General features: G+C 27.4%; 1 protein-coding gene across 1 annotated transcript; it reads left to right on the top strand.

The window, feature by feature from the left end:
- Nucleotides 1-28,534: 28,534 nt before the first annotated feature.
- Nucleotides 28,535-31,724, top strand: LOC129962020 (somatostatin receptor type 5-like). The gene has a single exon (XM_056075686.1). The coding sequence runs from the start codon at nucleotides 28,751-28,753 to the stop codon at nucleotides 30,005-30,007; it is 1,257 nt and encodes a 418-aa protein (XP_055931661.1). The 5' UTR covers nucleotides 28,535-28,750; the 3' UTR covers nucleotides 30,008-31,724.
- The last annotated feature ends 40,365 nt before the right edge of the window (nucleotides 31,725-72,089 follow it).

The following is a 72,089-nucleotide window of genomic DNA, read 5'->3' as shown; positions in this document are numbered from 1 at the left end:
GCGTGTAAGAAATCAATACAAGTTATTGAACACTGAATGAAGAAAAAATTCAAATGTATTTATGATAAGGATTGTTTAGAAATTAAAAAAAAAATATTGAATAAGAATATTTCAGATTTAAAAAAAAAATCAACTTTTTCACTCATCTACTTTCAATGCATACAATTTTCTATTTAAAGAAAAAAGTGTGAGACCAATTTAAAATTCTTTTCAGGGATTACATTACTAATAAATTATAAACAATTCAAAGATTATTCATTATAATATTTAAATTTCATGAACTGAATGATCATACTGTTAAGGCATGCCATTATTTTATCATGCTAAAAATCAAAGAAAGGAATATATTATCACATTGAAACGTTTTCCTACATTTGTAAAATTATCTCTTATAGATTTATTTAATTAATAAAATATATGAAAGGTTTTCGAACTTCATTCATAACGTCGTACGATTTAATAAAAATTCATTCACTGACACCTGCTTTGTTGTTTATTACCTATCTTAATGAACAATTTTTTCATTCTATTAATTTATTAAAATTTTTTCCTTTAATAGATGTAAAAAGTAATGTGAGTTTATGATATACTCCTTTTTTTTAACTACTTAAAAACCGATAATTTTTTTTTAAAAAATTATCGGTTTAATTCAGGCGAAATCATATTTCAAAAAACTTATGGAGTAAATAATGAATTCTGAGATCAAAAATATGAAAAAAAATCTTCAAAATATTCGGCTCTGAATCGGAATCGCATTCTTCAATGACAGCTCGGATTTTCGGTTAAATTCTTTGTAGAGGAATACTTCTCTGGTTTTTCATCTCATTACTTTTAAATTGCTTTGGTGTTCTTAAGAATGCGCACAATAGTTTGAAAATTGTTTTCGAAAATCATTTGTGACGGTTTAAGTTGGTAAAAAGTATGATGGGTAGGAAATGGCTATCACGAAATGTTTTTTTTTTTTTTCACCGCATAAATGTTGGTATTCCAGGCTGAAAGTATGTGTAAAATGTTTCATGATACGAAATTATATATGTTTTATATCTGTTTTATGAATTTATATGTGTATTTTTTGTATTTATTTTCTGAAATATTTCATTATGTGCGTTCTCGTCTTTTTCTCAACAACACTTATTTTTCCTAACAATGTTTAAAAGTTCAAAAACATTATCATCATAGTGCATAACATTTAAGCTCTTTATAATTTTATTTTTATCATCTAAAATTAATTATAAATTTTGACATTATCCATATATTTTTATTTTAAATTTCGCATGATACCAAGAATATTTAGCATTTTAATCACTTCATGCTTGAAATAGTTTTCTCAGTAAAGATTTTGTACATCGAATATCAATTTTTCAAAATCTTTTTTTGCTTGTTTAACATTATTCTAAAAAATACCTTTTCGTTAACGCTTGAATGTTTATAGGAACAATGAGTAATCACGAAACGAATATGAAAGTTTATATTGACATTATATTTATTTTATATTGAGAAAAAAGTTTTGGAAGATTTTACAATAATATATAATATGAATAATACAATTTCATCATCCTTTTATAAACTCCGTGTAGTAAAGTTGCAATAAATTTTTATAGTCAAAAATTTAATTAATATTCTTTTCAGTATGCTGTAATGATATTTTCGAACTTATGATTAAAAAAATTTTAAAGGCTGTTCTTATATTCAATAAATAGTATTGAAAGTCTGAGTATAATGCGGAAAATGAATAGAAAAAATATCTCGAAACATATAAAATTCAAATTTGGGGTTTTCTCATCTTTAATTTTAACAAAGGTTAAAATTTAAACAAACAAAAAAAATATATTGCTGAAATTTTCGTGTCTGTCTTTTATTAATAGAAAGCAGTGTTTGTGTATTATTGACTCTTTCCAAGTTCAATGATTTAAAAAAGGTGTTCAAAATATTTTATGTAGAGATTATAGTTGATAATCGTAATCAAAATTAATACAACCAGTAATATTTATTGGATATTTCGTGTACCTTATATTTTATCAAAGTGCAAATTTTTAGAAAGTCCTTTCAGATATGATTCAGTCTAAAGGATTGGAAAAAAGTATCTCTTTTGCTTTTATGTTTTTTTTTTCTACCAAAAAAGCCGCAATAAAATGATTTTTTTTAATGCAAGCATAATATTTATATTAAATCAGAAAAACAGTTTTAAGCGTAAATAAATAGAAAGCTTCCACTTCTGCCAGTCTTCTTAAAATTTGATTAGAACTTTGCAAAAAAAATTGATTGATTGTTTCAAGGAAAGCTAGAGCAAATCTGATAAAACTCTAATATGATAAACGAACCTACCAGTTAGAAAATATTACTGCTTTAGGGATTTAAGTATTTTTCCTAGAATTTGAAGTCCATTATTTATATTTATATTTCTGATTTCAGGATTTTAAATCCTGTCACATGAACTTTGCAATTACTAAGACTTCTTGTTCCTAAATTTTTTATTTTAAGTGGAAAAGCCTAAGAATTTGAATAAATTTAAATATTTTTTTTCTCACTACAGAATGTCTTAATCTGCTATGTGATATGGAAATATAAATGTTTTGGAATGAATTTTTCTTATTTAACAGAAAACATGATAGGTTGTTTAATGAGTAATCAAAAATATTCATCTTTCAGTTAAAGTAAAATCAAAATATGTAAGATCTTGATTCCAAATTAAATGTATAGTTTAAGATAATTAACAAGTATTTGAAAAGTTTTAATTGATTTATAAATACAAATTTATATTAAAATTAATGAAAGAATATTATTTGTTTCATTTAAGCGAAATCATATATTAAATGAATATTTAATCAAAATAGAAATTATGAACTGTAAAATGCTAAAAACATTTTAAAAATTACATATCTAACTCAGAATACTGCTAACTAATTGTAAGTAACTATTATAATTAGCAAATATTTTATAGTTTAATTTCTTTATGCTATTTCAATATAAAATATGCATACTTAAACATGATTTAATTGCCTACGTGGATATTCTTTCTTTCATGCTTCTCTATGATTTAAAAAAATTAGTTTGTCTCATAAATTAAAATGGATTGATAATGAAAGTAATAGAACATAATCAATTATAGATCTGATTAAATGAAAACAGTTTTTGATAGCATCATTCCAGAAGAATCTTAAAAGTGAAACACCGGCACACTAAAAAAAAAATACTTTTCCTGAGAAATGTGCTGCTATTTTTGTTTTAATATCCTTTCGTTTCGATTTTTAGATGTATTCAATTCCCATTTTACTTGATAGCAAAATTCATGCAAACGTTAACTACCGAACGCCACCCAATATTAAAGATAGCTACTGAATCATAAGTCAATTTCAATTTTTTAAAAATTTCCTTTTTTGGCCGACTGAAATCTTATCACATTTTACCTGTCAATGCCATTTGCCTCATTAAAAATCTTGCTTAAAATAATTTTCCCTTTTTTCTTATTTTTGGACAAAAAAGAAGTCTAAAACTTCTTTCTGTCAGTATCGATTAGAACAATTTTAGATTAATTTGCTTCTATATTTTTCTGATATCTACTCTTAACCATGTTTCAAATTTGTAAGTATATTTAACCCCTAGATGAGACAGCACATAATACTTACGAGAATTAATTGTTTCTCGAAACAATTTTTACCTTTTAAAGGAGTTTTTAGTTGAAATCAGTTTTAAATTTCAAAATTCATACGATATATGCGCGAATTATTTTATTTTTTATTTCTGCTCTTTTCAAGGTTTCTATTATTAGTATTTTTCCTTGTATGTTAAAATATTAACTTTGTTTTTCTTTTTTCCGAATTAAATTATATACCTTAAAACGAGTCCTAATTCCACATTGAAAGAATAATCTTTTAATATAGCCCTATAACTATTGGAACTCAATTTTTTCAATTGATGCATAATTTCTAATTATCCAGAACTAACGGAAAACGAGAAAATTTTAGAAAGGAAAGTCACAGATAAAATAACGCATATACAAGATTGAAGAATTAGATATAATATTTAAAATGTATCGCTTTTATTTCATTTATTGAAATAACAGGAAAACATTAATCTCTTTCATCTTTTCAATAATCTTTCGGAGAATGGTGCAGCATTATTAGATTTTTCCTCAGGATTATTTTTCTATTCGGTAATAATCTATTTGGTGATCTAAGTAATCTAAATGAGCTTCGACTGATGTGTCGCAGAAATGTGACTCATAATCCACTTCGGTATGATGATGGTTTCTTCTGGGGATTATATCATTTTATGTTCTTTTCGTCACTCCATATTTCATAACTGAATAATCATTGCCTTCGTTTGTTAAATCATGCGATGCTTCCTTATTATAAAGCATTCCTTCCTTATTATTAGGCGTTGCTACCTTATTTTCAGGTCATTCCTTACTAATCTTTTCTACATCTATGTAAGCTGTTATATCCATGTATCCGAGGTAGAACAACATGTTGCACAATATTGCGCAGTATCATATGACATTAATCAATATTCCACAATATTATACAATATTGCAAATATTGATCAATGTTATACAATATTGCGCAATATCATATGACATTAATCAATATTCCACAATATTATACAATATTGCAAATATTGATCAATGTTATACAATATTGCGCAATATCATATGACATTAATCAATATTCCACAATATTATACAATATTGCAAATATTGATCAATGTTATACAATATTGAGCAATATATGTTTGCAACTAGGGATGCTTAAAACTAATGAATAAAGAATTCAAGACGCAATTCCACTTTCTTTTTTCACTTTTACATTTTTTACTGTGATCCTTCAAATAAACCGCTTCACAGCTCATCCAGATGCTGGAAATTTTATTCTACTTAAAAAACAGATATTTTAGAGTGAAATATCAGTATATTTTTTGTCTCTAAATTGATCTTACTAGTCTCAAAAGGTCAGGAGTCGAAAATACAATTTTAAGATATGTGAATGAAAAATACGTCTTTTCGTGAACTTGTCTTTATAGAAGTAATTATCTGTGATCGCTTTTTCAAGAATATTATAGATATTTCATCTGAGATATTTAATACAGTAGATTGTACTGAGTATTGAGTTGAATAAACTGAAAAATAATCTGACAGTATCATTCATTTTATGTAAAAATAATGCTTTATATTTAACAGATATCTGAAACAAAAGGAAGTTAAGTTTTAGTCTGATGTTTTGACTGCAACTTCTGATTCGATTTATTTTCAAAGGGATATGATTCTTTTCAGATGATTATATTTCTCATCTTTTTTTGGCAAAAAATTTATTTTCAGTTTCACTCCAAAATACTTTCTTTATTCATCTTATTAGATAATGGAAATATATAGATTTATCTAAAATGAACAACTTATTTATTTGCAAACAATTTTTAATTAGAGATAATATAAAATTACGAGTATGATTCAATGCATTTTAATACATACTCTACGAGTGAAGGCCAATTTTGATGATCCTGTTTGATATATAATTACTGATAGCAATTAAAATATACATTTGATCACATAACAATGAAGTTTCATTTTGAAATATATATATATATATATATATATATATATATATATATATATATATATATATTAATTATGTTTATTAATTATGACTTCAAAATCTTAAGGAAACTGAACATAAAGTGTTATGAATTTCTTTTTATTGAATAGGAAAATTATTACTATTAAACTGAATTATTAATTAGAATTAAATATCAATTGAGATTTTTTACTTAATAATTTTTTTAATAATATTTTTTGGTAGATTTTTCGATTCTATGATGTCACGGACGAAAAACAATGCATATTTTCAATTTAGATTTCTGATAAAAAATTATTCCAGTATGAAATTCATTGTTTCTTTGACAAATCGTTTTCGCTGTATCTTTTTTTTTTCCAAACAAATACGTGAATCGAACAAAGCTGAGAAATATGAAATGAATTCTGAAAAAATGGTAAGAAACATCATCAAAACGAAAATCAGAAATGAATCGAAATCCCATTCATCAACGACAGTTTGGTTCTTAAATTATTTCTAACCGAATTATTCTTCGCCATTTATTCTTTTGCCCCATAATTTTAAAATCATTCTTTTGTCTTCGAAATGATCTTTCAAACACGAAAAGTTTTTATTTATTTATTTTGACCGATATTAACTAAATAATGCATTAGAATTTTTAAAGAACCTTTTGGCTTTGCAGAACATGGTAAATGGTAAATGCAAGAAATTAAATTTCAAAATTAAGAAAATATTAATTTTTTTAGATATTTAGATATTTACAAATAATGATTCTGAGTGATTATTTACATTTTTCATTAACTTTCATAACTTTCATTAATATTAGATGTGCATTCAATATTTCCTTTAAGTTCTTGAGAAATGATTATTAATACCAGTCCACTTTTTTAAAAACATATGACCATATATTAAACATGTCTATAAAAAACAAATTTGGTCGTATTTAATTATGAACACTTTCAAAGATTGATTTCCTCTTTGTCACATACACACTCATACCCAAAAATCAATATTCTTTTATTCTTGGAAGTAGAGATAAAAAAATTGTTGTGATAAATTAATAATTTTAAAATAAAAAATGAAAGAAAATTAAAGGGAAATAAAAGTTACAAAGTACACATCAAAGAATTAAAAAATCTGACGTCATCGTCAAAATTATAAATGGAGTCACACTTGAATTAAAATTTGTTCTGTAATGCTTGTGCAGAAAAATATCCATTTGTAGAATTCCTACAATGTATGTTTAATTTTATTTAAATAAAAGTGGAATTTTGCTTCTAATCATAATTACCTAATTCGAAAGACTGATATAAACAAATATAAACATAAAAAAATGTTATATATAAAAACAAAATATATATAAAATGTTATATAAAATATGTATATATATATATATATATATATATATATATATATATATATATATATATATATATATACAAATGTTCTTCAAAAGAAAGCTTATAATGGCAACAGGAAATAAGAATTAGAAACGATTTAATATTCGATGATGCAATAAAATCAATCTAAATTTCAATTCAACATTGAAAATTATTTAAAAAATAAGTTTAAAATATTGTGAAAATTTAAAAATGAATGTCTAAGTTAAATTAATATCATTTCCGAGACTTGCTTTTGTTTTCAAGACAAAGCAGAAAAAAAACCATTTTATTTTTTATTAATTAATATTCTAAAAGAAATCGGTTCGATATGCACGTTTTCACTTTCGAAGGTATATTTTTTTTTTTCCAAATTTAGTAGATCAAAGTTCAATCAATGTGGCCTGTAGAGTATCAATTGGCATACAAATATGAGCACACAAGTAGACACACACATTCGCCTTCATTTAAAATAAAGGTAATTTCCCGTTTTTAACATAATTTCTAATCAATATTAAAGCCACTAAGGATTATCTGTAGAAATATTGTGACATTCTTTGAATGTCATATTCTTAAAGTTTCTCAGATATTTGATATAAATGTAGGTTGATATCAAAGAAATCAGTCAAGTAGTTTCAAAAAGATATTTGATTGAGATATTTGATATAAATCCATTTCATTTTCATTTAAATATACATATATTTCCAGAGAAGATAAATATTTATTTTGATTTCGTTTGAAAATGCCTTTGTGATGAAAGTTGCTTTCCATTATTTGTGAGAAATTAATTACTATTTTGGGCAATATTTTACGTGTTTAAAAGCAAATTTTACATTTGATTTTGGAAAACACTGCGAAATGAAAGTACACATGGGGAATTGATGAGTGAATCGTCTAGAATATGTCAGTTGAATATACTTTAAGATGACCTACTATTCTCAGTGAAAATGCTGTGTTGATTGAACAAAAAGTCTTTTATAAATTGTGTTTTGAGATGTTACTTTATTTTACAATAAGAAATGTTACAACTTTTAGAAATGAAATATTTAAAATTAAATACTGCAGATACTCCTTCAATTAAAATTTAAATACATTTGTAACTCTAATGAAGACCGGTGGATAAGTTTTAATTTTATGAAATGAAAAATAAAATAGAATAACAGGAGAAATTTTAATAACAAGAATTATATTTTAAGAATGTAATATATAAATGGATTCTTATAAGAAAATGGTTCACATCATTATTTTTCCCGAGACACCCTTTAATTAATTTTTGCAGAAAAGACTTTCGGTTTTAATTCTTTATTCAATATTTCATTTCAAAATATGATTAAAAAATATCTTGCTAAAAAAAGTTTATTTTTATTTTTCTAAAAGAGAAAATAAAAAAAAAATCATATATACTTATTTTAATCATTTTATGTTAAATTTCTTAATCAAAAGAAAACTATGAATATTATTTTTTAAATTAGTTTCTGACTAAATTAATATAAATTAAAAATGTTAAAAAAAATGTTTTTTAGAATTTTTTTTTATTTTTATTTGTAAAAAATTGGAAATATTTAATTATAAAAGATTTCAAGGATTAAATTTATTTTATTAAAAATGCTGGATATCTATATTCAAACTTATTTTCCTTTTCTTAATTTCTCTTGTTTAAAGTCTAACTATTTATCAGTGTTTCAACTAATAGTTTAATTCATTTATTATGCTTATGCGAAAGGTATCTAGAAATTCCTCAAGTTTCTTATAAGCAATTGAAATAAATAAATTTAGGAAGAACATTTTTATTGCATAATGAAGCACAATGTTTATCTATTTTTCAATATAATTGAATCTATTGTTGAAGCATTAAATTTAATGGTACACGAGAATCTGTATGCTCTCGTCATAGAAAGACTTCGATTATGATAATGAGGAAATGAATCGGAAATTCGAGATAAAATGTATTGATAGTATCATAATGTCAATTCCTCGATTTTCTTTAATCTTCTCTTTAACTTCTGAAAGTAAATTATCATTAATAAGGGATCACCCCTCACTTCTTTATTCATTGTTCAGTCAAATATTTGTTCCTTATTTCAAATTCACATGCTTTCAGCTTTCAAATTCTTCATTGGAATCTTGTCCCTACCTACTTACCATCGAATCACTCATTGCATTTCGCCTGTAATTTATCTGTGAATTTCAATTTGATTTATGTTATTAGCACTAAGAAAGCGGATGACTGAATGTAAGTTGCATCCGACAAAACTTTTAATTAAAAAATAATTTTAACGTTCAATAGGCAACCACCATGATCATAAATGATCTAAAAATGACTTCGATCGTTTGCAAGTAAATGCGTGAAATTGCTTCCGTGGAAAAAAAATTGGAAACGAAAGATATATTTTGGACACAGCTGAAAAATTTTATTGATGAGAAAATATATCCTTTGTTACTCAATCCGAGGACGCTTCGTCAACAACTACAATTCTGAGAAGTAATTTTCAGTCACGTTTTGAGACTTTGTAGAATATCATCACTATACAATCTAATTGTTTCAAGTCACAAGCAGAAAAACAACTGCTTTTATTAGGATTGAAATTTTACTTATCTGACCCATTCCTTAAAAATTATTTGATTTTATTCCGTTCAATGTCGATGCTAGTCACAATGTTCTAAGTTGAGCCCACTTGTTCTTACGTTGCAAAACCACTGAACATTTTCATGCAATCCATCTGTTTATCAAAGGAATTTCATATATAAATTAATACTCCGGAATTCATGCGAGATCAATTTGAGACTAAATTATTTAAAAATTACTCTTTGTTTTATTATTATTTTCTCCGAAAGAAGGTTATTCTTAGAATAAGAATATTTTTTCTCCTACATAAGCCGTCATTCATATGGAAATGCAATATTCAGCAAGAATAAACCCTAGTAACATGCATATATTGTATTATATTGTATGATATTAAACAATATACGAAATATTTTGTAATAGTGTTAAGTATTGAATTATGTAATATCGTAAAATACTGTACAATATTGTGCAAAATGCTTCGCTACCTGGGAAGAAGATAAAGATTTTCCGTAAGTTGATTTTTCTTTTCGCATTTACTGCAACTTTTCATTCATTCTACATTAATGTAAAAATATTATACATAAAATCATAAAATAAATAATTTTTACAAGTATTTATTTCATAAAAAAAATATTTTAGATATAGTTTACAACTTCTGTCATAAACACAACAGAAAATTAAACTACAACGCCAGCATTCGCCAGGAGCTATGCAGATCCTAATATGTTATTAAAAATGAATCAACTGATTCTCCATCTATCTATTATCCATTTATTTAAATCACCCATAAGAAAGGAAATAATAACAGCTCATATTGTAAATTTCACCGAAAATGAAATTCTACGGTTCAAAAGACCCTGTGGAAGTGTTTCCGGTTTGAAGTTTAAAACCTAATTACAACACAAATAAATCGAATAAGAAAGTTTAAGGTATACTCCATCTGCCGTAAAACAAATGGGATCACTTTTATTTTCTTTGACGGCATTGAATTTTCACCTCAGTTATTTTCTACATACATCCGTGGAGGCTATGAATGGGAAAGAATATTTCTGTCAATTTATTTCAAATTATCAAATTTCAAAGACCATTAAATTACCATAAAATACTTGTTGGGAATTGCATTCGGTTTCTTCTAAATCAGAGGTTCCCAAACTTTTTTTTTCTCGTGGACTACTTTCAAAGTTTTACTATTTTCGGTAGACCCCCTGCTGCTACATTTCTACTGTATTCTCAAAACTCCTAAAAAATATCACCCTAAATTGGGGGTGTTAAGAAGAAAAAAAAGAGCAGCAAATTTTCAGTTTCAAAAAAGTAGCACAGCAGAAGTCACATTTCATCCCTTTGCAGGTCTAAACAAGCATCCCGAACGAGCGGGCGCACGGGCGGTACTTTGGAAGTCTCGACATGTGGCGTACACTTGTACTATTATCTATTGTTCTATTTAATTCTGTGTTTGAACTGAGTCTCGAATATTTCTGAGTACCTACCTAGTCAATGATGCTACCTACCTACGTTGATAGGTAAATCCAAGCCAAAATTTTTGTTCTTTATTATGAAAACCAGAAAAATGTTCGTGGACCCCTACTTACAACTTGTGAACCCCTATTTTTTCACGTCTACGTGGACCCCTGGGGGTCCACCTGGACCACTTTGGGAACCTATGTTCTAAATGGATCGAGGCAATAGCAGAGAATACATTAATTTGAAACCAATATTTTTGGAATGTTTTATATATATGTATATGTGTTTATTTTGGATGGGTATTAGTATCAATGCTATAAAATAATTTTCTGAATATTGTAAAATATGTTTCTGAGCAATTCTATAAAATGTACTTCTGAATTTTTGCATAAAATATATTACTAAAACATTTAAGAAAAATTGTAATAGTTAAGCATAAAAGAGATTGGAGAAAGTTATGGAGGTTGATTGATCTAAGAAAAAGTATGAGGCAAAAACCATCTATTTGGAATGCCATCAAATAATTTCTCTCACTACTGTCCTCTGATTTAAAATCTTGCAATTATGTTAAGATATATAATATTAGATTCAGAATTAATAAATGAATCGTATTTCAGTCCAATAATTAAATATTGGTGTTAGACCCACAAATTCCATTAAAATGTCATTCCATTTTTTTCATTCAAAATTTGAAGCATTAGTGATACTATAAAATCTTTTTAAATCAACAGATTGTTTATTCTTTATCTCCGGAACTGCGAAATGTATTCATAAAATAATGTGCTAAATTCCAAGTAATAAGTTAGAGATTTTAGCTTATGAGGTTTTCGTATGAAATCTCTACCAAAATGTAGAATTTGAGAAAATCGCATTTAAGAATATAAAATTGTATTAAAACCTGTAATATGTATGTAAAACCTGTATGTAAATATAAAAATCAAGGTTATCTATATTCAGATCCTGAATAAAGGTTATATTTATATAATATTCCGAATTATATAAATATTCGGAATAGTATATAATTCGAATTTATTCTACACTGAATTTATTCTTATTATAATCGGAATTTATTCTTACATATATAGCCAATTTTTTTGTCAGCTAATCAGTTTTTAGCTAATATAAGTAAGAAAATCGCATATTCATTTTTGATCTTTTCCGCCGGCCCTCTGACTTAGAGATAGCGCGCCTTCCTCGTGATCTGAGCGTTCTGGGTTCGAGTCTGTTTCGGGCTTAGTTGTTCTTCGTCCTATGTTCTAGCTCTGAGATGAGTGAAAGAACCGCCCTCTAAAAAGGGGTTGTGCAAGCGATGGTGTGAGTGTCATCTTCATATGAGCTAGAAGTCTAGCTTCTGCCTTCGGGTGCTCAGGGGCTTTTACCCTCAGAGGCTACTGCACAAAACTCGGCAGTGGACTTATCAATGACAAGTAAAATACAATTATTTTTCTATTCATATATTAGGCCTGGAACCCCAAAAAGATCCGCATATGTAATAAATTTATGTAACGAATTTAATTAATTTAATTCGTTATATCTCCCAATTATTGTTTTTATATAATCAGAGACTCTTGAACCATGAAATGCTCCATCTTTGGAGGATTTATTAATCCAAATTTAAGTTTTCAATGTCTGTTTAATGATCATGTAGAATATCCTACGCATTTGACATGTAATTTCGAACCATCATGCACTTAGACAGACAGATAATACTTACCCCAAATGGTTTCGGTCTCAAATTTGATAGAAAGCTGCAATATTTTATTAGATAGAATACATAAATACCATCCGTTTATCTAGTAACGTTTTTTATTTGATCAGAATTATAGGGACCATAAAGATTACATAAAAATCCGTACTTTTCTTATTTTTTAACGATTAAACTAATTCTGATTCTGGATTTCGTTCTTATATAAGAAACTAAAAAGAAAAAAAAAGTTAACAAATTAAAACAAAAATTTGTTGATATGATGACACTTTTGAACACTACTTGATAATGTATAAACTATTTGAAATTCTTGCTTCAGTACTGCATCGACATTTTTGTTTAAACATATATTATTAAAAGGTTACATCTTATACCATATCTACAGCTAATATAAAATCTATCTCTAGAACCAAGTTTTTTTTCCAACTTTCTTCAGAAAGTAATACTTTAAATGAGAACATGTGGCACGCCGAAAATCTGTAAATTGCATTCTTCTCCTTTTGTTTAAATAACTTGCAAAGGGGAAGGTAAGATAAATGAAGAATGAAATTCTCCAAAGGAAGTAAGTATTTTGAATTCAGAACAAAAGAAGAGAAATGAATAGATGTAAAATCGTATTTTAAAATCCAAAGTAGAAAATAAAGTAGAACGAAACGGGAAAACATTACACGATAGAAGTCTTATACCATTGAAATTTCATCTAGAGATTTACTTGGGAAAATACCTATGCGTCAGTTTTTTTCTTTGCAATTTTTTAGGTACCTTTTTAGATCCCTGGGAGAACTGACGTATTTCAACGCCCTTACTTCTTTCTGGAACGATGTTTCTGTGAGAAAAAAATAAGACTTGACAAAATTGCAGAACACAAAAGTCAGCTTTATCCTCCATGTAAATGTTTTCAGACGTAAAGATTTACGGAGGTTTAAACCAAGGCTCTGAAAACAGTCTTACTCAACGCCGGATTGGATAAACAAAGTAGATCTCTAAAAAATATATGTACTTTTTTTTTGTCGAAAATTGAATTTGTTAAATCCAGATTTTATCAGAAATACATTTGGACGAAGTCAAAATAGGAAATACATTTTTTTTTCCTTTCAAGACATATGAAAGAATATGAGAGAATAAGTTATTCAAAATAATTTTATGCTTCAAATTCTAGTAACAACTTATATGGATGAAAAAAAAATGTATTAGGCTTTTAACTTTAAAAAAAATATGCAAAAGCAACATCAGAGTAATCTGCTTTAACTAATCTTTCCATTTTCTTTAATATATCTATTGGATATATTTTAACTTTTATTTGATTTTGATTGCTTTCTCGCTTCAAAATGTTTTTCCATACCCATTAAAAATTAAAGTCCAATAATATTTTAATATATCCTTCCTCGAATAAAAAGTTGGATTTTTAATAGGAAAAATTATTTGACAAGCACAAAAACATTTTATAATATTTTACAAAATTATATATTATTTGCTGTATTTCGAAATATCGTAAAAATGCCATATCAATTTTGCAAAATATATTGCTAAATTTTAGAAGTAAATTCGATGTTCTGGAGAGTTACCTCGTCATTAATTTGAAACTTGACATAAAACTGATTGAAGGAAAACCATAAATCATAAACACGAACACTCCGACTTTTGGAAAATAAATCTACGTCTCTTGTTAGGAATTCACTTTCCAGAATGTTAAAATATCATTTATGAGAGCGGAGCATTAGTAAACCATCGTTTATTAATAGATTCTGCCTACATATTAGGTTGGTCGAAGTACATTCTTAAATTGAAGCATTTGTTATACTGTCAAAGGAAATTTAATTTTACTTAAATCCCATTTTATCCTACGATTTAAAGGATTGGGTTGGAAATGGATAGCTAAAACTACTGTGTTTCTTAATGTTAATTAATTAAATTTATTTTTTAGCATTTTGTTTGAAAAGTGCATGAGGTCTACTGGCAAAATGAACGACAATTTGATAATATAGACAAAATATGTGAAAATGCCATTTTTTTTCAAATAATTCTAGAAGGCCGTCAGAAAACGATTTCATCTTCACCAAACCATTGTTCAAAGTGAATTTTCTTTACAAATCTATTTCAACTCCGCAATCAGTTGAAACAAATCACGAGAAATATCTGTCAGGCAATCACGATCTGAATACTTTATTTTATTTGAGACAACTAGAACATAAATAGTAAAAACTCTTCGAAACTTTTAATTTGTCAAACACAATTTATTAAAAAAAATGTGAAAGAAAAATATTATATTCCGATATATTTATTCTTTCTTTTTTATTAAAATGGAAATAACTATTAAAATGTATAGTATTTGTATCAAAATAATTGAATCAGTATAATTAAAAAAAAACATGAAAATCGAAGAGCACAAAATGAAATAATCCTTGGTTTACAAATTTGACTTTGTAAATCCGTTTAACTCTATCAGTACTGAAAGGCCCCAAACTCCCGTACTGTAAAACAACCGAAGAGTTTGAACAATTGTTCGAAAAATGAATATAATGAATGAATGAATTATGAGGAGAGTTTTATGCTCCTTGGATATTTCTTATCTTTAATTTTTCTTAGCTTCAAAAGAGAAATTCGAGCATTTTAATATTCTGATATACTTGAATTTTAATGAGGTTAGGAATGAGACTGTCAAAGTTAATAAGGAAAGATTATCTCCATATTTTAGGTGGAAATTGCTTTTTTTTGAGGGGGGATTGACAGGTTCACCGTGAGCGAATCACTAATCCAGGAACACTATCTTTAGCTGCGAATTATAGTTATGGACATGACTTCATTCGTGTCGCAGAAAAAGCACTATGTTTGTTCACATTCCTTGCGATTTGTTACTTCATAGCATACTCTTGTTGTGCGTATGCTGTAAAATTTTGAAATACTTCATTAATTATAATTCGAAATTTATTTAAATTAAAAAACTCCTTCACTAAATAACAAATAGATATGCTAAGATAATAAAAAATATATGCTAATAAAAATAAAATAAATAAATATGTAGCATATATATAAATAAATATATATGCTAATAAAAAATAAAGATAATATTTCGATAAAAAGAAAATAACCGTTTGCAATGACTACAATTTTTTTTTAAATTTATGTCAATACTAATACAGAATGAGTTAATTAAAATATTCTTCTAATAAAAAAATTTTTTCCTGAAATAATTTTTTGTATTTTAGTCTATTAAATAGCTCGCTGATAATAATTATTTGTTTATTGAATAATAATTTGTTAAGTTTACTTTCTTTTATATATTTTACTTGTTGCTATAGATTTTTATTCAAATTTCAAAATCTGCATGCAGTCATAAAAAGATCATTTCTGATTATAATGTAAATATATATCTATATTAATTCAAAATATGAATATATTATGATATTATTAGATTTTTTCAAATGCATCAATTTTTATTTTTTTTAACTATTTATTTTTAAAAACGTATGAAAACAATCATAAATTTCAGCCTTTCGCGTTCGTCGTATGAATTGTTAACGCAATTGTCAATTTCAATTATGTCTCATTTTTATTTCATGAAAATAACTTTATTTTATGTCTCATAGAAAAGTTTGAACGTTAGTGAGACATTTATAAGAATAATTTTTTAACAATACTTTTAAGAGGGACATAATTATGTGTGCGGAAGTATATGAAATGGTCCCGTCTCAGTATCATTCGTTTTCACGAATATACTCAAAATTACACTCATGTCCAAAATTAAGGTCACAAACATAAAATCTGCGAAAAATGAAAAACTATTCACTGTTTTGCCACGAAATTTTGCACAGAGGTACACTACAAGGGAAGAAAGAACATAGACACATAACAACATGGAAAAGATTGTAATTGGTAATTAAGAAACATGTTATATCAAAAAGTGTTACATTATGAATCAGAGATAAAGCGCTTATCTCGCGGAAAGCCTGTCTGATATGGAGTATGATCACCGTTCACTGATATACAGGCTTCACAACGAGCTTTCATATTGTTTATGAGGGTGTCAATAAATGCTTGGGGCAACAAAGCCCATTCTTCCAAAAGCGCGGCTTTTAACTCTTGAAGGGTATTAGGAGGGAGGTTACGCTGTGCAAAGGCTTTTCCGAGACCATCCCAAACATGTTCAATAGGATTGCGATCCGGAGACCTGGATTGCCAGCCCATACGTCGAATATTCTCTTCCTCAAGAAAATCATCAACGATCTGGGCTCTGTGTGGGCGCGCGCTATGGTCCATAAACATGAAGTCTGGGCCAAAAGCACCTCGGAACAACCTCACATAGGCTTCAAGGATCTCATCCCTATAGCGATTGGCATTGACAGTACCCGCATCGAAGACGTGCAGTGTTGTACAACTGCCCAACATTATGCCACCCCAGACAAGGACTCCTCTGTCACCAAATCTGTCGATTTCTTTTACGTAGGAGGGATGATTGCGAGCTCCTCGCTCTTTCCAGATGAAGTTTTGGCGAGTGTCTGATAAATCTAGACTCATCACTGAAAAGAATACGCCCCCATTCTTGCTTTGCCCAAGACTGATGTATTCCGCACAAGGACACCCGGGCTTCTCTGTTGGATGCAGTCAAAAAGACGCACTCAACTGGTCACCGGGCATAAAGGGCCCTCCCTGCTAGACGTTGTATACTGTTTGTCTGGAAATTCTTTTTCCAGACGCAGCAGCAAGGTTATTTAGAATTACTTTGAAAAACTTTTTTGTGACCTTAATTTTGGACATGAGTGTATGAAGTCAGTTCTAACATAACGATATGATATTTCCAAATGGGACAATAATGTTATTAAATTTGGAAGAAAATACATAATACAGAAGTTAATTCATTATTATTACACATTTCAGTTCTCGCTGGAAAGGATGAATCATACATTGTGCAGTTCCTTATTTATTAGCTATTTTTGAGTACATCTAAATAAATAAATGGAAAAAATATATAAAATTTTTTAAAGCAAATTAAAATTAATTCTTAGTACAATAAATTAAATTGAATTGCATTTTAAATTGAATTTTTCTAAAAATGATTTATATTTAACTGAGTCGAATATTTAAAATTGTCTAGTTACTATCCTGTTTGTAAAATATATTTCAGTACAAAAGTAAATTTATAAAACAAACAAATTTCCATCACCGTTCAATTTAGGAAAATCATTTTAAACTTTCCTTCCTGTACACAAGCAATCCTTAAGAAAATGATACGTTGAAATGTGCTGTACCATGAACATTTTTCAAATGAGCAATTCGAGGTAGTTAAATTAACGTACCGTATCAAAGATGCACCAAAGTTAGCCATTGACTCGGTGAGTTCAGGCATGGAATAGAATTGCCGAAAAAAATGGACCGGAAACTGAAAACGATGGCGTATACACCTTCTTCTTAAACAGCCTTTTTCAAAAATTACTACCATTCTCAAGCTTCATAAACCTACATGAGCTTTAAAGACAAACTTCTCACTAAATATATTCCTGCATAACTATATAATACTTATTACAGTGAAACGTAAGTATTTTGATTTTTTGGAGGTTATTATAAAAGCTTGGAAGAATCTAAAGGATAAGAATTTTTTTATGTTGTCTTCATTATCACAATTAACCCGCAACTGGAGACGGGAGTCAATTAGCTGTAATTATCACGTGGTATTTTATACTTGAGTACAATCATCTCCTAAGTACCTTTAAGTTGTTCTTTCAACATTATGTGGTAAATGTTTAAGCATGAACACATGCATGTAATCGAATAATTCCTTTTCAAATTTTTTTGGTGTTATTTAAAGAGTCATTGACTCTTTGTCTCTTAAACTTCTTTTAATTTGAACAGTGCAAAACAAATAAAGAAATATTTTCAAAATAATATTTTAAAATATTGTATTCTTCATTTTTGTTTGTTAAATTCTAACAATTATTGACATTAGCGTAATTTTTTAATATCTAAACAAAGTAAATATTCATTAAAAGATGATTTAAGTTTTTCTTTTAACATTTTTCTAACATTTAATATTATAACATTTGACATTTTTAATATTAATATTTGTAAAATTTTTGGTAACTACATGATTTCCAGAATGTATTGTGTTTCCAAAATAAATTCTAATGTTGTTTACAAAAGACAAAAAAAAACAATAATGGAGTAATTCTGATTCCATGTGTCCACTTTAATAAGATAAATATTCGGATTGTTATTATGAAAGGATGAGATTGTTATTGGATTGAGATTGAGAATGATCAAAATTGAGATACCCACCCCACAGGGAAAATACTTGAGTCATTTAAAAAGGTTAGCTTTACTGTATTAAATACTCCAAAAAAGACCTCCAAATCCCTTTCATAATAGGACTTCAAAGAAGAAAGACAATGCAATTGTCTACAAAAAGTATAGAGAATTTTTATATTCTTTACAAAAGGAGTAACAACTAGAATGTTATTAAGATAATTCATATATTTTTTTTGGAATCGGACAACAGAAACTATACCTCAGATTATACAGTTTTCATTCAATATTTATCCGTCTTCAGACTTTGCAGAGCCTAGATGTCTTCTAATACGAAAGAAATTTTCAAAATGTGTTGCTTTAAACTATTTTCTAAAGTACTGTGCAAAAACAGATATAACTCAAAATATTTTGGGGTTGAGTTTTCAAAAGAGTATACTTTTCAGCATTAAAATGTTACTAAAAGTACAGAAAAGTGAGATATTTCTCAGGACTTCTGGACATTCGTAAAGGACAATTCACTGCTGACTATAGCCGCTGATGAAGAGACGATATATATCAACAAATTCCCTTGGAATGAAATAGTAAACAACTTTACAAAAAAAGGACAATTTACAAATTGCACTTGAGCCTTCGTCATTTAAAATTACGGCTTTCTTTCACTTTTTTTGAAAAGATTTTTCCCTCAAGGTTTGCTTGAGTTTCGTATAAGTTTAAATGCCATATATAAGTTAAAATTTGCACAATATTTTTTTTTTATTTTACTTTCTCCGTGATATTATTTTATATGATATATCATGTTTCTATATGTCCAAATATTTTGTTCATTGTTTGTAAAATTTTCCATTAATTTAAGATACGTCTTTCAATTATATATCACAAAACTTATTTTCATACATTTCAACTTATCTTCCACTTAATATAAATTTATATTATTTAGCATCTGAAATCACATGAAAATTATTCTAATAATGATTTTCAAAAACTAAATTTCCAAAAATTGTCTGAATGAAATTTCGGCACTCATTTAGAAGGGATTTTGAAAAATTCCACTCTGTCAGGTTTACTCTATATTAATAGAGGAATGTGTAAAATAACTTGAATTTCTTCGTTCTTCATAAAATTTCCCAAACGAGAAATAACGCAAAATAATAGAATATTTTTAAAATATGAATACTTTGCTTTATAATTTTTTTTTTGAAATAAGACCATATAAGCAATATCATATTTAAATGAGAATGTTCAGGAGTTTTATAAATTTTAAGGTATCGAAATAAACATAACACGCAGATTCTATTTCCTATGCTTAGAGGTCAAAAGTTTCTTTTATACATTGATAAACAATGCTTTTCCTTTATCTGTATTTGTCTGGACTGAAAAAATAAACCAAGAATAAAATAAGAATTATATATTCTTCTAATTCTTAAAGAAAAATAGTTCCTGTCTTTAACAAAATAACAAAAAAATAAAAGATAGAGACTATTATGGTGCTCGCGAAATTACTTTCTACATTAGAGTAAACATCTGACATTTTGAAAACAAATTTAAAGATTTATTCTCAGGAAAGAGATGAAGATTCATATGATGTTTAAATGGAAGGAAGTTTTTAATTTTTTCTTCTTTTAAGAAACGTTGAATGTTTTTATTTACAAAAGAGTTTTCTTCCCTATAAAAGTAATAAAGATAAACTAAGAAAAACGTCGAGACATTAAATCTAGGAAAGAGTATAGAATTAAATGTTTTCATTTTTTCAGTAGATGGTTTTTATTCTTTTGAGAAAGATTTTATTTTCATTTAATTTAATTTTAATTAAATGAAACCAAAAACATTGGATACAATTACGACATTATTTACGAAAGGGGATGATAAAACACTGGGTATTTAAGAAAATCTTTGAAAGATTTGTGTTTATATTTTCTTAAAATGTTTTATTTAGAAAATTACTTATGGAAAAAAATGTTTATTTTATGCAGTTATTTTACTGGTATATTGTTTTAATGACTTCTTTATTTATCTGCATAGTATATAAAATTATTTTCAAAGGAAAAAGCAGACGCTTGATATATATATACTGGCTTTATTTACCTGCATATTGTTTTATTGGTATAATACTGGTATTATTTACTGGTACATTGTTTTACTGGTATATGATTTCAGCGACTTGTTTATTTTTCTGCGTATTATATAAAGTTATTTTCAAAGGAAAATATAAATGCTTCACATATTGCTGATGCGATGCTGTAATACAATTGGGATGTTTTTCTATTATATACTAGCCGCCTTTGGCGACCAGCCGGTTCGCCAATATTACCGCTCGCTACAATTTTCAATTAAATATTTTAAGTAACTGGTCTCTTAATAGATTCTCAAAGAAAACCTTTTTAATCTTCAAATTTTGATAGTCATACCAAACTTATACTGTTGTTTAGATCGTTTCGTTCAATTTACTATATATATTTTGCTAATTTGTTGTCATTTCCGGTAAAACTTCAACTTTAATTTATAGTGGAAATGATGAAATTGCAATTAATATAAAAATATTTTTTAATAAAACCAAGCGTTTTATTTTATTTATCATCTTTATTGTTATTTATTTATTATTATTACTGAATATGAGTATTTCAAACAGAATCGCTCGATATTTAAGTGTTATGTGAACTACAAAATATTTTTCATAATTTATGTAATATCTCAATAAATAATTCAACAAAAATTTCTCAGATTCAGCATAAAATTCAGTCTTTAGTTTTGCTTTCAAAAGGATTGAAATGAAATCAATAATAATATTTTGTTCCGGCCTATAAATATATTTCAAAAATTATGAAGTCTAAATTTAATGCAGTAAGGTATCATATTCTGAGAAATATTCTGGACATACCAAATTTTAAATAAATGAATGAATGTTTCAATTTTCAACGATCAACTAAGACTGATTTATGAAGTTTTGAATTTTAAAAATTTAGAAAAACAACATTTTCATAATTTTAGGCCAATTAATCTTGAGAAACCTACGCGCTGATTGGCGTATTTTCTTTGAAACGATCGATGGAAAATCTAAAATTATCCTTTTTTTTATTGAATAGAGATATTCAAATTTTTATAAATCAGTCAGTTTAAGTGATTGATTTAGTTGATTGGAAATTAACTCTTTTTATTTAAAATATTAGTGTTTCAAGAACATTTTGTTAATCGTGATTTCCACAGCAGAAGTTTTATGTAAAATCAAAAATTCGTTATTTATTAGAGCATTTATTGAATCAAGTTACATAAAATATAATCATTTTCCATTTAGACCATTTTAGCATATCTGTGTCTTACTAAAGGTTTACAAATTAGCTGTGTGGCCCTGATTTGAATGGATATCCTGTTCATGTTAAACAAAACTTGCCTTAAAATAAAACTGATTTATTGGATTAATAATATAGAGAGTGTAAAAGATCATAAAATAATTTTTCTTGAATTTATTTTTTAGAAAAAATAATATTTCATATTTGTTTTATTTCCTACGGACACGAGCAGAAAATTATATTTTTGCAGATTTCATTTCCAAAAAGATTTAATTTATTTTTAATTGGAGCTTTAATCATTGTGATGGCAACACTTTGAAAAAAGCTAATTTTTTCCCATGAATGCGAAACGTGCTCGTGCAGCTTAAATTTTATTTTTATTTTGTACGAAAAAAAATTGTTGAAAAATATAGTTAAAATATTTATTTAAAAATTCATTAAAAATAGAAATTTAATTTTAAGGTTAAAACATTGGTATCATTTAAAAGATAAATTTTTGATCTTTAACTTCATGTAAAAATATTTTTTGTGCGGTAGTATTTTCGGAAGTTATAGCAGAAACACGCCAAAATTTCGCTTAATTTTTAAATAAACAAAATTCTAATTAAATATTCGAAAAAATACCCCCCAGGTGCACATTCCCGGCTTCCAAGGTATACACGTGCCAAATTTGGTAGCTGTAGGTTGAATGGTCTGGCCTATAGAGCGCCAACACACACACACACACACACACACACATTGAGCGTTATTATAAGTATAGATGACATTCCATTAAACTGGTGTCAAAGTTTGATCCAGTTTTTTTATTCAATTAATAAAAAACATTAATATATATGTATGTGCACGTTTGTGTGGATGCGTGCTCATAGATTTTAACATAAATCCATTTTGCATGGTGAAAATGTAAACATGAGCCATTTGTTCCAAATTGCTCAAAAAAAGCTGTTATTTTCTTAGTTAGAATTTCAATTTTAATGATAAACAAAGCGGATTTTTTTGCTTTCCGACAGTAATTCCCTTAAAATATGATTACAGAAAATCGAGTTTTACACTAATTAAAAAAATAAAATAAAAATATCTTTTTAATGACATCAATTCAATTTGCATGCAAATTTTATACAATTTTTTACAATTTTTCAAAAAACAATCTATAATTTTAAACAATATATTTTATTGTGGAACTGTCATTTAAATTACCTATTTCATTGTTCCGTGAAATACTTGATTACATGGATTTTCTTTCCTTCTTGAAATCCAATGAAGAATATATCTGATGTTTCAATGAGAATTATGGAATTGTGATATTCCAGTATCGCGAAAGTTGGAAAATAAATTACCTAAACCCAATTTTAATAAAACAATGATGTCGTAGAACTGGACTCATAAAAGGAGATTAGTTCATATATACAGTTATCAAAGCAAATATAAAGTTATTTTAATAACAAGTCTTTGATGTTTGTCACAATTTTATGCTTAAAAATATTTTTGGTTGAATAGTGAACTGATTGCCGAAAACGAATAGTTCATTAATAAAGAACTCACTTTAGATTTCGTTTTACATGTGTATAGCACGCGTGTTCTATTGTAAAATTTACATATTTTGCATTCCTATCTTATGCTTAAAACTTGTAAATGCCCTTCTAGGAACAACTTGTATAGTAAAATTCCATCAATATTCTGTTTACATCAAACGATTCACATGCGTAACATAGAAAATATATTCCTTTAAAATTAAATGTATCGAACAGGTATCATCAAAATAGATTTTTTTTAAAAAATCGACAAGAATAAATTTTTATATATTTCCTGAACGATAACAAAATTGGAGAATTCTCTAGGAATAGATTCATGTCGAAATAAAAATAGCATCACCTTCACATGAACAGTAAATACCTAAAGGGAATCAACTTACTGTTGGCAGAAGTACTTTTATTCTTCGCTGAACTCTTGAAGTTTGCAAACACAATTTTAGGATAAAAAATTGAGTCGGACTTGCAAAGAAAGATTTGTTGGAGGGGAAACCAGACACTATTATCTGGCCAAAAGTAGTTTGAAATTTTTAGTTTTAATGGGTTGCCACTATCTCATAAATATGTATGGAAAAGAGAGGAAGTCTTGAGCCAATAAATGACAAAGAACAAAAAGAAACATCATTTTTCTTTACGGTATGCAAACTAAATTTTGTAGTGACTTTATTCTTGCAAATGAATTTATGCAGTGTCTTAATTTTTGTAAATAATCCTGTACAGTGACCTTATACTTACGAATAATCTTGCTTTAGCTGAGTTATGTCCGGACAATATTTGTACTGTATTATGCCAAGCTGCAAGAAAGTATTATCTTGGGAAAAGCCGCTTCTGAATTAAATTATTTTTTCTGAAACAGCATTCTCAATTACTATATTATATTCGTAACTATTTGGAAGGGAAAAAAACCTTAAGTATTATGAATATAAAAATGTTCAGCATCATTAATGAACTTTCTTAATCCCATGTGATTTAAGATATTAAACTGATTGTATTCAGTCAATAGACTATAAAATATCAAATATATTTATTCATACTTAATTCAAAATATTTTCATCAATTATTTTCATTCCAGAATATCATAAAATACCTTTAAGGGTAGGACATCATTATCTATAAAAAGATTGAAAATATACATTCCGCTTATAAGAAAACAACAGTTGGTTCGAAAGTATATTTGTTTACAATGTATATATGCATTTTTAAAATGCATCTTTTTATTCTTTATGCAATTCGAAATGAAATTTCAAATATTTTGAATCGATTTCCATTCTCTTTTAATTGTTAAAACATATAAATTTGAAAGATTAAGCATGACTACAAATAACTCCGTAATAAATAAGCTTTTATTATAAAAAATATAATAAATAATGTAAGTTTTTTTGCTTACTTTCTAACTTTAATATGAACCAGCAATAGTTTAAAAAAATTAATGCGTGACTTATTTTGGCTTAATAAATACATCGACATCATCACAAAAATCTGGGATAAAAATTAATATTTAATGTCATAGTTAATATCATTAATTGAAAAAAACATTGGTTGGAATCATTAGTTAGCAGCTTTGAATTGTTTCAGATTTTCTATTTGTAATTTTAATTAATATACTTTCTACGTTACTTTTGAATGAGAAATTACACACACATTTTAAAGTGACAAAAATAAATTATCTGAAGTTTCGGCAAAGTCGAAGAACTAGTTGGATATTCGACATAATGATTATTTTTATTTGAATATAAATTGAAAATAATATTTACATTTAATTTCTCATGTTTCTATATAAGTAGTTCTTTTTCCTCTTTCTGTTTGTTATTTTGAATGGAAGACAAAAGAAGATTAAAAGATAATAATGAATAATTGTGAGTAAAGGTTGAAATTTTTGCCCTGCGTAATAATAGTCTGTTCTTTAGTTTTGAGATTCATTTTCTTTCTGAATAATATTTTGCTCTACATAGAATACTAAATTAATTTAATCATAATATATCTCTAATTAAAACATACATCGTGACAGATCATATTAATTGTTGAGGCAAATTACTCAATTACGTTAAAAAACAAGTAACAATTATTGTTTGGCGTGGGTTTGAAAGATCATTTTTCACTTTCATTAAACTATTTATCATTATCATAGATCATAATTTACACAAATCTTGTTGATATCAGTCAAATTCACAAATTTGATTGATTACAGATTAGCTCTCTTGTGTCTTTAATATGCATGTTTCATTCTTTTTGTTCATTTCCAGCCATTAAGCCCATTATTTTTTTTTCTTGATTAAAACGTAATGAAATTAGTGTTGTATTTTGATTCAACATGAAAGAAGTATTCATATATTAAGTCAATATATTAATTCTTCATTATGGACAGTCTGGATAGAATGCACTAGCGCAGCATAATTTCCAAATAAAATAGATAGATACTGATGTATACTGATAGATACTGATGTAAATATTACTGATGTAGATAGATACTGATTAAAATAACCTAAAGAGTTATAAGTCAATTTATTTCAGTTAGTCAAATATAAATATGATAAAAGTTGGCTAACGATATTTCTAAGTAAGTTTCTAAGTAAAATTGCTTAAGATATTTTGCCCCTAATTCTTCAAACAAATGAAGAGAAACTCTGTGTATTTATTATCCAGAGCATATTTCACCTAATTAAGATAAAAGATTCAATTTTTCATCAACTTCATTATCGTAGTGTGGATACATTTGGCCAAGTAAATTAGTCCAAGAAATTAAATAAATCGCATGACACCACAAATTATTTTCGAAGTAGTTGAGACATGTGATTCAATAAGCTGACCTTTTAAATATTTGAAAATGTCCTCCTTTGGACTCTATTTTCTTTCATATACCGTGACAGATCAATTTCGATGTATTAGATCATCATCAGTATGAGATATTTTATAGGGATGGAGGACTTTGAAGTAAGCTAAAATGGATGAAAATATGAAATTTGATTTTTAATTTTTCATGTTATAAAGAAATCCAAATATTTTCTTATAAGATTTTAATGCTTACAATCCGTGATATCTCATCAGGAATATCTCGACTTTGGTATCTTAGCTGATCTAAAAAGAATGCTAATTATTATAAAATACAAAAAAAATACCTTCATGTCTCTTTACTTACCTCTTAATAAACGATTCAAAACTTTTCAAGCAGTCTTTCTCAACTACTTTTTTTAAGAAAACATAATGAACAGTATTTGAAAATTTCATTTCATACCTGAACCTTTGAATCCTAAGATATTTAAAATAGATTCCTCATTATCTTTGATATTAAGGAATTGGTAACTTGATATTCTTCTTATAGTATCAAGAATATTTGATTAAATCGTTTTAGGCTATAAAATAATGCTACTGTAAATAATAAATTATCTTTGTCGCTAATACTTCCCAATAATATCATTCTAAAGAAAAATATAATTTCGAACAAAGTTCTAGGATCATAATCTAAAAAAATAAAGAATGATAAAAGTATTCCTCAGATTTATATATTATAAATTAAGTTTGTTTAATTTATATTTTAGCGATATCTTTCGGAGATCAAGATTTAAAAGTTGTTCATTATAATTTTAATATTTTTTTTTGTATTTTTTTGCTTTACCTTTGAAATGGATACAATTTTGTTTAGGAGATTCATACTCGGAAGAAAAAATATTCATGATTTTTCTCGTCATGTAGAATATTTATTGTTTCTAAAAAAATTTTCCAGGTTATTTTGAGTGGTTATTTATTGAACTTCATTTCCTTCTATAAGCCCTTTATGATTTGAACGTATTGATTTGCCTGCATCTTCATCTCATTTTCGATATTTTCACTTTCTTCATTCAGTTCTTGATTCAACATTTTTAATATTCATTTTTAAAATGAGTACAAATCATAACTTTCAATTTAATTTAATTCATTCATGCAATTAAAACTTTTGAGTGTGGTATTACTGTATTTCAAATTTCTTATATTTAACATAATTAAGAAAACAATTCTATTTTAAAGATGGTACTTATAATAAAAATGAATTATGGTACAAAAGACTTAAGAATAATTCCAGTTAAAACAAGATTATATAACTTATAATATTTTTTTAAATAATTGTCATACTTTTTTTTAATTTCTTCCAAAAGTGTTTTAAGAATAATCAATTAAATTGTTAAGCTACAATCAACTGAATATAAAAAATGGTATCCATAATAAAGAATATTTAATCATTTCCGCCTCACTTTAATGTACAAAGCTAATTTATAGAACAAATGCGCAAAAGTAAAATGGTATGTTATATAAGTGTCGTCATTCATTCTTTTCATAGAAAATTCTTAACTTGACTCTTCTCTCTTCTCTTTACAGAGAACATCCCTTACTTCCTTCGGTGAAGAAATAGCTTCCGGAAAAGGAAATGATGTCATCTTTCTTACCAAGGAACTCTATCTTCAGACATGTATGGTGCTGACTCTACGTTTTTGAAACTTGCTTAGAGAGAACTTTATTCCTCGTCTGCTCGTCCTTTAAATAGATAAATTGGAAAATTTCCCATAAGAGGAGTTATAAAAGAATTTCATATTTTATTTCCCACTTAAAATAGGAATTCTTATCTTGAAGTTATAACTTTAAGAAAAATTGTATTTTGTGAACTACAAAGTAAAAGTTGATTGGTGATCAGAATCCAGTATTTCGTTAAATAAAATCATACAATAAATGAACATTTCTCTTATCGATCTACCTAAGATAATTTTAAACAAGTGTTGAATTGTAAAATTTGTATTCCATTTTTGAATTTTTTTCAATAATTACATTTACAATTCTTTGTCGGTACAACTTTCGTAAGATATACGGAACACACAAAAATTACTTTTTAAATAATTATTATTGAATAAATTAAATAATTTTTTCAGCAAGATAAAAGGATGAAGCAAAATCGTAATTACTTATTTAAAAAAGATTTTTAATATAAGTAATTAAAAATATTAACAAAAATATACATACAGTTTGACTATATTTTAAAAATTGATTAAAAAGTGATCTATAACAAACACCAGAATGGCAGCATTAGGGGAAGTTGCTTTAATGGTGTATAACTTTACAATGAACTGCTCTTATAATGATCTCTTCATGAACGATACAAATTGCACTTACCCAGAGCCATCTGACAACTATATCAACTTTTTTACTCCTCCTGAATGGCTTATTCAGTTTGCAAGAATTTCATATGGATTGGTTGGAATACTTGGTCTCGGCGGAAACACTCTTGTGATCTATGTCGTACTTAGATTCTCCAAGATGCAAACAGTAACAAACATGTATATCCTAAATTTGGCGTTTGCAGACGAAATGTACTTAATAGGCTTGCCATTTCTCCTGACCACTATGATATTCCATTCATGGCCATTTGGTAGAGTCATGTGCAAGATTTACATGACAACCACAAGCATCAACCAGTTTACCAGCAGCTTACTTTTAACCGTCATGAGTGCTGATCGATACGTAGCTGTTTGCCATCCCATTCAGTCCCCGCGATATCGAACGCCATTCATTGCTAAATTTATCTGCTTGACAGCCTGGACATTGTCCGCTCTTCTCATGGTACCCATCTATATGTACGCCAGCACTCTTGATACAGGAGAGTACATCAACTGCAATATTTACTGGCCGGAAAGCTCATACATGAATGGCGAAATGACCTTCACACTGTATGCTTTCACTTTAGGCTTTGCCCTACCACTTTTGCTGATCTTGCTGTTCTACTTTCTGGTCATCTGCAAGCTGAGGAATGTAGGCCCAAAGAATAAAAGCAAGGAAAAGAAACGCACTCACAGGAAAGTAACCTATCTGGTTTTGAGCGTTATTACGGTCTACATAATTTGCTGGTTGCCATATTGGTGCGCACAGATGTGGCTCACTTTCCTGCCACCAGAAACAGGGCAGAATACTCTCACTTTTACCATGATGCTACTGACACAATGCTTGTCCTATGCCAATTCAGCAGTGAACCCGATCTTGTATGCTTTTCTGAGCGATAATTTCAAGAAAAGTTTCACCAAGGCGTTCACTTGCGCTTCAAGACGCGAAGTAAATGCTCAGCTGCATGTAGAGAACAGCTTTTTCCCAAAGACAAAGAGCGGATCGAGTCGCCAAACAGACAAGAAGTCCGATTCATCCAAACCTTTGAAGTCGGGCAATCGCAATAGGGAGCCAGAACCCTCTACTGCCGTCACCATGATGAAAAACGAAAAAGATGCATCGGTAAGGAATGGATTTAACAAACAGCTCGAAACGGTAGCTGTTACTGAAGTTTAAAGCTTTGTCGAAGTTCCAGTATCTTCTTAATCGAGCTTTACAACATAAATGATTCACATATTAATTTAACTAGTAATCCATCCATTCCAAAATTAAGAGTTAAATATGAATTACGAGAAAAAAGCTCAAGGCTACTACATTTTATTTCTAATTTTATTTAATTATGTGATATTTCTTGTTTTGGTGCTCTTTTGACAAGGATAAGCGACTTATTACGGAGCTTTTATGCAGGGATCATGCTAAGTTTTACAAAATGCTAGAAAGTATCGGAATTTTTATTTTTCCTTTACTGTCAAAACCTTATAAACTTGTCTCACTTATGACATTTTTTTCTGTTCATTAAAAAATATTATATCATGCATGCTCAATTTTGATAATTTTTCTTCATTTTCCCCATATATAAAGTATTGAGAAAAAACAGATATTCAAGTAGGATATGTCATCATATTCCAAAAACTCCACTTTTACTTTAAAATTAAAATACAGCTAAGAACTTACAGGATTTAACTCAAAAACCAAAGAAACAAGCGGAAGATTTCCAATATGATGAAAATGACTGTTTGCGAAATATATGAGACTACACACATGATTCAAATCTATGGCAATGCCTCATTCAAAAACCGTTTCAACTACTATCAATCAAGAAAATGGAGCTTACATGTATCGTCATAATATTAGAAGCATCCAACAGAAAAAATAGCCAGGATTATAAGCTCGAAAATATCAGATTCTATAATATATTCATGATTGACGTTATAATGAAATGCTCAAAGCATAATTTTATCGCATTGCCAAAATCAATATGACCATGCGCTAAAGAGTTAACACGTATGTAACCATTCCTAAAGACAATTTATTAGGTTGGATAGTAATCAACTCTGAGTGACCTAAGTCTCTACTTATTAAGAGATTTGAGTATGTGAAAGACAGAGATAAGGCACAAAGCAGACTTCTCAGTATGAGAACATCTGAAGTTTCTAACTGTTTACTTCTAAAGCCACAGCCCTTTTTAAAAATGTACATTCATTTTAAATAACTTGGTGGCTGCCGAAACTACAGAATAATCAAGTTATTCCCCACATACGTAATGTGAAGTTTCTGTAATTCTCTCTGGAAACTGGATTATACATGGATTGTTCTTGGTGCTGTAGGAAGCAGTGACTTCTTTATATATACCTATATATATATATGCTGTATTTATGTGTATCTGCATTTTAAATGTTAAACAGTTGGAATGTGGGAACATATTCTATGGATCCTTGTAAATAGAAGATAGACTGCAAGGCAGAAAATAATCGCTTATAATACTCTGAGGCGAGCTTGACATGACTTGAAATAAAATAATGAAAATAGATACATTAGAGAAATTTTAATAAATTATTTTAAGATATTTTATATCTATTCCATTCATACATTTTCAAATTGGAATTTCATTTCCAGCATCGGTTTACCTTAATAGACAATATAGGCTTTAAAGAAATCATTAAAAGATCACTTTAAAGGAAAGTTAGAAATTAAAAAAAATATTAAACTGTGTAAATTACTTTCAGAATTATTTAATAAATAGGAAAACTATAAAAACAATCACCTTTTTCCATTTCATTTCTTGTAATATTTTGATGCACACGATTATTTATATTAATATAATTCTAATAAAAAAATTATAATTTCAGATCGTTTCATTTAGATTTAAGATAACTATTTCTGAGAATCAGAAAGTTTCTTTTTTATATGTGCTAAGCAAATATTATTTTAATAAACATTCATATATTTATGAGATTTGGATAATTACATAGAATTAAATTATATGGAATTTATTTATTGAATAATTTATTTTCGCTTTCCGAAGCATTCGCAAATAACGAAACTCTATAAAATAAATTTTCTGCTCTTAGAACTATTTACAGAATAAATATATAATTTTCAGTCTTTCAGTGCATCAAAAGAACTTTAAGGCTGTGAAAAATATATCACACTGCTGCCAAATTAATTCACGTATTAAAATATTGCATTACGGTTAAGCGTTTAAAAAAAATAAAGACTAAAAATGATAAATACTATAAAATGTCAACTTTAAATCTTCATGTTGGCATTAAAATATAAATATTTTGTATGAAGAAATATTCATTCCATAAAATGTTAATTTTTATTTTAAGTAAAAGTGTTGTACTATTAAAAACATAAATATGATAGTTTTTTTTTTAAACTTTTTCTGATGTGCATATGAAGATGTGTCTGTAGATATGGATACTACACGCATCGTACATGTTAAAATCTAAGTTTTTTTTTTAATTTTTTTTTGTTTAAGCAACTTGAATTGTTCATATGTGGTTTTGATTGTTATAAGGATGCAATCGATGCACGCTTTGAATATTTTAAATATTGCATGCATTTTGAATTTATTTATAATAATCATATATGATATGAGAAAATGGGAATTGTAGTAAAACGACGTCTCGCAAATATTGGTTATAAAGACTAGTTTCCTTTTGAATTCATGATTCAGTTTATTTTGAATATACAGAGCAATTTCCATGACAAGTAGCTTTAAGAAAATGAGAAAATCACTATGCATTTTATTTACGCTTAAAAGGTTTATATTTTGTTAAAGTCATAAATAGTTCAAACTTTTCTACACTCATTTTGACGCGTTACTCAAAATTTTCGTTTGATGCAATTCTCAATTTTATATTTTGATTTTTTTATATATATTTTTAAAATTTCTTTTATGTCATATTAATTAGAAAATCGTTTTATTTTTTGATGTTTAATCTTTCATATTTTAAAGAAATTTAGCTGAAAATATTTTGTCCGATTATAAGTGTATAAAAATAAGTATGATATGAATTCGAATATTTATATATTCTCAGTTAAAAAAAAATGTTCTTATATCAATATCAAATGTTTCAATATATTCTGAAAACTTAATTTCGAGCATATTTACTATCCTGGTTTCTTTTAATTTTTTTGTATAATGTGTGACACATATACATAAAAAAGTGTGAGATGTTAACAGCATGAAATGTAAAACTCTTGCTTGTTTGTATTCTGGTTTTCGTTCTCAATGCAAATCCGTGTCATTTGTATCAATGTAGTGTTATATAAACCATCACTGTCACTGTAATTTTGCTGAATGTTTGTTGTTGTTGTTGTTAATGTTGTCAATGTTCAGTGTCGATTTTTGTGAAATGTTGTTTGTCGTTAAAGTATCTTAACGAAACTGTCGTAAAAATCCATACTTGCTTTGTTAATGCTGTCATGGATCTGACGGTTTGCATCGTTTTACAAACTGCATGAGAATTTCTTCAATAACTCTATGCTAAAATATAAAAATCTAAGCTTGTAAAAGCTAATTATTCATTTAAATTTCATAATCTAATCTACTGATATATAAACTGTATCTAAAACAATTGGGGCTGACGAAGCACCAGTGCGATGCAATTATTAATTAATGTGCTTGTATGCACGAACTGGAGTTATATTTTATTTTGTTTTTGTAGTCCTATAAGACAAAATTTTTGAATAGATAAAGACGATCATATAAATATAACTCATTATGAATTTTAATTATTTTCATGATAACTTTACTTAAATAATAAACGCATGATTTTATGAAAACAATTGAACATAATTCCAGATTAGAAATAGATTTTTAAAGAATTGTTTTCTTGATGTTCGAATAGGAGGGTAACTGTTTTTTTTTATTTTGTAACAGAGTTACGAAAGTGTTCTCTGTATTTGATGAAATAAAACTATTATTTTATAAGAAATGATTCATAAGCATAGCAGTGTAGTGTAAATGAATATAGTATATTGTATGTTAATATATGCTTTCAGAAGTTAGAACTTAAGAAATTGATTTCACATTTCGATCCCAATAAAGATGATTTCAGATTCTATTGAGTGACAAATGGGTTATTTAACTCATTGAATTCCTCACTGAATAATAAATTTTCATTTTAAAGAAAAGTTTGGGGCAATTTTTTGAAAAATTGCTAAAATTTTAATGATATAGAATTATGAATTTGCAGCATGATTTCTTTATTCGGGTTGCTGACTAAGTCAGTAAAATATTGGAAGAAGTGTGATTTATATTTGTTTGTTAGTAAATTAGTTTAAGTTAGTTTAAAAGCCATAATTTCAAATTGATTTACAGATATTTCTTTTAAAAATAAAGAATTGTTGCATTAAAAATTTTCTCATATGGTGAAAAAAATATTAGAATAAAAATTTATTTTTAATTAAATTTAGATTACGTAGATTGTTTTGTACATTTAACGTCCAATTACCAAAACATTTCAAACTCTACAAAATGCTCCATTCTGTGAATAAATATCATTGGCTGTCAATCGATGGCTCAAATTATTTTATGATTGCAAATAAGACAGCAGCTTCTTGACAAATTAATTTGTATATCAAAATATTGAATTGTAGTTACACATTTTGCTTGATAATTGAAGCAATGAAATCATGTCATGTGTGTATTCATTTTAATGTATATAATGTATTGTGTATTGATGTATTTCATTCACATCATTTTATAATTTATTCTGAATAAGAGTGTAGTAGGATTAATAATTTTTCAAATAATGGCGTTCTTCTAAACTTCTTTCTGAGCAATGATGGTTTATTTATAGTAGTAGACACCATGCACATCGTAGATGTTTTAAAAGTATATATATATATGTTTCTTATATATGAATGTAATGAGTTGTTTCAAATGTGGAATAAATTACTGTATGGCTGAAAATTTCAGTCGACCTTTTATAGTGTTCGAATACTGCATGCATTTCAATTTTTTTTTCTTAAGTATTAAGTAAGATGTTATTCAATGGAATTTGTAGTTATAGAATGTCACATATCCTCGTTATATGGACTGAATTCCTTTTGAATTCGTATTTCATTTTATTTTGAGTCATAAATATTGACATTTTTTTTCATACAAAGCATTAAGCGCATGAACGTGTTGCTATCTATTTTGTTAGAAATAGCTTGTTATCATTAATATTTTATATTTTGTTAAGTTAATACATATACAAATGTCTTTCAATACTTTTCAATACACAAAAAAAAATTTCATATTCAACCAGTAGTGAATTTCATATCAGTAATGAATTTTATAATTTTATCTCAAATTTCCTCATTTATTTGTGCTGCAACTACTTGTAGTCTGAAAAAATGACGAAATGATATTTTTTGGGTTTGTTATAAAATCCTTCCTTTTTTAGAAAATTGAACTAAAATATTTTTGTCAAAATGTATGGTTTAAAAATATTTGTTAAACTGAATGTTCTGTATTCAAATTTTTTCTGTCTTGAAAGCAAGACATATTAATATCAAATGTTTAGATATATTTTGAAAGTTATTTTCGAACGCATTCGATTAAGTTTCTGCATTATCCATGTATTGGTAATATAAAATGTTTAAAAGATAAATGCGCGTTATCACTATTACCAGCATATCATGCAAAACTCTTATCTGCTTGTATTCTAGCTTTTGTTGTCTATTATAATTCATGTGAATTTCATAAATGCCATGTTATATAAACTGAACCTGTGACTGAAATTTTATTGTATGTGCTGTTCGTTGTTGTTCATGTTGTAAGTGTTCAGTGATGTATTTTTGTTAAATGTTGTTTGTCATTAAATTATCTCATCGGAAATGTGTAAACATTTATTTCGTCTTGGGTGTTGCTGCCATAAATTAGGCGGTATGCATTCATCATTAAAAAAGGTTCTATAACTTGATGTCCTATTCAACGTTATAATTTTCTCAATTACATACAGTTAAATAATATCTTTAAGTGTATATGCTACCTGAGAAATGAAAGTAAGTTTTTGCTTAATGAACAAAACTAAAAGTCAAAAATAATTGTTTCTGTCATTATTACTCTATCATTCTTTTACATTTAAATTTGAGTTTCAAGAATATTGCTTAAAAATTGTTAAAATAAATTAGATTTTATGATGAAAGAAGTTATTTAAAACATACAATTTATTACATTATTTGCCTAAGGTCATCCACTTATGAGATAATGTCTGGAATTTTCAACAAGATTTGCTGTCTTTGTTGATTTTTTGCATTTAATTTTGGATATTTAAAATAGTAAAATATACCGTACTAAATTTACGAATTATATAAAATTGATAGCATAAATTTCGGCGCAATTGCAAAAGACAAGTTTTTATACGGAATGTATTTCTTTTGAAGGAAAAAATATCAAATTAAATCAGACCGAGAGTCATATTTTAATTATTTTATCAAATATATGGAACCTGATTTTTTTTTGTATTTTAATCTGTTTTATCAGTTTCAGCTGCAATTCTCTTCATATATTTACATTTAATTGATAATTTGCTAGTTATCAAATGGAATTATATTTTATACATATTTTCATCTTAAATGTTTTTATTTTGCTGCTTGAAATCAACAAACGTAATGAAACATTTTTTTTTTTTAAATATTAGTTTCTAACGAGGAAGTTTTTTTTTTATTATCCATTTTACTCAGAGTTTTTGACCAATAATTCTTGTGGTGAACAATTTGTGTTAGTTTTGCTAATTTTCTCTGTCTTGTAAGTACAGCGCAGAGGGCCATTGAAAGGCTGTAACTGAAACAAATTGCCGCCATAAGCATCAGTTGCTTTTTTTCACATTTGTTTTAATGTATTTATCATATGAGAAATAAGCATTAAAACCCCAAAAAACTTGTAAAGCTATTCAATTTCAAAGACCATTTTTTAAATATTTTTCAATACTCTGCCGTATAATTAACTTAATATTTTTTTAATGAAATGCAAGGATTTATTCAGAATTGAGCATTTAGTTTTTCGTATCTCAGGCAAAGAAAGCTGAATGAACCTTGAAAAAAGTTTTTTTTTATTATATTATGAGAATGGATAATTGTAGAGCGATTTTTAATTGTGTAAAGTTGAGTAACTATTTTTAATGACTATAAATTTTCAAATATGGAAAAAAGATCAATGCTGAAAAACTGGTGTAAAAAAAAGAGAAATAATAAAATATTCATAAAGCATGAATTTTTAAACTCGGGAATAGTTTATTGAAGAAAATGTGCAAATTGACAAAAATTACAAAAATGATGTATTTCCAAAGTCAAAGTACAAAGCAATATGATACAAGATATGCGTATGGGGCAGACATTTGCCTAACTACATCATTGTTGAACTGCTCATCATTCTTTCTTGTCCCTAAAAGCATTCATTGTGCTCTCGCCAGTTTCCTACTAATGATAACGAAAGGAATTACGTTGGCCAATCTTCATTTTTTTTTTTCTCTTTTTGTCTGCCTATAGAAAGTGAATTGCTCTATTATGCAATATGATATCATACTGAAACACAGAAACATAACATTTCTTGCTTAAGATGTCAAAAACAATAATATAAAAAGGACTAAAAGTTATTTTTTATGTAGGGCTCATCCCACAGATTCAGATACAAGAAATGATTTCATATAATTTTTCAAAATTGCTTTCAGAGATTCATATATTTCTTCTTATTAGAATATAATAATATAATATAATATCTGGCATACTAGATAAAGGAAAGTAATATTTCTCCGATCCAGTACTTGTCATTGACAGGAAGAAATCAATTCGAATAAAGATCAATTTTTACAATTTAATAGACAAGAAAAATTTAACACTACATGTTTGCACCTGATAAATAATCTTTTACTTTTTCAACATGTTTAAGAAATTACGATTTTACATACTATTTTTTATGTAAATTCTTTTAAAGCAAATACCAGATGATTTTATTTCTATAACTGAAATATTTTGAGACAACGTGAGACTCAAAGATAAAGCAAGTTTCGAAAATTCCTTCTTTAATTTTATTTATTTGTTCATTATTTGGGAAACCATTTAAGGCATCATCCATTTATAAAAATATGAGCTAATTTTTTCACATTATCATAATATTTATTTCAATATATCTAAACATATGTTTTTGTGAAGGATATTAAATTAAAAATAAATTAATCCTTTATTTACCTAATTTTGTTGCGATCAATTTTTCCAACTCATTTTTGCACCAGTAAAGTTTCCTTGCAGAATAATCCCAGGAAACTCAAGAATGTTTTTAAATTAATATAAATATCTTAATTAATTTAATTATTAATTAAATATTTTTTAATTCATACTTTTAGCTTATATTAACTTCTTGCTATTTGGGTTACATTCTCTGTGTTCTTTAGAATACCATCAGTAAAAATAGTCATATTCCGAAGATATAAGCTAGATTTAAATGGTACGTTTAAGTACCATCAGTAAATAAAGGGTTAAAATGTATTATTTTCATGTTTTTTTTTTTTTTTTTTTTTTTTTTGTATATCTTCATAAAGATAATAAAATTGTTCAATTGGAAAAAAAAAAAAAACCTTAAAAAATATTCCTTTTGGTTTATTATGCCATGAAATTATTTTCGCAATTTAAGACAATTAGAATATTGTAAATGTATAATAGCTCAATGATAATGTTCAATATTTTAATTCCCGTATTATATAAATAACATTAATGCTGAAAAAAATTCACTTCCATTTTATGATATTGCTCCGTTTTGTTAGTACAAAAGAACAAATACTTTGCATTATATTGTATTTTTATCGTGAAAATGTGCCTAGAATTATTTTTATCGTAATAGCCGCCAAATGAATGGCATGTATAATATGTTAGAAAAATAAATATTATAATATAATTATATCGAAACAAAATTTCATATTCACAGAAGAAATGAAAAATTCACTTTTTATTTATTCATCGCTGAGACTGCAATCCTATGTTTTATGGTAATTTTTCATCTACTTAATACCTATTTTTCTTGCTCTGAATTTACCTTTCGAATTTGAGAACGCTTTCTGTGATCATCGGTATTAATGTTACAGCGATGTTTTCTAGTTCCCATTTTAGTTTTACTTGAATTCCTTTAAAACTCCCCAGTTTTCACACGACACGCTTATATCATAGAATATAAAATTCCAAATTTTTTGTAGATTTTATTTTTTACAAGTTTTAATACTTTTGCAAATACGGGTTCTAAATTATTTTTTCGTTTTCAGTAATTTACTACCCCCTAGATCATCAAATTCTCAAGTTACTTACATGAAAATAAACTTTTAAGAATGTGCTTTCATTTAAAAAAATACGTAGTTGAAACATCACTTGTTACTTTTTTAAAATTCTTTTATTGTTTCCAACAGTTCTCGGGCTTCCTATACTTTTTGCGATTTTCACCTACTAAACGTCGCTTGGGACCCTATGTTGTATGCTGATTTTTTTCTTTATCCTCTTGTATGCCTACTATCATCGCTCTGAATTTGTCGGTCGAATTCGACAACACCCTATATATATATATATATATATATATATATATATATATATATATATATATATATATATATATATATATATATATATATATATATATATATATATATACGAAATTATTTTAAATTTTAGAAATACTCTCAGAAAATTTCTTCTGCTGTTGTCTATAGGCGGTTTATTGTGATAAAGTTTTATTAAGAGTAGCTTCTATTATTTCCCTTATTAAATCTTTTATTAAGAATTTTTAAATGGCTATATTTCCATTTCAGTGAAAAATCTTAATATGACAAATATAGGCATAACCTAAAGATTTTATTACTTTTGAGTTAAAAGAGTGAGTGTAAAATTTATTACTAAATGCTATGATCTAGTAAAATTTAAGAATGAGTATTAATAAAAAATGACATTTTTCCCAATATTTTATTTTACCAACAACAATCTTTTCGTAAAAAAACAATATATTATGACACAAAAGAATTGATAAATTTTTCACAGTATTGTTAGAGAAGTTGAAAAAGCGTTGCTTTTATTTTTATTTAATATCATTTTATTTTCCCATTGAACTTGGGAAAAAATTCTGAATAAATTACAATTTTAATTACACTTGCAATCAATATTTTTCCCTTACAATTGCTATGGTATATTACATAGAAAAATCTCAACTTATAACAACAATAATTTAACAATAACTTGGATTAATCGACATGCAGACACGACCAAACGAAATATTTCATTTGACAAATTGTATAAAGTTATTATTGAGCTAACAAATTGTATTAAATACATCTTTATACTATGTTAAATTGTCACTAATCACATGCGCCTTGACACTCTTTCGCTTCAGAAACTGTCTCCTTAACCATGCCTTAATCTCTCAGTAACTTCCTTATTAGTTTCTGAAACCATTTCTCTTGCTTTGATACCATCTTTTAAACTAATTCATTCGTCCGGATGCGTTTCATTCAAGTTAACGAGGCCAGTACATTTAAGATACCCCCTCGGGAAGTCCCAAGCATGTCAGGTTCTAGAAGGAGAAAAAAAGATAACTTTAAGGTAGGTATCTTTTCTTTGAATTGAGAATACCCTACGGGATCTCCTTAATTAAGGAATATTGATAATTGCTGAAAATTCGACTCATCTTTTAAAGAAATGAGAAACGAGGGCATTGTTTAATTGGAAGCTTTTACTGTCCCATGCTGCGCAAGTTTGATATTAGCAGGGAACTCTTATGGATTTGCTATATAAAAACTATTTTCAGATCGTTTTCTTATAAATATTTTTTTTTCTGAAGGAGATAAAATGAATGACTTAGCCTTTAACGAGAATCTATAATTGGAAGCAGAAAATATTTTTGTAATTACGATCCGGGAATTTTATTTATTAAAAAAACGGCTTGATTGGATTCCATCACCAACAGGGTTAATTGTTACAAAGTTTTTGTAACTTTTTTACATAGGGGAATGAATAATTCCCAAAAGTTTACTGTTATAAATAAATGCAATCACAAATCTTATAAATCTAAGTGAAGTAATTTTTTTATGTCTTTCTTTTTATTTTGAAAAAAAATTATCATTAACAAAATATATCTCTTTTACACAAATATCATACAACAAATGATTTTCTAGCCCTAATATCGCTTAAAATGTAAGTGTTCTTTAGAAATAACTGATTTTTATTATCCTATTAATTTATTTTATGCAATAGAAATCAACAAAAAAGAATAATTTAAAAGACCTATTTGATTAATTTGATATTAATTGTTTTTAATTACGTATTTTTTAGTTTCAAATTATGATGGGCATTTATTTGATCCTTCACATTTTCTATTTTATATCTTTTTTTGTGTATTGTTATTGACATATTAACTAAGCAATAAATTTTATTTCTATTAATTTGGTTATAAATATTCTTCTCCTGTTAATTAAGTTATAAATTTTCTTCTCTTCTCTTGATAAACTTGTAAATATTTTTATCTTCTCTTAATTAAGTTGTAAATATTCTTATCCTTTTAATTAAGTTATAAATTTTCTTTTTTTCTCATGATTAAGTTATAAATATTTTTCTCCTTTCTTAATTAAATTATAAACATTCTTCTCTTCTCTTAATTAACTTCTAAATATTTTTGTCTTCTCTTAATTAAGTTGTAAATATTCTTCTCCTCTATTAATTAGTTATAAATATTCTTCTTCTCTTAATCAAGTTATAAATTTTCTTCACTTCTCTTGATTTATAAATATCCTGCTCTCTTTTTAATTGCGTTGTAAATATTGTTCTCCTCTTAATTCATCTATAAGTTTTCTTCTCCTCTCTTAATTAAGCTATAAATAATCTTCCACTTTTTTAATTAATTTATAAATATTCTTCTCTTCTCTTATTAACTCGTAAATATTAATCTTTTCTCTTAATTAAGTTGTAAATATTCTTCTCCTCTCTTAATTAGTTATAAATATCCTTCTCCTCTTAATCAACTTATAAATTTTCTTCACTTCTCTTGATTAAGTTAAAATATTCTTCTCACTTCTTAATTAAATTGTAAATATTCTTCTTACTTCTTAATTAAATTGTAAATATTCTTCTACTCTTAATTAAGCTATACATATTCTTCGCTTCTGTTAATTAAGCTATAAATATTCTTCTCTTCTATTAATTAAGTTATAAATATTCTTCTTTTATTCTCCTAATTAACTTTTAAATTTTCTTATAAATGATATGTAGTTAAATATAAACCAATTATTTCATTATGAATTTAAAAAGGTTGCATAAAGATTTACAAATGGTGTTTTTCGATATTTTGAAAATGTTATCTATTTTCATTATTTTTCTTGCTTTATTTGTTTCCAAAGAGTAATAAATAAACAATTATAATTTTCTGTGCAAGCGATTGTAAAACAATATAAAAGGAAATCAGTTTGATATAATAAAATAATGTTGGATTTGCATTTAAAATTTTCTAAATAAGAGTAGATCAAAATTTTTAAAATGTTTTTTTTTTTTTGAAATTGAAATGTTTTGAAAATACCTTTTAAAAAATTATACTATCAAGTAAATTGCAACTGTGTATTTTGAATGATGTTACAGAATACAAATTCATAAATAAATAGCGTCTTTTTTAAGGACAATTAATATACATAAAGTTTAAAAAAACATTATAATAATTAATCATTCTAAAGAAAACAATCAACCACTTAACTAGTGATTCATTTAATAATTTCAATTAGATACTAATTGTTATTTAGATATTAACTAATAATATATTTTTAATCAGGCGTTACTACATGACTGTTAAATATTCTCTTATATAAGAATTTCAATATCCAGAAGTTACTTCCAGTTTCCAGAATATATATGTAATATAGCGATGTTTGAAATACATTTGTCGTCATAAAATATCCAAAACTCCTACAAGGTGAAACACATTAAACATCCTTCGACTGCTGTAGTGTGACAGTTTGGATTTCAGGACATTTGCGTTAAAGTATCTTTTAGCATTACCATCATCATCTAGATACTGCTCAAAATTATGAAATCCCATCCACAGTAGCCATTAGTCCATTATAGGTAAATTTTAATAAATTAAGCAGCTGTTAAACTTTAACAAAACAACTACCTCACCAAACCTGCAGTCACTGTCTTTAATCAATGTTCCTTTTTAAACTGGAAGTAATATACAAAACTCAATAAGATATTGATATTTTAAATATATTTTCTGCCATAAAATATCCGAAATGTCTACAAGCTGACGAACGTCTAGAACTCTCTTACTGGTGTAGAGTGAGAATTTAGGTTATAGGACCTCTGTTTTTATAAAAAAAAATATCTTCTACAACAGTCGCCATCAACTAAGTGCTGATACTGCTCATAATTAAGGATCCTACCCATAGTAATCATGATTTCGTTGCAAGTAAGTTTAACTTAATGAAACTGCTAGTAATTAGTAACAAAATACATGTACTCAACTCTCTGAGTCCCTTTATTTGTAATTCACAATGCATATTTTTAATAGATACTCATTTTCAAACTGAGAGATATGATAGTCTAGACGGACTGTTATCTTGTTCAGAATATGTCGGCCCTGATTTCCAGATTAATTAATGAGATTTGTAACGGATAAAATCATGAATATTTTTTCAAAGGGCTTCAAAAAAAACAATAATATTTGCAATATAACTTATAAGTAAATGCTTGTTAATATTAAACGATTATTTTTTAATAGAATCTTCTTGATCCATAATAATAACGAACAATCAAGACAAATGAATCAATAAAATCGGTTAAAAACGAACAATTATTCACTAACAGGAAAAAACGCACTGTCAAACACAGGATAAAAAATAATGCTGAAAAAAAATAGCAAAAATGTCGAAATGAAGTGAGAATTTTATAAATCTGCATAAATATAAAGTAATAAAATGTTTTATGTTTTCGTCACCAGCGCATTCATCTTTATTACAATTTACAAAAACGTAAATGAAATGTGAAGTTTGCGGTACCATAACTAATTTTAATCATGCTTTGCTTTATTCATACATACAGCTGAATTCAATTTAAATATAATATATATTTGTGTGTGTGCCCCAAGTTCTTGACGCTAAAACAGAAATCCGGATTAGCATATTAATAATTAATTATTAACGCAATATTAATATTAATAATTAATAATTATTAACGCAGACTAAATGGGTAATATATCTTCACCTCTGACTAGCATATAGACGTCTGTGAACCATTATATATACTGATATAAAACATTATGTTCTAGAACACTTCGACAATTAATTGAGAAAATATTCTAGAATTCTAAGCCGATGAATCTTCTTCCAACATATAAACAAATAAGGATCCATTCTGAACCAGATTTTTTTTCTTTCTTAAAAATTGTTAACTCTTTTTTTAAGTAGCGGGAACTCTATATTACTGAAGATAATGACAACTTTTAGTAGAATTTAAAAAGTATGGAAATTGAATAATATTTTAATTAGATGTTTAATAGAAATGCACCATTACGATTTCAAAGTATCAGTGGATTCTAATGAATCATTGAAAATTCAGAACATGAAATAAATAATTCGGTTTCAACAAAATACTTCTAACAAAAATAAACTCAAATATTGTGATATGCTAATCAGCTTCTTTTAAATTACTATTTTTATCCTAGACAAATGCAAACATAAAAATTAGTAAAAATACTATTGAATTCATATTAGGTGTTGGAATTACTGCATTTTGTCATCAGTGTTTTAAATTTTAAAACTGTATTTCTCAACAGTCGTTCATAAAATAATAAAAAATATTTTTTTAAAAAATTATATGCTACTAGGAGTTTCTCAGCCCTGACGTTAAATGACTCGTCTTCTACACTTTTGAACATCAAATTAATATATATCTGTGGTAATATTTTATATTTTTAAATCACTTACACTCATCAATTTTTAATAGGTATTGAAAAACACACAGATAAAAAACCAATAAATTATTAAGGAATTCCGAAATAAAACATTGTAGTCAATTTCCGTAATTTAAAAAGTGTATCGATAATATGAGAAATACATTCATTATTTTAACACGTTATTTTGCACTCATTCAAATTATATTTCAGTTCTGTTTAGACTCTATTCAGGAATTTTGTCTAGAGATGTTCAGAAAATACAAGGCGTAAAAACATGTTATTTTCCCCTTTTAGGAATTATTTTATATGAAAAATAAGCAAAATACTTATTCATCCGTACTTACTAATTAACAGAATTTACAGAATTCCATGGAGAATTTATAGAAATTGTAAGAGATGAAGTTTGCACAATAAACTATTCTTTCATTCAGTCTGCCACGATACTGTTTCAGTTTACTATCATTTCAAATTTAATTATTTGCTCCATCTGATTTTTCAAACATTATTTTTGCATGTGTACGCGTCCTAGAATCCATTTAAAAATTGAAGAAGGAATAATAAATATGTTATTGCAAATGGCAACATGAAGAATAAAAAAAAGTATTCTTCCAAAAAGAAAATTAAAAAAAAACATTGATAACCTTCTCTATTTCTGAGTATAGAAATAATTCCACAACTGCTCTGCTCTGGAATGAGTTTCCGAAAAAATTAAATTACAAAATATTCAAATTGCATGAAGTGAAAATAGATATTTTGCAGACTGGTTCTGTGAAAAAAAAATATATAAACCGAAAATTCAAGAAAGAAAATAAAATAAAAATGAAAATATTTATAGTAATGTGGATAATTATTTTTTATCATTTAGGAACTTAAAAAAAAAATGTAATTTGAGAAAAATACACTGGCCGGATTATTCTATTTAATTATTATTTTTGAATTATTATCTTAATTAATTATTATCTGAATTATTATTAAGTATTATTTTGAATCATAGTCTTGTAAATAGACATGCCAATTTAATATGATATTAGAATTTTTATTTCGTATTTTTTTAAAAATAGAATTAACAATGAAAATTTTATTTCAAATATTTAAAAGGGAAACCATCGTTTAAAGTAAGATAAGGGAACTCAAAAACATTTTTCTTTTTCAGTAGTAATAACTAGAAAAACGCTGAAATGAATTTATATTAGGAAAATAAAATAAAATTTAAACCATATTGTTTGATCATTTTACGAATATCTTTATAGTTAATATACCCATCCAAAAAAGTTCCTATGAAGCTAGAATATTTCAAAAACTTGTTGTAGGTCATGGTTAAAATTTGATCTTTATTGAAAAATATTGATTTCGACGGTGATGAAAACTTTTAAGAATTTGAGGTCTTTATATAACAAGATTTGACTGACCGGAGGTAAAGGCGAAAGTTTAACGACGAAGGGGATAAGATAAATCCTGCAGGATGGCAAGCAGAATTTCTCTAATTTAATTTCAGAATTAATTAAGTATTAATTTGTTGGTTTTAATTATTTACCTTCTTAATTTTCTCTTATTTAAATGCGGACTCTTATCATTCTCTCATTAGTAAACATTACCTAGGATATTTCTAGAAAAATGTTTTCAATTTCGTTTACTGATCATCAAAAGATTGCTTATATTTTAGTTCATTTTTAATGAGATTCTTAAGATTGAACGGCACAGAGATTTAATTCTTGAAACAAAGTACGGTTATATTATATTCTAGGTTTTAGTATAAAAGCATCTCTCTCTCTCTCTCTATATATAGTAACAAAAATCAATTAATCGTACAGAGCAATAATACTTTATAAATGCATAATCTTGGATAACGAGAGCATATTGCAAAATGATATATATAAAATAAAAAACTAAGATTAAAAATTCTTAAAATTATTAAATTATCTCCTGATTAGTTAATTTTCATGAACATAAATAATACTTCTACAAAATATAATTACACAAAAAGAATTAGTGCATAAGACATTGTCAATACAATAAAAAAAAACACGAATAACATAAATCTCACATTTATTTTTATAAACATCTTCCAATTCAGAAAGAAGGCTATTAAAGAAATAAATAATTAAAAGTGATATCCTGAAGGATATTATAGCTTCCATAGTCTTCAAATTATGAATTTTTTTTTTTTTATGACTTTCCCATAAATCTTTTTTCCTTTCGTCAATCTTACTTCCAAGTCTGGAGCTAACCGATTTTGTTGTATTAATTTGGAATACTTCACATTCGTGTTTTTTTTTTTTTTTTTTTTAATGTTATCAGTGTGAAAGCATTTTAGATAAACAAAGCAACTTTATATGGATTGTGGTTAGATGACGTGTAATGGTAAATGAACGAATGTATATTTTTATAACGGAATTTATATAAAAGGAATGAATACATAAAATAAATGAATATATAAAAGGAATGAATACATAAAATAAATGAATATATAAAATGAATGCATATATAAAATGAATGTATATATAAAATGAATGATATAAAACAAATGAAACTAAATTCATATTCTTATTTAAATGATACATTTTAGAAATACAGAATAATTAATTAAAAATAACGATATTTTCTCCAAAATTGATTTTTTTAGCGTAGTCACCTACCAAAGAGATTTTTAAATAAAAATTACAACAACGAGCAAGAAATTCAGATGTGTTTCGAGTCTGAGGTGAATAAACTCGCATGAACGCACAAAATTTTTGTTATGTCGGCCCTATACAATATAGCCCTCTCGATTCCAGCGGGGCGGTTTGAGAATTTACCCTATAACATCCACGTGGGTCGGTTTGGGGGGGCTGCTAGCCGTTTTAGGGGAGATGGGTATTAAAAGCGGTACTCTACTGACCACTCCAGGAGGTCCTCGTTATCTTCGACAATCGCGGCTTTTTCACAGTAGTTTCCCCTGTGCCTTAGGGCTGTAGGGGTTGAGGAGGAATTCACTAAATAGGTTGTTGGCGTATATTTTGTATTTTGAAAGGGTTTTAGTTTCTATTTTCACGTGTTGTTAGCTCAAAATTGGAAAGGTTTTATGGTCATTTATGAAAGAAATTTTCCACTGAAGTTCTCTGGTAACGATGAATGATATATAAGGATACCGACACGTTGTTTTTTTTTTTTTTTCGGACAAGCATCAGAAGCCATTTTCAGTAGTAAGACTATTGTAATAATATAAAGACAAACCATTGCATTGTCAATGTTGCCTATTCACATCGCAGTTTTCTCACAAAATGGGTAGCGACACTTGTTACTATGGAAGAAAGTCGTTTTACACTCCAAGCATCTTATTCTGTCATCAAAGGACTGTCGGAAATTCTGAGGCCGTGTACAAACTACCGCTTTTAAAATAGAATTAAAAAACAAAACAAAAAAAAAAAATTGGGAGTATTCCTTATCGCCCTCTTCAAAGAGTGAGATAAGTTACATAAATACTGAGTTCCTTTTTAGAATGCCATTCTGAAAATTTCTCTTCAGTTGTGAATTTCTACTTTTTATTTTATAGGGTGTTTGGATTATCAGAGTAATTTTTGTATTGAAACGCTTATTATTTCTTCATTATGAGTAAAAGAAATCGTGAACACACTGAAGAAGAAATTAAAGCAATTTTACTTGATTCTGATGAAAGTGACAGTGATCTATCAGCGAAGATGATGGTTGGCCAAAAAATGGTACTTTAGCTGATCTCTAGTTTATTCTAAGCAAAGAAGCAGGAGATGAAACTGACGAGGGTCAGATGAACGAGAGAGATAGAGACGAGGAGTCAAAAAATGTTATATAATGTACATATTGTCAAAAATTTGCAAATGATTCCCTCGTGTGTAAATTTGTGGAAATTTAATATGAAGCTTTCGTTCAAAAATTTAACAATACTATAGAAAACTTCACATAACATTTTAAAATCAGAAATTCAGCTTGAAAAATTCAATATGACAGTTCATACTAGAAAAATAATATTTATGATGAATGTAATTTTAAATGTGTTAAATCTTCATATTTAGTTTATGAAGAATGTAATGTTTTAGTAAAATGTTCAGGCTGAAAACTGAAGGAATGTATTTTCGAAATATATTTCGCTGAGTAATTTTTCCCTCGAATTTTATTTCATAAATTTTTGTATTTAAGTATTAAATGAAGTTTTAAAAATATGTTATCTCATCTATCGAAGCAATTCGATAGATGAGATTTAACGTTTGACGTAATATATTCCCTTGGTTAGAAAAAAATTTTAATAGTTATATTTTAAAAGATTATTAAAAATGAGTGGCAAAATGAAGATATTTTTGGAATTTATATTTACCTTACATTCTTTTTCGATTATTTAATGTAAAAGCAAGAATGCGTAAAGTTTTGAAAAAAAAAATGTGAAAACTTCTTTAAAAATTTAATTAAAGTTTTAAAACTTTTCTCTTAGTATCACTATCGAAAATGCAAAATAATATTTTATATTTGAAAATTCAATAAAGATAATCGTTTATACTAAAAAAAATGCTAAAGACAATAAAAAAAAAAAAAAAAAAAAAAAAAAATCTTAGCTGAGTGTTGAAAGAACATATTATTTTCGAAACATCTTTCAGAAAGAACAATAACATTTTTTTTATCCAACGATTGTTTTTATTTCGGTATTAAATGAAGATTTAAAACATTATCTTGTTTATCACTGAAAAGTATTGACATCTATACTATGTAAAAAAATGTACTAATTGCATTGATATATGTCTAATGTATATTTTACATTACTATGTAAAAAATTTTTTACATGGTAATATATGACATATTATTTAATTTTGGCAACAAAATTTGTAAAAGCATATTGAGAATTGAATGAAACATAAAGATGTTTTTGAAATTGCTTGTAAAGCCAGTTTTTATTTAAATGGTTTGGAAGCCTAACATAAAACTTACAAAAAAAAAAAAAAAAAAAAAAACTATTTTCTAAATTATAGAATAAATTTGAAATTTTTTTGTAAAAAATATACACCACAAAGATGATGAGCGAAACAATTCACACTAAAAAATATAAATACATTAGAATAAAACTCTTAAGCTGATGGAAAATGAATCCCATTGTCGAAAACCGCAAGGCAATTATTCAAGGTAGAGCGTCGACAGTTTTATTACTTCAAAGTGCGTGGGGGTAACTGCCCCTCAGCTAGGAAGAGTCCATATCTTTCAGAGACACGCTGAGAAAGTCTGGATGTTAAAGGGAGTGCCACTTGAAAAGTTCTTGGATGTTAAAGAGATAGACGGCGGGGAAGACACGATGATGTTTTTCTTTAAAAAGACCGGAGAAAATATTTTGTAAATATATGTATAAACTTATTCATTTATTTAATGCTTTGTAAGATATGAAAGATGCACATGCGAGACATGAACCTCTTAAACATTAGAATACTATTTACTTATACACACACACACACACACACACACACACACACACACACACACACACACACACACACATATATATATATGTGTGTGTGTATATATATATATATGTGTGTGTGTGTGTGCGTGTGTATGTGTGTGTGTGTGTGTGTGTGTGTGTAGACAGAAACCATCGTATTTTGTTGGAAAAAACATAGGATCTTAAATTTTAATTCCCCCTATTTTCATTTTTAACCATATGTTCTTACCATTAAATAATTTCCCCTCTTCGAGGCTATCGCAGGTAAATATCTCCCTTCCCCCCCCAAAAAAAAAAGTAATGTATCTCAATTGCATTTATTGTTTTTTTTCTTATTGTGCTCTTTATATATATGATTATCATTCACAGAATAATATGAATATTTTATGAAAGACTATTTTAATCAACATTTTATTAAAAAAAAAATCTTTGTCTAAGATGTATTCAAAATTCAAATGTATTTGCAATTAATTATATATTTTTGTAGTGAAGAGTAATTAATTGAATGAAAAATTTGAAAAGATAAAAGTGAATTTCCTATTGTATAGATATGATACTGAATGCGGTCGCTGAAATAGTCGATATTAATTCATTTAACATGTTCATCATATGCTTGGAAAAATTCCTTCAGTGTTGTTGAAAAGTTCGTGTATCCCTTATATTTATATATTTATTTTGTCGTCTATTGCAGTTGGTAAAATTTCATGAATGAAGTAATTGCAGCTTCATAAAATAGATTGCAAAAAACAGATATTTTACTGTTCAATAAATCTAATCCACAATTGCAATATTTACCTTTCTCAGTGATTTAAAATTAATTCATTTTATTTGGCAACAGCAAAGCAACTCTTCTTAGCATTGATATTGAAAAGAGCTTCGGAAATAATTGTCTATGTTTAATTAAATTTACTTTAACTACTAAGCAGATTTATTCAAATAATTATCCTAATGAGAAAGGCATAATAGTTTAGAAAAACATGCAAATTCATTGCCGAAGAAGAGAGAATTGGCTGAATAAAATGGCAATTATTTTCGGAATTATTCAGTGAATTCTGAATCAAGGTAAAGAACTTTAATCTGCCCATCCATGCATAATGCTTCAATCAACAAATGCTTCAATTTTTCTAATAATTTCATAGATAAGTGATCAAAATAGTGAATAAAAGCAAAAACTTAATTTTTCATAAATCCTGATATCTTAGCCGAACGACAAAGAACAATCGGTAAAAATTCGAAAGCCTTTCTTATCAAGTGAGAACATGATGTTATATATGTTTGGAGTTTTTGAAGCTCAAAATGAGACAGAAAATCAGCGATTTATCCCTTTTGAGGCAACAATTTTTCACTTTCAGTATTTTTAGAAAATGATAAAGAAGGTTGTCACATTTGGTGACTAATCGCTAACAAAAATTTACAAATTAGCATGAATGTACGCGATATACCCGATTCTCCTGTAAGGCCAATAAAAGGCAGAGTCCTTCCATATTTTTATCTTATATTTTTCAAATATAAGATTATTACCATTACGACCAGTTCCAAAACCAATTTTTAAAATGTGTAATATTTTTTGATTATAATTTATTTTTAGACAATATATACTCTACTAAATATCTGACAAACAATAAACCACAAATTAAACAATTAAAGGACTCAAGTATTTTAAAATCATTTCTGATTGTAAATTACCATTAGTTACCGGAGTAGTGAAATTTCATTTATGTTGTAACGAATCTTGTTAAAATGCTACGTGGGCTGAGTGGTTCAGTGGTAGAATGCTATGAACTGAAAGCGACAGATCGCAAGTTTGTATCTGACTGCAAGCAATGTGTCTGAAAATTGTTTTGTTATTGATTTACTTTCTGTTATTTCTCATTTGTTCTAGAATGCTCTTCAAATTTCTGTATCTTTCTAAATCTAGAAGATTGGAGCCATTTCGTCTTGTGGAGAAAAATGGATGTGAGGTTTAGCTCCTCGAACATAGTCTCGTGTTGCGATTATAGAGCGTTATCTTTGACTTTAAAGTTAACACACGGTTTATCTACGTTAACTTCATCACCGCGACAATATTCTTTTAATAATTTCTAATAGATTCATTCCTTAAAAAAATTCTTCTTTACATGATTACTGCCTTCTTTTGTTTATTTAACAAAAACATTAATGGCAGTTATTTTTTTTTATTAATAAATCATATACAATTACTATACAAATGAAATATTTTTAATTATTAGATAATATGGATTATTATATGTAGTTACGTGTAATTATATGAATGAGATACGATGGGCAATTCCTCAAACTTTATATTCAATTTGTATAAAAGAGTATATCATATCATAACATAAAAAATTTGAGTTAAAAAATATTTGAAAGGGATTAAAACATTTTTTATTATACTTTAAAAACTCAAAATGGTTGTCGTATGCACCACATTCTTTATTTCCTTATGCTTCCTAAGATTCTATAATTGAATTAGCATTTACCTTATCTTTGCTGATAATTTTACTTCAGACAGAAACTATTAATATGAATAAGATTTTGAGACGTCTAAAAAGAAATTTACTTTGTTTTTCAGCTTTCTGCCATCAAGCATACTTTCTCTTTTTATCGAAGTGTCTCTATTTCCCACAAGACTTAAGAGCAAATGAACTAATCCAGTATCCAATCAGATAAATCCCAGAGAGATGAATCCTCTTGAGATCGCGTTAGATCTCCCAAATCAGATTCATTTAGGGATCTTTTCATGTCCTAAAAGCTTACTGTTTGTGCTGGATGCGTGTTTTCTTCTCCAAATTCCTTTTTTTCTTTTACTTTGAATTATTTTTTCCCCTTTTCTTTCGCAATTCCCTGATTATGTTTTTTTTTTTTCTCTAAGAAATAACTTATTCTTAGCACATTTGATATTTTAGATGCTAAAAATATTTTTAAGTATAAAATTTATATAAAATTCATCTTTTTTCAAAGTTTTATACAGCTTTTTCTTTAATTCTTAGAAAATAATTATCAAATATTTATCCTATAAGCCTTATAATGCTTACGAATTGCATATTTATACATATTGTAAAAAAATTTAAATATTAGTAGGTAAACATAACTGCATTTCTTATAATGACAAATAGCTTTAATAAAGTTATGTGGAAATATAATCATTTGAATTCGATCTCTAACTAAAGGCAAAATCCAATTACATTTTCTCCTACATTTTTTAGGGAAATTAAGAAATATCCGAAAACTGGTAAATATAACATTGTATTAACGGACATATAAAGTGGATAATAACATTGTATAAATGAACATATACATATGACATTTACAATGGATAATAACATTGTATTAATCTTTTGTAAATGTACAGTCAAATCTTTGTTGAATGTACAATAAAAATAATATTCTTAATAATAAATTTATTTCCTATATTTCTTTAAAAAGATTTGACATTTTCTAGAATTACACATCTGTCAGTGTAACATAGCCCATTTTATTTTATTTCCATATGACTCTGTTGTTTTTGTAAGCTCTAAGTAATTAAAATATTTATTTCAAATTTGTTTTTCCTATTTTAAATACAGGAAGCTATGATTCCTGTGTTTGATATCATATCAAATACCATAGGGAAAATGGTTGAACTCCTTAAATCAATTTTCCCTAAAACACGTGGAGAGAACTGATCCAATCAGTTTTCAGTCTCGTAAGGTGCAACAATAGCTAACGTCTAAACCGTTATAGATAGAATTAAAGTCCAGTTTAAAAAATAATTTAAATAACAAAAATTATATTTTATTTTGTTAGAATCAATCAGTATATTTCTTAAAAAATATGAAATTTAACTTTTTATAACAGTCCTCTGGTTCTGTCAATCATATTTAATAAAATATTTTTGGCCCTGTAAAATTTTAAACCAAACTGCTTCTGCGATTATGACTAAAAACTTATAAAACGTTAAAAATCATCATTTTAGATCAATATTAATGACGAATTCGGAGTTCCGAGATACATCTTAAGGGATCGTTTAAAAACTGAAATAATCCGCCGATTTGTTACCTTCACAACTGCTCTTTAAAATAAATTTGTTTACAAACTTTAGTTAAGTTAAACTGCTATTGAATTCAATTTTAGATATAAAACTTACACCACACACACACACACACACACACACACACACACACACACACACACACACACACACACACACACACACACACACACACACACACACACACATATATATATATATATATATATATATATATAAGAAAATATAACTTTTAAAAAAGATACATCTAGTGACTTAAACAACCTAAAATATAATTATTCCCGTAATTTAAAGAAATTTTACGCTGGAATTAAGTGCCCATCTCTAACTGTGCAGCAATTACTATCGAGCCACGATACGAGTTTACATCTTACATATAAAGTTATGCTTGCTTATTTGAACCTTTTGGATTTCCACACTTCTTGATGCAATAAAACAACATTTGGCACACATATAAAAGTTAACTACGCTAGATTAAGTGATATAAAAGTTAACTACCCTATTAAAAAGTTTTAAAGCCTTTCTGAAAGGGGTGAAAGGAATATATAATGATTTCAAGCTTTGCCACCGTAATTTCAGAACATATGATTGCACAAAAACATACCAACATTAAAAACGTTCTTAAAAATTATATTTCAGTGCCATAAATTTAATTTCCCAGCACCTATTTTTTTTTAAATTTTTTTAAACCCAATCAATAAAAATATATTTTCTATCATAGACATAACAAGCTTATTTTTAATGATTATCGCGAATATCTATCATCTGCGCCCTTTTGCTGACTTAAAGTTATATTGAGGCTTTTTTTCAATTTTGCTTAGTTTTTTTAGCATCGTTTAATATGCTAATACATATACACCAGCAAAAGTGTGATACTGTTATCTGTTATGTTCCCGACTCATTTTAACAAGTACCAAGGCTTGTGTGAGTTTAAACACACCTCCCATTTAATAAATTTCTTCATGTAAACACACCACTGGCCATCAATAAATCATGAAAGTATTCAGTGTTGCTAATTTGCCATGGATCTTTAACAGGATGACATTCGACCCATTAATCACTGATACGTTGTCCATCAACCAATAGTTCCGGCATTTTAGAACAATACCCTGGCACTTTTCGAATTTTGGACTTTACATGCAAATTTCTCACATTCGTTACACAATTCTCTGAAATATATTTATTTCAAAATAACTAGATCCATATTGCTTCTCTTATATTTATTTGCAGACTGAAAATGGTCTGTTCTTCCTGTGCTTTCAACTATCTCATGTTTAGATTTCCTTTGTCATGTATCTGTAAATTTGTAATATGAGTAAATAAGCAAAATTTTTTTAAGAAGAATAGCTATATTTGATGTAAAGATTGTTATTGATGTCTTAGAAAAAAAAATTAAGTTTTCCATATGGGCGAAAGAGGAGGCCATATTTTTTTTAACAAATAAGACAATCAAAATATGAGAGATCGTAACCTGACAGTTTATTTTTCTCAATACTTGCTTTTAATGGTTTCTTTTTCTTTTTTTAAGACTTGAATACATTTTTTTTATTTTTTTGTTTCAGTAAAAAGAAAACTACATCTTAGGAAAGAAAGTCGTTAAATTCAAGGAAAATTTGATAATTTACATTTTAAAAACAATTTAGACTTGTTACAAGTGATGAAATATTCAAAATTAGAAAAAAAAATCCTTTTACCTTTGATTTACGCAGAATTTTATGGACGAATGTATATATTTTGATGGTTATGTATATTTCATTTTGTTTTCTTTATGTATGAACTTCTAATCGCATTAGTCCACCAGCTGGTTTGCAGGAATTTGGTTGTTAAACATTTTAATGCAATATTTTGTATAACTTAGTCTCAAGTGTTTTCTCAATAGAAATTTCCTAAACTTTTAATTTTGAAAGGTATATAGCTTCAACTGTTTTAGCAGCCTTTTGTCAATTATGTTGATTATTCCCTAATTTTTGATTTGGTCTTTATCCATTCAAATATATCATAGAAAATGACAGTCGTGTTCAAAAATTTTACTACTAGCATGCCTTTTACTAAAATTTACTGAATATAGAAAAATAAGCTCATTTTTCATGACTTCATCAGATCGAGAGAACAAAAGGCAGTGTGAAAGATAAGCAGTAACATTGAAAGTAATTTGAGATATATTTTAACAATAAAATATGATGTTGTAATATAAGCATAGTATTTGTATACGTTTTAAAAATAAATTGAATACACACACACACACACACACACACACACACACACACATATATATATATATATATATATATATATATATATATATATATATATATATACACACACACACATATATATATATATATATATGTGTGTGTGTGTAGACAGAAACCATCGTATTTTGTTGGAAAAAACATAGGATCTTAAATTTTAATTCCCCCTATTTTCATTTTTAACCATATGTTCTTACCATTAAATAATTTCCCCTCTTCGAGGCTATCGCAGGTAAATATCTCCCTTTCTCTCCCCCCAAAAAAGTAATGTATCTCAATTGCATTTATTGTTTTTTTTTCTTATTGTGCTCTTTATATATATGATTATCATTCACAGAATATATGAATATTTTATGAAAGACTATTTTAATCAACATTTTATTAAAAAAAAATCTTTGTCTAAGATGTATTCAAAATTCAAATGTATTTGCAATTAATTATATATTTTTGTCGTGAAGAGTAATTAATTGAATGAAAAATTTGAAAAGATAAAAGTGAATTCCCTATTGTATAGATATGATACTGAATGCGGTCGCTGAAATAGTCGATATTAATTCATTTAACATGTTCATCATATGTTTGGAAAAATTCCTTCAGTGTTGCTGAAAAGTTCGTGTATCCCTTATATTTATATATTTATTTTGTCTTCTATTGCAGTTGGTAAAATTTCATGAATGAAGTAATTGCAGCTTCATAAAATAGACGTAGATAAGCCACTCTCCTTACAAATACCCCTATTCTGGTGGGCTTAGATAAGCCGTTTGTGAACAAAAGTGAAAGGCAACACTCGCTAATCTGAATTCGGGACTTTATTCAAGGAACTAAACCTTACATTTGTTTTCATCCACAACACGAAATGACTCGCATCTTCCAGATTTAGAAATTATAACAACAATCTATAACAAACGAGAAATGACTGAAAGTAAATCAATACCAAAAAAATTTTTATGCAACTTGTCTGCAGTCAGATACGAGCTTGTGAACTTCCATTTTAAGTTCATTCTACCACTGAGTCATTCAAGCGGCTCCGAGTTAGAACAAGCTTCGTTACAATATTTTATTAATATCTATCTTTATTCTATCTATGCAAGTGAGTTGGCAAATACAAACCAAATCTAAGTGTTTAATGTCAAAGAACTTGTACTAAAGACACAGAACTCAATTCCGAAAGGCAATTAGTGGCATATATAACAGTCTAATAGACTGCCTCTCCTTATTATTTAATTATTAAGCGATATTATTGAAAGTTGACTGAACATCCCTCAATCTTCTAATATTTGTTCTAATACAAGACTTCTGAATGGAGTGATTTCAATAGCAGAGATTTTTTTTTGTAAAAATTCGCAATCGTTAGTCATCCACATTTGTAGATGTAAAACTTACATGCGAGCCAATTTGACTTGAAAATTACGATTAAGGAAAACTTTTGTTAAATAGTCACTTTTTGAACAAATTCTATATATCGTGCAACCGTTGTATGGGCTATGACTATTTTCTATAGGCTATGAGTTAAATATATAAATCCATATATATTGAATGAGAATAAGCGATAAACATGTATAGAATATATGGCGGTGAGCATGAGAATAAGTAAAGCGATAAATAATGTAGTAAGAATTCAATTTGAAATCACAAGAAAACATGTATTTCCCAAGGCTTTTGGAGGACTCTAATCTTTTGCAATAGCACTGTATGCATAGACACGACAACAACAACAACAACAAGAAAACATGTAATTTATTTTCATTAAAATAATAAAAAGTAAAATTGTATATTTATCCATAGCTGGCTAAAAAAAATTGTACGTTCAGAATGCACTAGAAAGTTATGTTCCGTATATGCATGCACAAAAGTCTGAATTAAAATTATTCTGTGTGTTAACCCATCCCAAGACAGCACTTCTCCAGTTAAATGCAGAATCTGCGTTTCGCCAATAAAATGTCAAAATGCAAGAACATTTTCTAATGTATTTACTGAATAAAGGCGTGAGAGAATTCAGTCCATTCGATAACATCTTAAACCAGAAACGCATTACTTCTGCTTGACATTAGAACCACTGGTTGTGTACGAAAGATACACATTTAATTCATTTTCTTTAATTAAATCATAATACACAGAAATATTTAAGGCCGGTACTTCGAAGAAACAGCTTTGGTTAAATTCGAAAACTTTAATATACACTATTAAATCAGAATTCTATGCGCATATCTGTCCCTCTCTCTTTCTCTAAAGCTTATAAAATATCTTAATACACATGAGAAGATTAATTCCTCTGATATATTAAACGTTCCATTGCCTAATTTAATATCTACTTCTGACCCTTCTATTTCACTAACAAACAATTTAAATGGTGAAGAAAAATTCGTTACTTTTTCTACGTCTAAAAATTGTCATCCCTCTTTAAATTCCTGAGGTTAAAGGACAGGTTAAAGCTGCCGTTCGTTTTCTACGGCAGCTTTCCTTTACTTGTCACTGTCGAATCGTTATACAAGAAACAAAGATATTTAAGTTGTAACCTATTCACTATTTTTTGTGTTATTGAATTGAGGAACAGAACCATAATCAAATTACATTCTGACGAATTAGAAATCCACAAGTTATATTTTAACAAGATCTTTGTTTACTCAATAGAAGTATTTTAATTTTATTCTTTGTGATTAAAGTCTACGACAATAATTTCTCTCCACCGTTTATCTACTAGATCATAAACAATTCCTTGTTAAAACCAGGAATAGCCATAGCATAAGTATCTTCTTGGTATTCTCTTAAAGATTTAGTTTACAAATTGTTTCTTAGCATATGGATTATAAAAACAATATTTGATTTCACTTTACTAAAACGCTCAATTAATATCATATCTCCTGATGTTTGATAAATTCTATTCTTTAAGGCGCTAATTTATTTTTATATACCTTGGCACTTGATTTTTACTACACTTTTATTATAAGTAAATAAGTGTTATAAAAGAATATGTAGAATGTCGTAGAGATACTGTTCGTTTCAGTGTCCTGTGACAACCAATTTTCGACTTTTCTATCTGATTAAGGGTAAGGGAGAACTTTTCCAGAATTTTTCTTCTTTCTTTAACTTGATTTTCACCCTATCGGATACTTTCACAATCAATTTTTTCATGTGTATATCAGTACCGTGTTATTATTACCGTGTACCATATTATTTTATTTTAATTCAGTCCGCGAATAATCCGAGTTTACTTTATTGTTAAATGTAAGTCATATCACTGACTCTCCGACCCGCCCAACGGCACACGGATAAAAACTGGCTGACTGAACCACCGCTACAGCAACACTGGCGGGAACTGTGGTTGCGTAATAAGTGACATCACCGGCCACAGTACTATACGTCCTGTCATCAATGGGAGGAGCCTGACCCCCCACCTATTCATGTTATTCAGGCACCTTCCAGGCTGGCTAGAACCAACTCCATGCCGGAAGTATCTCATCCTCAATTACGAGATACCCCTCGGAGGGGGGAGGAATATTGTTAAATGTAAGCCATATATCTGACTCTTCGGCCCTCCCGAAGGCACACGGATTTAAACCATAAAACTAAATATCCTGACGGCCGCAACTGCAACACTGGCGGGAACTGTGGTTGCCATCACCGGCAACTAAGGGCCATCACCGGCCAAGATACAGCCATCCCCGAAGGAAATAGGTCTCGTCATCGATGGGAGGAGTCAGATCCCTCACCTATTTGTGTACCCCCCAGGGTGACGGAATCCAACCACCATGATGGAAGCATCTCATCTTCGTTTCAAGGTGCCCTCCCGGGGGTATATTGTTAAATGTAAACATCTTTTTTTCTTACTCTTATTTTGACGCTTTAAACCCATCCTATTGCATACGTAAAAGCGCGAAGAATTTTAGAATCCGTTGACAATTAATACTTTTGCAGAGTTCTTACTGCTATTGTAAAGATTCATGTGTTTTCTCAAGAACCACTTTGTATGAAAGCTTTTTTCATATGAAATACAGTGCTTTCTCAAACAAAAAATGTTGCTATAGACACCTTACAATACATGCATGTAGATGTTTTAAATTCTTCATGATGAGTACATAATTCTTCGGATTATTTAGCTATCATAAAACTCTCTTATTCCATGATAAATCTATACTCACGTATAAACTATGTTTCATTTTTGCAGTTAGGATATAATAAATAATAGTTAGAAAGCACACTCGTCTATAGAAAAATTCTCAGCTTCTGAAGAAAATTAGCGAATGCAAAAGTTAAAAAATTAATAGTACCAACCATATACACAAGTGAAACCAGCGTTCAGTTAGTTATGTGAATTACATGAGAAGAGTAATAATCTTCCTTTCTAAAGTATAGAATCTAGCTATGAACCGAGTAATAAATAATGCTAAGAAGTTACATTAATATTATATTTTCAAGAACTTCGATTTAATACTTGATATCTGCGTTCAACGATTTTCAAAATCAATTACATTTAACCAACTTGTTTCAAGGACAATCAACTTGTTGAAAACGACATTTTCCTGATTTTGCTTCTACAGCAGACTTTCTCCACCAGAGGGCGTGAAACCGAAACTCAAAACTAAGTAACTGTGAATTGTAATTAGAGTCAATGCACAATATTTTCTTTCTCTATTCTAGCTGTTCGTTTTATGTGTGTCAATACATATTTCTTTAAAGAACACCACTCAACGTCTTTCTATGTAGTCGAGTGTATTATACTAATGGGTTTTATTTGCAGCTGTATATCAAAGAATTGAGCAGGCTTTGCCCGAGAGAAAAAGTAGGAAATTTCGATTCAATTATTTGAATAATTTTTACCTACATATATTTTAAAAATCAAAAGAAATTTCTGTAAAGAATGCACTTATAAAAATACCTGTTATTTTTAAGAGCAAGCAGAGTTAAAATTTCTAAATGGAATTTTCTATTAGCACAAGATATCTATCTCCATGACATTATTCGACATTCTGAATGATGGCCAGTGTCGTGAATGCATCATAACAAAAATGTAAGGCGTTTTATGGTAATGGAGTTAATGTTTTGAAATTCGCAGTTTGCCTCATAGTCAGAAAATTACCAGTTTATTAATCTAGTACAGAAATATTTATTAATGTTAATTATTTATTATCCTAGTACGTGCAATGTTTGTGAAGATGATAACGTTTTCTTTTATGAAATTTTCGTGCAACGGCTTTAGAAATCAATATGACTTCTTTAAATTTAATAGATTTTAAATAGTCAACAATTTTGATAAACTATATATCCCAATACTCTAAAACTGTTTACTTCAATTGTTTAGTTCCAACACAACGCTAATTCACATATCATCTACCAAACAACTAATGTATCCATTTAAGCATGATGCGCCTTCTGCGCAACAATTATCTCTCCTCTGTCCTTGATCTAATCCTACGGGGATCAAAGATCACGTGATTCGAAACATCCCTTTCGCTTAACGGATTCTTCATGTAAACACGTCGCCGATCATCAATAAAGCGCAAAGGTATTCAGCGTGGCTAATTTGACGCGAATTGATCTCAGAATGACACACGATCCATTAATCACTGTTTCTCCGTTAATCAACCGATAAATGAGCTGCCACCCTCTCAACAACTGCAGCACTTCTCACTTCACATGCCTCAAGTTTCACATATCCATCAGTATGGTGTATTCGATAATTAAAAAATATGGATATCCATTCTTTCTTCCCGATTTTAAGATATTTTGATTGAATAAGAATTCTGCTCGTTTACTTGAAGTATATCATGTTTTGATTTATTTGTCCAATATTCATGAATTGATGATAGCAGGTGAAATTTCCTCCCGAAGGATTGATTTATTAGGAAAATATAATGGTTGTTATTGATGCCTTTTCGGAAGATAAAGATTTCCTTTTAATAGGAAGATAGTAAAAAATTCCTCCTAACCTGAAAATTGATAAGTTAAAATATGAGAGAGTTAAGGAGTGCATTTATTTTCTTGAGCTTTTAAATTCCCCGCCAGCTATAATAGACGGATTTGTTCAACGTAAGAAAATTAAAATGCTTGGTTATTTTTGGCTGCATAATAAAGAACATTGGTGAACTCTAGAAAATTTATTATGTATGATGTAAAGATTTTTTATTTAATTTGCCCATTTTCAGAATATATAAAGATTCTTTCTGGTATAATATAAAATTTTTAAACTGTGTGAGTCAGGTATATAATTGGAATTCTAAATGATGGGAAGAATTTTATTTTATGTCATTTGGGTGGATAAATATATTTTGAAAAGTCAATAAATGTATTTTTGTGGGCTGCTAACTCCTTTAATGAATTTCCCCATTCATAAATTAATCTAAAGTCATGTTTCTTGAATTTATTTAGAAAATGTAAGATAGAGAAAATAAAATAAGGCGAGCCTTAACAATACATCTAGAGATCATGATCATACATCTAACAATACATCTTTTGGTTTGAAGTTTTACAGAAAAACTTTTATATTCAAAATGCTCAATATGTTTTTTAATAAAAATAAATTTAGAGGAATTAATTATCCATTCCGTATCATTAAAATACGAAAATTGAGAAAATAGAACAAGTGTTGAGGCTGAGAGTATTTTTTTTCTGTTTTTCTTATTATTTTAAGTATGCACATATTTAGTAACATTAATAAATATATAACTGCCAAACAAATATTAGATAATTATAATGGATAAATAATTATTATAAGGGATAATTAATCACTCTAAATTAACTTTTATTAAGAAACATATTAAACATTTCGAATATAAAAGTTGTTCTTTAAAACTTCAAATCAAACAGCAGAATTAACATCTAACGCATTCAATCCATTCATATTTTTTTTTAAATGGAAAGGAACTATTCGAATGATTTTCTGATCAAATATTATTGTACAATATTTAGGTCTCTATGTGAGATAATGGTTGTAAAGATAGGGATAAAGATAGGATAGGCCTGAGATAAGGACATATTAATTTAAGCAATTCAAAAAAAAATTACAATTTTCCTTTTTGACTTCTAATTATTCAAAATAAATCGGATTTGTAAAGCAAGATTATTCATTAGTATGAACACAGTTATTTACCAATAAAAGCTACATTGATGCGTTTTGCTGTCAGATAAATGACTAATGAAGGCCAAATTGTGTATCTCACACAACTTGATTAAAGTGCATAATCAGAGGTGCTATGGAACATAAGTTTCTAAGCGACGTTGAATGAATAAAGTTAATAATGAAAACTATTACACTATTAAAATCTAGCTTTTAATTACTAAAGCTCTTTTTATATTCGTATCATCGATTTTGATTAAAGCTCATTTGATTCTTTTCTTTTTTCTATCGCTGAAAGATAATTTTTGTTTTATAAAAATTACAATAATGAACCATCTTCTGTAAGGCAATGGAATTATTTTTCTTTCTATTATCCAATTAAAGAATACCTTTTTTTTATTTTATTTGAAGGCAAGATAAATTTTCAGCAATTATTAATATTCGTTAATTGCGAATGACCGTAGGTGTATTCGGAATTGAAAGAAATCATGGTTACCTGTTTCTCTTCTGGATCTTTATGATCATGTACTTTCTCTTGAAATTTCTTAAATGTGGAAGCCTCTTTAATTTAATTGAAATATATATGCTTGACAGATTATATTTAAAAGCCCGCATTAGGTGTGAGTAAAGTGATTTCAAGAACTAATTTAAGGAAATTATTGAACAATCAAGACAGCCATTAACGTTTATTAGAATGAATAAGAGAGTTAATGCTTCAACTACTAATGAGAGCATAATGATAGATAATGATAGATCGAATTTGAATTTAAAATGAAAGAAAGATTTTTTAAGCCAAAAATTTAATAGTAATTTTATGTTGTCTAAATTAGAATTAATTTAATTATGGCTTCAGATAGCAGTGTTTTATTTAAATTAGGCTTTGAGTAAAAGATAAAGGTATATATATATATATATATATATATATATATATATATATATATATATATATATATATATATATATATATATATATATATATATATATATATATATATATATATATATATATATATATATATATATATATATATATATATATATATATATATATATATATGGCTACAACGACAAATTATAAAATCTTCAAAATGCAACACCGTCTTTTCATTATTGGAATGTGATCTTCATAGCAAAAAACAATAAATAGAGTTGGAACGTTACATGAAGCTCAAAAATCACCAGCGCTAGATAGACTAAGGAGAAAAGAAAAAACAATGGTGGTGTGCCAACCAAAGACGTGAAGTTCAACATATTAGAGCTTGATAAACTCATATAATACTCCCTTTAGAACTAGGATAAGGTCTTGTCAGTGTACGTGCATCTTCTGTTCTCGTCTTCTTGGTATGAGGAGGATGAATAGAAAAACAAATTCCTATTCATCACCCTCATTCATTATTCTATGAACTACATGTATATGGTAATTCTTTGTGTAATAAGCACCCATATAACGCTCACTGGATTAACAGGATGAAATCTTTTCAGAGTACGTGTGCCTTCTATTCTCGTCTTCTTGGTTGGAGGATGATGAATAGGAAAACAAATTCCTATCCATCACCCTCATTAATCATTCTATGAATTAGCATATATACGGCAATTCCTTGCAGAATATAGTTTAGCGTGATAGACTGGCATAATGATCATTAGAAGACCTAGGTGAAGTTCTGTACTTCGCCTTGGTACCCCACCATGTACCATCTGGCCTCGCCTTCTTGACTGGAGAGTGATGAATAAGAAACCGATTCCTATTCATCTTCCTCATTCATCATTCTATGAACTACATGTACATGGTAATTCTTCGTGTAATATATTATAGCGTAGAAAACTCATATAACTATCACTGGATTAACAGGATGAAATCTTTTCAGAGTACGTGTGCCTTCTATTCTCGTCTTCTTGGTTGCAGGATGATGAATAGGAAACCAAATTCCTATTCATCACCATTATTAATCATTCTATGAACTACCACGTATACGGTTAATCCTCGCAGAATATATTTTAGAGTAACAGACTGATATAATAATCATTGAAAGTCCTAGGTGAAGCCTTGTCAGAGTACATGCACCATCTGGTCTCGGCTTCTTGATTGCAGGCTGATGGATAGGAAATTCCATGAAGAACTACCATGTATATAGTTCTAGTCGATGTTAAATCCATTCAGGTAGAAACACTTTCTTGTTGAATCTGGTGCCGGAGTTTAGAAAGTAATAACTGGTTTAGATCTCGTTATCCAAATATCATGGACAACCCAAAATATCCCCCGTGATGCATCATAATATGGCTTATGTAATTTAATTAATAATTATAATATATATTAAGTTATATACATTTTATAAATGATTGAAAAATAATTTTTACATATAAGTACAGCGCCGGTGTAAATTAATGAGCTTTGAAACAAAATGCAAATAAATGAAAAGAAAACAAAAAAGGCGTTAAGTATATCAATAATTATATTCAATTTTGCAATATTAATTATATTTATATGATGAAATGCGAATTTGCGGGTTGCCTCTTTTACTGTTATCGCGTACATTTCAGTTCCCAGCTGTGTTTTGAGTAAAGAAAAAGAAAATTTGTAAAAATGATTCATTTTATAAATACTAAATTACATTTCAAATGTTTATTTCACCTCAGGAGTAACTAACGAAGATACACTCTCCCAAATTTGGAGATATACTTTTACAGAAGTATAATATAAATTAAGTTAAACCTAATAAAACAAGTTTAAAGAATTATATATATATAGTTTATTTGTTATTCCAACAACGGATGAATCCTTTGTAAATTCAAATTTTTGAATTAAAAACAAGATATACTTGAGACCATAACCTTTTAGCCATTAAAAAAGAATTGGAAATCGTCATGTACATTAAGAATAGACTCGAAGCTTTTAAAATTATGTTTAGACACAAACTTTAATTGCAAAATAATTGATTGAAATATTTTTGCATTAATTGAAGTTTGATCACTTCCATTTAAGTTTAAAGTTCAAATTTTAGGGGTGATAATAGAAAATATTAGGGAAACACAGTACAATGAAAAGAACAAAATAAAGCGTCAATAATAGTATGAGTTATATGACTATCGAGATTCGAAACTTAAAATATTTCATTGAAGTAACTACTGCGGGACCAAGTTGCATAAAATATTTAATTAAACATTTTAATGTTATTCCCGGTGAACCAGCTGGACGCCAAAGGCGGCAAGTATTTAATATTTTCTTTTGTTATTGTATTAATCCATAATGAAAAATTGCGGATACTGTTACAATTTGCCAATCATTTAGCAATAAATTATTTATTTATTTTCATCGATGAAATAGTGAATCACCAATGATGAATCCCCAAATATATTGTGACAACGAATAAATGTTATAACTTTTTTTATACTTTCACTTTCATTCTTTTTAAATGAATGGCTAGAAAAAATATCTGAAATACAAAGGAAGAAAAAAAGCTTCGCACTTATAGAAAAGCGCCTTTCTTTTGTTCTTCCTGAACTTAAATTACCAATCCACTGTAATTTTCAAATTTATTTTATTTCCACGCAAGGAAATGAAGCATTATTTCGAAGTACCAACAAAATTTTTATACGAAGGTCATCATCTTTTGACGTTGTTTTTGGTTTAAAATTAGAAATGAAGATGTGTTTATTATGCATAGCAATTTTCCACTCAGAAAGTACATAATGGACTTTGCCGAGGTAATTGCATTGTTCAAAAAAGGAAAAAAGGGTTTTTTTTCCCTTGCCCATTTCATTCGTTCACTGCCAAGTGGCTTCTTTCTTATCTTCTTTCATTTTTTTTTCTTTCCCGCGAGGTGTAACACTTGAAAGTATTATATCCAATACATTAATAAATAAATTCTTCCTCCATATATTAACAATTCAACAAGATTTAAATAAAAAAATTTCAGCTGAATATTCTGATAACTATTCATAGCCCCATCCTACAAAATTGATTAGAAAATAATATATTGATAGTATTCAAAACAAAAATATATTAAAAATAAAAGTTAATCTTTAAACACAGAATAAAGGTTCTTAATTATTTCCATTATTCAATTAATTCATGAATAGTGATACAGAAAATGAACTGATTAATATAATTTAAAGAATTTCAGGTAAAATTATTTTTTATGGTGACGGATTTTTCGTTTTCCTAATTTGCAAACAGTAGCAAAAAGAAAATTCTAACAATTATTACCATTCAAGAATACTCTGGCTTTTAATAAAATATATTATTAGTAAATCCATAAATTTTAAATTATATTATCAAAAGATGAATAAAAGAATTCAACATTTTTCAACTCATCTGCCCATTAATAACATCGAAGCAATATAATTTCAATATTTAAAAAAATTGACATCCCATATTTACCTTAACTATATATAGTATATGTTAGGGTAAATGTGGTGAATCTAGTGATATACACACATACATACATACATACATACATACATACATACATATATATATATATATATATATATATATATATATATATATATATATATATATATATATATATATATATATATATATATATATATATATATATATATATATATATATATACAAAAGTATTAGAATCAAGTTAATAGGAAAAACAAAAAATCAAAAAAAAAAATGAAACCAAAAAAATTTTAAAAAATATAAAAAAAGAATCCGGCCTGAAGACTTTTTCAAGGGTCACCCTCAGGCAGGGATTCAAAGAAAGGGATTTTTTCTGTGAGGAAAAACAGACATTGTCTAAAAATGATTCCTCGTGACCCGAAAATCCCCTGAAATCATGCTCAAGAGATATACCATTTTAACAGAAAGGAAATATAAAGCAACAAATAAGAAGAAATTAACCACAACAAAGTAAAAATACAATAACAAAAATAACAATAAAAACAAACAATAGCACTAAAATTAAAAATTAAAAACGAAAAGGCCAGTACATACCATTAACAGTCAAGAAAACTTTAAACTATTGATTGTGATTCCCTGTTTTTAAAAAACAAGCGGTAAATTATGTAAACAGATGTAGGCTCCCAGCGCCATCTATTGAGTAATCCAAAATGCAAGGAAAGTTCTATTTTTATTTAAGCCAAAGGATTAATCCCAAACCATACCTTGTTTAATTAAAAAATTGACATTACAGTAATTTCTAGGAAATTCATTTTTAATTAAATTTTTAAGGAGGTTGTTTGATGCTTCAATATAAGAATTTTTATTATTGCAAACCCTTTTGATCCTGTTAACTTGTGAGAAAATTAGATTTTTGAAAATTTTAGAGTTTAGATTGGAATGGTAGTTACATAGTTTTGTTATTTTAAAGTTGAAATCATCCCTTTTATCGTATATACCAACTATTGTTTTATCATTAGCAATTTCGATTTTTAAATCCAGAAAGGTAGCCTCAAGTTGATTTCTATTTGTATCTTTTAGAATTAAATCTTTTGGATAGCAATTAGTAATAATATTAGTATTGTCGAAGTTAATCAAAAGTAGGTCATCAATATATCTCCACCCGTTTATTAAATTATATTTAATTATTTTTTTCTCATAGTAGTATATATATATATATATATATATATATATATATATATATATATATATATATATATATATATATATATATATATATATATATATAATGATGTTGATTATTCATAATTTAGTATATGTATGAAATAAAAGAATTTATTGAATTTTCCAAAACTGAAATTATTAATAATATAAATTTTAGTAACAGAAGAGCTAAACCAGTAAGAGTGTTTATATGTGCTTTCTTTTAGGCTTAGGTAACTAGTCTTTTATAGTGCATTCTTTCTTTTTTCAAAGCAGGTATAATCCACTTTTTCACAGACTAAAGTAAACTGAGATTTACCGGGGTTGACTGTAGATAAACAATAAGAACATAACTCATCCTTTAAATATGTTCCGCTGAAAAAAAGCCAAATTGTTAGGTGTACTTGAACATTATAAATTTGGAAGTGGCCACTTTTCACTATCTTTTCCAAGCAAACATTTTAAGCTGATATATGGTGATGAGCGGTTAAAGGTCGAGGTATCTGCCAACACATTTAAGTTGATATTGCTTTGAAATGTACATTGAACTTGCTTTCTCAATCACCAGGACGTAAAGATATTTTTTCGTACAAAAATGAATTATATTGTATTGTCAAATATCTCAAAAGTTTACTATAGATCTTTCTTGCAAATGAAATGCTCTGTATGTACTTAAAAATCTCTATTGTTTTTTTATTAGTTCATTTTCTTTTTCCAGCATTTAGTTCATTCAGTTGTATTGTAAGAAAAAAATGAATTTTATTATAATATTGCAGATAGGAAATGAAACGTCTAAAATTCTTAATTACGCTCTTCTGATCTCAATTATATGACTACGGTTATACGATTAAAATTAAGTAGCTTAAAACTTTTAACTTAGTTATGTATTTTGCATAGTTTTATTGAAGAAAGAAAAAGTTTAAGTCATTAAATGATTTAGATGCTTTATTTTCTTTGAATTTTATTTAATTTTCATTTAAATATCATACAATTTCAACACAATCCCATATAAAATCAGTTTAAAATTATGAGACAAGGACAATGAAAACAATTGAAGAATATTTAAAATCTTTCAGATGTGGAAATTTGCTTTTATTTCTATTTTAACGCATTGCATATTATACCAAGAATTAAAATATAAGTTACTTTTATTTTATCGTGAATGTCAATTTACATTAACTGTATTCCCAAGAAGTACGGAAATTTATACCAGTCTTGATTTCGGATTTCTAACAACAAATTATCATCCTTTTTCTGGCGTAGTGTCAGTAAATATCTGGAAAAGAATTTCAGAAAAATCATTGAATATATACATGTGAGTTGCAATTGCTTGTGTAGTAGATATACCATAGTGGATAATTCTTTTTTTTTCTATAAACAGACTAAAATAGATGCTAAATATATTAAAGTAGACATTTAATATTTAAATAAATAGTGTTCACGTAAACGGCTTAATGTTTAATATAAATAATTTTAATGCTTCGTAAGGATGCTAACTCAAAACATGTTTACGTGCTTTTTAGACTTTTTGCTTGCAATATAAGATTTCTTAATATTTAAAATAGACTCACTTACATCTTACATATATTTTCTTTAAATATCGTCCATTATAGTATTAAAGAAATAAATATGATCAAGATAACATTACAATTCCAAAGATAATAAAACAGAAGTTTGGAGATTAAATTTATAAATATTTATGCGCGTTTCCTTTCCGTAATTTTAAAGTAACTGCTATTTTTTCTTCTATAAATACACGCATAAATATCTAGATTTCAAGGGAAGAAATCATTATTTCTTTCAGGATTAAAATAATCTGAGTTTACACATTTATATTTAAGATTTATAATATGTAATTGATAATAGATTTTTAACTTTCACTTAAAACTTTCTTAACTTTTAAAAACTGAAAATAAATTAATACACTATTCACATATTCTCCTTTCTAAACATGTTTACCCAATTGCAGCACAAGGAAAATGGATGCTTTCAAGATTTAAATTCATCGAGCATTAAAAGAAGTATTAATTTTTTATTCATATGGTTTTAATGAAAAATCGGTACTTGTGCAACTTACGGAACTTTAGGTGTTGCCACAAAACTTACCAAAATATTCAATAGACTAACACATCTCTCATTAATCTTTGGTTTCTTCTTGAATTTCTTTTGGGCATTGTTTCGAATTTGGTTTGCTGTTTGATAGTTTGAGTTTATGGGCTTTTTTCAGAGATCTAAATAAGACATATAAAAAAATTCTAAAATACATATCAAGGTTGTGAATAATTTACAGGAAAACATGAATATTTTTAACGAGGAATGAAATGTTGTAATCAATCCTAACATTTCAATAGTGAATCAGTATTAAAACATGAACTAAATCCACTATATATATATATATATATATATATATATATATATATATTTCTTTTTTCTAAATGTATACTTTATCATTTAACTACTAAATAAAATTAAAGGGGAAGAGATGCATTAGAAAACATATCTTTAAATCTGAGTAATCATTACTTTTCATTCAAAATATTATATAATTCCATAATAATTAATTTTAATAATTCATTGGTGTGGATGGCCTCTGAGTACTGTTCGCTTAATTTTAACCATTCTATGCATTTTAGTTATTTTTTTTAATACTGTACTGGCAAATGGATCGCCACTTCAGTACACAGAATTATGGAATGACAGTTTAAAAACCATTTCAATGCAACAATTGAAATAGACGCAACAATCCTCGACTCCAGATAATAAGATAATGACCTAACAACTAGAATTTTACAATTTGTCTCAACTTGAGATAGGATGAAATCCTTTTATCCCGACAAAAGTAATGTTAACAAGCAAATTTAGATTTAATTAAGATGGGGGGGGGCATGAATTGTTTAAACGATAGCTTTTAGAATTATTAAAATCCAATTTTGTAAAAAAAAAAAAATCATAATCGTAAATGTTTTCTATTAATTCATGATGCGACAATTTCAGATTATTTTTCCTTATTTTGTACATAAATAT

The sequence above is a fragment of the Argiope bruennichi genome, chromosome 2 (assembly GCF_947563725.1).
Source record: "Argiope bruennichi chromosome 2, qqArgBrue1.1, whole genome shotgun sequence".
Lineage (NCBI taxonomy): Eukaryota > Metazoa > Arthropoda > Arachnida > Araneae > Araneidae > Argiope > Argiope bruennichi.
This window is presented reverse-complemented; position numbering and strand designations above follow the sequence as displayed.

Excerpts from the sequence above, each read along its gene's own strand:
- LOC129962020 (XM_056075686.1), top strand. The coding sequence starts at position 28,751 with ATGGCAGCATTAGGGGAAGTTGCTTTAATGGTGTATAACTTTACAATG.